This window comes from Eleutherodactylus coqui, chromosome 5, assembly GCF_035609145.1.
Source record: "Eleutherodactylus coqui strain aEleCoq1 chromosome 5, aEleCoq1.hap1, whole genome shotgun sequence".
NCBI lineage: Eukaryota > Metazoa > Chordata > Amphibia > Anura > Eleutherodactylidae > Eleutherodactylus > Eleutherodactylus coqui.
In genome coordinates, this window is record NC_089841.1 from 229,232,593 (window position 1) to 229,304,681 (window position 72,089).

Below are 72,089 nucleotides of genomic sequence, written 5' to 3' on the forward strand. Positions count from 1 at the left end.
CAGAATGTGATGTGGATGATTTAGTGATCTGGACCATATGGAGACTCATTGGAAATAAGTGGATGACACCTTCCATTGCCCTTCAAAACAGAATAGTGAGTGACGTGAAATGTGCCGAGCTTTCCTAACATGGCTAATCGAACACTCTGTAGAGGCCAGTTATAACAGTAGTATACAGACTTTGGGAGACGATTGATAAAGAAGTGATTGCAGTACCCAACATCTTGGCCTTTACCCTTTTGTACAGGGTGATGATTGGGCATGAACATTTGCCCAACCATCCACCATGTATATATTGGTAGCGACCAGCCAACAAACAAGCCAAGACTCATTTGTTGGCTGATTAGATCTTTTATGCCGGCATAACAATGGTCCGCCGTATGTACTGCCAAGGATGCACTATGTATGGGGACCAACGGCTGTAGTAATCCTTCAGTCCTCTGCCGGTGTGATCCAGTGACAACCGACATGCAATTAGGTTGATCTATGCTTGTTAAGAACACCGTAGGATCTGACCACAGGGCTCTAAGGAGGGAATACAATGACTGCAGACAAGACTGCTAGCCAAAACAATAGCAAATACGAAAAAGTGGGGATGACAGGGAGCCTGCAATGTACTGGTATATTGCTGAGTTGTCTTGTGCAAGTAATCCACATTTCACACAACACTGAACATAAGATTTGTATATGCATTCACACGGACGTATTGTCACTGCGTATTACGCACACGCATTTCCCATGCGGTGAATGGGGAAATAAGTCATTGGACTTTTAGTCTTCCATTCACACCTGTTCTATTTCACCGTGTATCAAACACAGCCTTTGTATGGGCTACGTATGATATGCTGTCCATACGTGTACATTGCGGGGGGCAGTGTTCTGATACGCATCCCCGTTCTGTTTAAAAAAAGAAAAAAAAATCACACTGCGCATGTTCGTGACGCCAGATTCCTGGGCATGTGCGGTGCCAATCACAGCCTGTGTGTGACCTTTGCCAGCAGTGAGTATGGGCTGTAATGCGTGCAACACTGAGTTTCCCGCATACGCCCATGTGAATGAGCCCTTAGGCTGGTGTAACACGGGAGTAAGCACATCTGCACAATGGGTGTTGCGTATTTCTGCGCACATGAGCGTGTTTCACTGTCATATTTTTTTGTGCATTTGTGCTTGCAAAAAACCCATGTGACTGCAGTATGCATCCCGGAGGAAAAGGTACATTACCACTGGATAGTATGGAGCAACCTTCACTGAATGGAGACCCTGAAAACCCATCCTGCCCAGGTGTGCGTCTCCTTAGAAGTAAGAGCTCTGTTAGGCCTCAAGGATTAAAGTGACCCTTCGGGCCTGGAGAAACAAAGATGGCCGCACCAGCTTCAACTACCTGATGCACACTATGCATAAGTACACCTCGTTAATCTAAGACACTGCGCCTGTATTGATTAATCTGTGCTCCCCAGTCAGCTCAGCATGTAGGGTCTTTTTAGGCTACCGACGTATACTAATGCATATTCAGGGCCGCTTCACACGGATGTATTTGCACGCGTAATACGCAGAGAATAGGGCCCACTGCTTTCAATGGGTTTTTCATTTGTTTTGTGCAAGTGAGAAAACCTGCAGTGTGCATCGGTCTATGGGAGGTGTGATGCGCAATTCTGTGCAAAAAACATCTGGACCTAATTAGGCTAAATAGCAATTTACATTGGAATGCGGTAGTGTCCTGTGCGCAAAAACCAGTGCCATGTGTTCCCAAAAGTAGACTAAAATATGTACAGAAACGCGCTAGTCTACCTCATTCATAGCACAGAGACGGTGCGCTGAGGCAGGCACAATTGCGTATACGCTCGTGTGAAGGAGCGTTCGTATTCACATTTTTGGGTTAATCCCATAGTAATCTGTGACATCAGAGTGAATCATGTGACCTGCCGGAGTGCACAGTGCTCATGATCCAGCTGATGCAATCATGATCAGGGGTGACCAACTCTATTTCACCAAGGGCCACATCAGCCTTAGGGCTCCTACCCACTAGCTGGTTTTTTTAACGCGATTGTCAATGGGACTTTCTAATGTAAAACCGCATCCCAAGTTTGTGCTTCTGTGATTTTTGTGTGATGCGTTTTTAACATTAGAATGTCCCATTGACATTCGCGTTCAAAAAACCGCAAGTGTGTGGGAGCCCTAAGGGCTTATTCACACAAACACATTTGTGCTGTGTGTTACATGTGTAATGCGCAGTGAATAGAAGCCGTTGACTTCAATGGCCACAGTCACGTGTTTTTTTTTTTTGTGCGTGCATTTTCGTTAATTTTCCATGCAAAAATAACATATTAAACTCATTGGGCGCATGCTTGTGTTTTTTGGGGTTTTTTCGTGTAAAGCCGGCCTTTTGGTTGCCTTCAAAGGATTTATTGTAATTGTGAGACTGTATAGTAATAACGCCCCCAGAGTGGCCCCAGTAGTAATAAGTGACCCATACAGTATCCCAGTAGTAATAGTGATCCCCCATCCTCTATTGGCCTCTGGCTGAGCAGCATCCCCATAGGCATTCCACTTACGCTCTGGACTGGTGGCGGCAGTGTGGAGTCTGTGACCGCTGACGTCTGCACTGTGTACAGGATGGCACATGTAGACATTGGGGGGTATAGAGGTCAGTTGTCAGACTCTGCACTGCCACCGTCAGACCAGAGCTGCCGACTAAGTGTAATGCCTGCTGGTTTGCTGTATGGCCAGCGGGCAACATAACATGAGGTGGTGGCCTCGTATGTGACATACAGGGAAGATCTCATCCAACCCTCTCCATTCTGTCCCTGCTGAGTAACCCGATCACAGCATATATACTAATTATGGCACTGAAGCGGCTGTATACTTACTATCCAGGTCCATCCATTTCACGAGGTGGTGGCCTCGTATGTGACATACAGGGAAGATCTCATCCATCCCTCTCCATTCTGTCCCTGCTGAGTAGCCCGATCACAGCATATATACTAATTATGGCACTGAGAAGCGGCTGTATACTTACTCTCCAGGTCCATCCATTTCTCTGCTGCACGGCCGTCCGGCCACAATAAACTGCATAACCGTTTTGGGCGCCGTCATTTTGATGCTTTGCTTTTGGATGATGCACAATGTGAGCATGCTCCGTGGGGTGCGCTACAGTAAGGACTTATCCACGCCAGCGTAAACAGGCATTGTACGTTCACGTTGCGGGTCCTATCTTTGTGCGTATCACACACTAATGGTTCACTGAAATCAATAGATGTGTATTTAAGCACAAAATCAATGGAATTTCATGTTTTTTTTTTTGTAACACATGCATTTTTACGTGTAAAAAAAAAAGCGAACAACTGGCGATTGTCAGAAACACACAATGTAGCAGTATATTGGTCTGTGAATACACCGTAATGATGAACAGCTAGAGCGATGCTCCTGGCATTGATGAACAGGCAGAGCATGTGTTCTGCACTCTGAGCATGCTCACAATGTACAAGTGAATATGCCTATAATGTGCATCCAGTGGTCAGAGAAGAGGGTCGGCCATCTTTGTTTCTAAAGGCCTAGAGGGTCACATTGGGCCACATACACACGGGCGTGTTGGATTCCGCATGTGGGAGCCCGCAGTGGAATCCCACCTTGTACGCAGTTGGCATCCGCGCGTACCTGTATTTCCTTCTTCTCTGTACTGCGGACGGTCCGCGCGGCTCGCTATCAGACATGCGCAGTACAGATTTTATGTTTTTAAACTCTTGCTTTTCCAGTGGAGTCCGCGGCCCATCTGCAATGTCAATTGCGGACTAGCCACGGGTCGGACAGCTTCCACGGGAGTAATCTGTGCGAGAACCGCAGGAAAATGGAGCATGCTGCGATTTTTCATCCGTAAGCAGAAACCGCTCGTGTGCATCAGGGATCATTTTTTCGTAGCATGTTACGTTATTGCTGCGGGAGGCGGACGCCCGCTCTGGATTCCGCAGCAACAATCCACCTGTGTGCATGGGGGCTTCGGCTGTATTTGGGGTCTGTGTCACACTTGCCCCTATGATGGTGCCCAAACTGTGCCTCTGGGGTAATCTGTCCTGCAATATTACTTCCAGGGGAGGCACCCATCTGGATTACATATGTGCCCCATCCTGCAACCCCTATAGATACAATAACGACATGAGACGTAGTAGCGGCCCGTATGTGTATTTACACACCATCATCCATTCATCATGCACATAGTAATATGCAGTCCCTACAGATGGAAGGCGTAAGAGATGATGTCCGGCCCCCGGATGAGCGCCTCCTTCTGCACACCTAGAGGTGTTTGCAGGTTGGAGACCTGGAAGTTATGTCCCTCAATGTCACAGGCATTAAACCGCTCCGCCGACACCGCGACACGCTGGTAGAGAGTAAAGGTGACCGGGAGCCCCGAAGAGGCGAGGCGGCTGCGCAGAAAGTGGAGGCGAAGGTTAGACCGAATCTTCTGATGGGCATCGGAGTTATGATGTGCCAAAGCTCGCGCTGAGGATGGATCAAAGCCGCGTCCGGACGGCGAGGGCGGTCTGGGAAGGCGGATTATGGGAACCTGAGGAAGCAGTGGGGGTTCCTAAGAGAAAAGGAAAAAGAAAAGTCATGAGCACAGAAGGAAAATGAGGCCAGTGGTGCTTTCACATCCGCATTCGGGGAGCAGAAAAGGGGAACCCCCTGGCCAAACTGATCTGAACGCACACGGGCGGATTTTGTGCGGCATCCAGCACGCAGGGCTATTGCTTCTGGTATTTGTTCCGGATCTGCGACGGAGCCGACGACCGGAGATTCCACTGCAGATATGAAACGGCCCTAGATCTGCTCTGTTGGCGGTAATCCCCCCGGTGGCTCGCCGATGACCCCGCTAGCAGGTCATATTTGCTGCAGGTTCTATTTGTGATAGTCCGGTCACCTGTAAGTGGGTTCAGGTTGTATAGTGACTTGTCAGTGTGTAGAGCCAGCCTGCCGCAGACCACACAGTATGGTGACATGCACGCCGACTTCACTGCTCGGTCACTTCTACCCATCAGTGCGGGACTTCTGGAATAAATAGGCCGCCTTCACATCCCTATTGCTTTCAATGGGGAAGATGCTGCTGCCGCTGGCCCCGTTGCAATCAATGGGCGCTGTGATGCGAGATCACGCAGCCAGATCGAACGTTCCGCGATGTGCCACGCAGGAAAGTATCGCTTACGTGCATGACCACATTCAAAGAATGGGGTTCAAGTATGTGCGTCTTGCAACACACAAACTTCACACGATTTTCTTGCCCGTGTGAAGCCGGCCTAAATCTGCACAAACATCTTATTAAGGCAATGGCTTGGCTGACTCCTGACAGCCAGGCTCCTGCTCTAACTGCCGGGAGAGGAGAAACCTCAGATCCTGGCAGTTTAACCCCTTACCTGCCATAATCAATAGCGACTACAGAATGTAAGCAGATGACTGGGGGAGGGGGCTCTGTCCCCCATGGGCACCCATCAGTGCGATTACAAAGTACTAATGGGTTCTCACTGCTGCCGGAAGCCTGAGAAAGGCCTCCATGTCATGTAATTCAGCCTATTAGGCCCCGCCTCCTGCAGTCTAATAGCTGCTGTCATAGGCTTAGTACAACGCAGTACCTAAGTAATGCAGTGTACTATCCCAGCAACCGAACGCTAAGGACTAAAAAAATAGCATCGATAAAGTTCCATACAGTTTAAGGCTGGATTCAGACAACCGTATACCGGCAGGGTATTCACGCCGGCCGATATACTGCGTCTCTCTCTGCAGGGGGAGGAGGCTGGAGGAGCCGGGAGCAGTGCTCTGCACTATTTGTAATGAGAGAAGGCGGGACGGGGGCAGGGCTAAGTGGCAGGAGTTATCTCCGCCCCATCCCGCCTCCCCTCATTGCAAATAGTGCAGAGGGGTGCAGAGGGGTGCAGAGGGGCGGAGAGGGGGCGGGAGCTCAGTGCACTGCTCCCGGCTCTTCTAGCCTCCTCCCCCTGCAGAGAGAGAGAGATGCCGTATATCGGCCGACGTGAATACCCTGCCGATATACGGTCGTCTGAATGCACCCTAAGGGTGGCTCACACGTGCGGACCTTCATCGTCTGATACGCGATTGAGTCAGTGGTCCATTCGCACTTGTGTATATATATATCACGTAAAAGGACGCAGCACGGGCTCTTCTTCCACCTGTTATGTGCAATAAAGCCGTATCGTCCTCTGTGGACGTGTAATAAACGCTGTACGTACACAATTACATGGTGGATGGGCAGCGTTTATATGTAATGTCTCTGAGCAGCAGAGCAGGGAATAAAGAAAGCCATGACGGCGTGCGCAAAACTGCTGCCCTCCACGGCGATACACCAGCTCGTCGCACAGCGCGAAGACGTTCGTGTGACCCGGCCCTAACTGAAAGAAAAAAAAAACAAAGTTTTTCCCCACAAAACCCTTTTTTAAAATGCATAAAATAACCCCAAAATTTGTGTCAAAAAAGCCGCACAGCAGATATCCGCGTGTTCATAACGAACCAGACGATGAAAACGTTATTTATTGCGCGGTGAGCGCTGTAAAAAAAAACAGTAACGACGGAATTATTTTTCTTTTGTTCGCCTCTAAAAAAATAAAAAACAACCAGAAGCCACGCAGCCGCGCCGCGACTAAGACTACCGCTGCGGGCGTAAGGGCGGCATCTCACAGCGATCACGCTTTTACTGCAATTTTGATTTCCGTTCGTTTACTTTACTGAACAATGCGAATTTAAATGCACATCAGCTCTAAATGCAACCGGCCCTCGCGGAAACAAACGGGGGATTTGGCTTCTAGAGTACTTCCAGGTTAAATTCTGCTGCCGAAACGTGCTGAAAAATCCGCTTTGCCAACACAATAATTACGCAGCGGATATTTTGCGTAAATAAAAAAAAATCACTGAGATTTGAACCCGCCGCGGGTCCGTCCCGTGTGCTCATAGCCTAACTGTATACACAAGGGCTGCTAAGCACATGTTATCACACACCGTACTCGCTCTCCTCTCGCTCATCCTCGAGTCACGTGATGCCGCTGCGAACACCGGAAGTGACGCTCTCCCGCCGAGCTGCTATGCTTCAGCTTTCCCTCAGACACACTAAAACCGTTAATTATTATGAGCGCGCGTATTCCTATAGAGGGGTGCCTCGTGGAGTACTTGGGTTTAGTTCCTTTATATTCGCTGTCATAGTGTGCCCTCACTTGGCATGGCGGCCCAGGCTTTTTCCAGTCCTGTGCGGCTGTGGACGGTATGCCGCTAGGGACAAGTGAGAGCAGAGCCGTGATAGGTGGGAGCGCGCTGACGGTCACGTGTGTTGTTCTCTTTTGTAGTAGATCTGTGAAGTACCAGCGCATCACCACAGCTGGAGATCCCTCCGCAGACTTATGACTGCACACAGCTGGTGATCCCTCCGCAGTCTCACCACTGACCATTCCACGTGCAGTATGACTGGGGGTAAGAAAAGCTCCAGGGAGAAGAAGAAGAGGAGGAGGTCGGTGTCCTGTGACCTGGGCTCTCAGGTGGGGAGGAAGAGGAGGAGCACGGAGTCCAGCCAGCAGGTGCTCTTTTTTTTGTCCCTTTCTTCCTGGACTTATGGGGTCATGTGACCCATTCATTGCTGTACCCAGTGCAGATGTCACTGATGGACGGCAGCTCCTGGGCGGTTACTATCCTGTGTGCAGACGCTGTAGCAAGCACGTGAAAAAAATATCAGCATATCCTATTGTATTGCGGACTGAAATTGGCCATTAAAGCCAATAGGATCACCCAAATATACACCATAATTAAAGGGGTGTTCCAGGGAGAATACTATTGGTGAGCTATCCTCAGCGTAGGTCATCAATAGTTGATCGGCCGGGGTCTGTCGCTAGAGACCCCGACCGATCGGCTGATTGTGCGCTGCAATGACGCAGGGGCCGGAACGGACGTTTTAGCTCCGATCCCTGTGTAGTGGCCGACACTTGTAACTGCAGGCACGGCTTTCACTAAAATCAACGTGAGCCGTGCTGCAGTTACAAGACAATGTGAATGACCCCCAGAGGTCTTGTATGATGTCATGGCGGTTATAGAGGGTAAAAAAAAGGGGTTACAAAAATAAGTAAAAAAAAAAAAATTACAGAATAAATTTTTTTAATAATATATATTAAATAAAACAACCTACTGCCGACCTAAACCATCGCCGTGTGCGCCCTGTAACCCCAAACTAGACCCCGTGTGCGGCCCGCAGCGCTCATGACGTCCGCTGATACTTGTAGATCTCCACACTCCACTGTTTTGCTGGACTATTAACATTAAAGCTGTGATTTCAGGAAGCGGACGCCTCTGCGCTGCTCAGCGGGACCAAGGAAGAGGATGCGGAGGAGCTGAGCGACATAGAGGAGGGGGGGCTGGACCTCAATGTGCCGCTCAAGCCCATCAGCTTCTACATCGCGGACCGCAAGGAGATGCTGGAGCAATGCTTCCGGGTGCTGGGGGACAAGAAGCTCAAGAAAATGCTGCCGGACATGCTGAAGGTAACGAAACAACACTGCAAACATCTCGGGCCCAATGTCCACGGGCGGATCTGATGTGCGGAATCCACATGGGTCACCCGCACAGAAGATCTGCGATCCAAAGTGCCCATAGGGAAGCATTGGCATCCGCAACTGAATTCAAGCATGCAGATCTGATTTGCAGACCGCTTGGTGCGGAAAACAAATCACAGCATGCTCCATTTCAGTGCGGGTTCCCTGCGGACGGGCTCAATAGAAGTCAATGGGTGCGGACGATCCGCAGTGCATCCGCAAATACAGCTGAGGTGCACTAAGGATCTGAAGCTTAAAATCAAGTAGGGAGGTGGGGGAAAGGCTGGTCGTGGGATTACGGATTTTTTTTTTCCACTTTCGCGCGGAAAAAGCGTTACATCTGCTATCTCATGCAAATGGTTTCTGCAGGTCTCCCGCTGGGGATAGCACGTGTGGGAAAACAACCGCAGCATGCTGCATTTTTATGTGATTTTCCTGCATAGACAGCTTCCGCGGCTTCTATTGAAGCCAATGGACACCGTCCGAGTCCGCAGCTGTGACTGCGTCCGCGCTACAGGAAAGCAGGAGTTTTAAAAAAAAAGCCAGGACGGCGCATGCGTGCGGCTCACCGCCGGCGTCCCGAGCGCATCCGCTGTGCAGAAGAAAAAATATCCGGCTGCGACGGAGGAGAGCCCCGCAGCGCCCGGACAGGTGAGAATAATGTATTTTCTGGCCTCGTGCCTGCGGGCCGGGTGGAATCCGCTGCGGGATTCTGCTCAGGGAAACGTTGCGTACCCGTGGACATGAGGCCTTAGGCAGGTGGGGGAAGTGCCGCAGAGTAAGAATGTTTTCAAATATAGAAGTGTTACTAGTTTATTATCAGTAAGAGGGGGGCGATCACATGGCGGAATTTTCAATGGTGGATTCTGGCTCAAAAAATTGCGTCAAAATTAGCGTCTTTCTGTCGCGGATCTGCATGCAGAATTTGGCCTGTCCGTGGGCAGAATCCAAGTGTGGACTTCTGATACAGAAAATAACGTTTCCAAGAGCTTCCATGTTGGAATTGGCACGCGGATCTTGCCTGTTGACAGGGCACATTCTGTGGGCGGATCTGTGCCAAATATCGCAGTAGGAAGCTGTGCATGGGGTCGTGTTGGTTATCCCATATAGTCGGCCATAGGGCACAGGAATGTATCCTATAGGGCCCTGCGTTTGTAAACGAGCGCCGACACCTCTGGGTGCGATCCCTGGTTATCCATAGAACCCCTTCAATCTTCAAACCTAAGTAAGGGGAAAGGGACTTATTTGTATAGCGCCAACTTATTCCGCAGCACTTTCAGGTAATTCATTTATTACCCCCCACCAAGCTGGGTACTCATTTTACCGACCTTGGAAGGATGGGAGGCCGAGTCAACCTTGAGCTGGCTACCTGAATCATGCAGAGATTGAACTTGCAACCTTCAGGTCGTGAGCGAGAGCTTAGGACTGCATACTGCTGCCTTAACACTCTGCACAAAGTACATTTTCCCTCTAGGACATGTTTTTTCCCATGGCCCCCTCTGTGATCTGTGCAGCACAGGGTCGTGTACTTTACACCTGTGAGATGTACTTATGTTGTCATTTATACCGCAGGACTTATCTCTGGAGGAGATCCGACAACTCTGCCTCGAGCAAGTAGAGATGGAAACCGATGAGAGTCTATTGCGGATCCTTCAGGGTGAGAATAACCCGCCATCATGTAGTGTTTGTGCTATAAGAATAACCCGCCATCATGTAGTGTTTATAAGAATAACCCGCCCTCATGTAGTGTGTATTACACCGAGGACGCCTAACGGCGATGTGTGTTCCCCAGGAGTGATGCTTTGCATCGCCATATCCCATGATGCCACTGGCTCACCGCTGAGACTAGTCTCTCCATGCTGCCTAGTTATTAGTTGGCTTCTCAGCTCTCTGAGGGCATCGGCTATTCTCAGGGTGGACAGTTTAATTAATGCGCTGGAGACCCCAAAGGAAAACTGAGTGAAAGCAGTCTGCAGCATCAGAAAAACAAGAGGTGAGCTACATAAGTGATTGAACACGCTGAGACACCTGACTAATGAAAACTAGGAACATGTGAGGAATAAAAAGATCCACAATACCAAGTTAGGGTCGTTAACATCAGCATTTTTTTTTTAACCAATCAATTTATAAAAAAAAAAACAACAAATGGGACAGATGGCAGAAAGGAGCTCAAACGGAAAGCGTAGTTTTATTTTTACGGATCTGTTAAAAAAAAGGAGACCTTTTCTACGATTTTGTTTCTGCTGGCTTCCGTTTACATCTGATTTTTATTGCATTTGTTTATATTCTTTTGTCCTTCTAACCTTCTATGAGTGTTCATTTTAACCCCTTAAGGACCAAGCACGGTAAATAATATGGTGTTTGGTCCTGGGCTTTAATCCCCTCCGATAGCAGAAATATGATGCGGGATTAAAGCCTCTGCACCTGCAATCTTACAGGAGCAGGTCGGGTTCTCAGGTGTTAGTCACAGCGGAGAACCTGGAAGAGAAGGGAGAAGTGCGTGCGTGTGTGCGTGCGTGCGTTTTTTAACCACTTCTGCCTTCTCCTTTCAAGGCTCTATAGCGTTCCATCAGCGCTATGTACTAAAAAGTGGAAGTGTTCTTTCCACTATACAACCTGGCGGGTTTACACGTGACTGCCAGGATCCCCTGTCACAGCAGAGCTGCAGGGTCCTTGCAGACCTTGAACAGCTCTGCCGGTGACTGATGTCACTACAGGGGGTTATTTTTCCCTGTAAATGGGGTTCCTATGGATGCTCCAGCTACAGTGGAAGAGCATGAAATAAGCAAAGAAAAAGACCACGTGAATGACCCCCAAAGGTCTTATATGACGTCATGGTGGACATAGTGGTTAAAAAACATATTTATCAAAATAAGTTTAAAAAAAATTAACAGAATAATATATATATCTGACTATACGCCAGCCAAAACCGTTGCCATAAGCGCCTTGTAATCCTGAACAAATTATATATCAAAATGTCTGAAACAATGTGAGGAATCCACTGCTTACTCGGTTTTTAGTGTAAATATACTTTTTTTTTTTTTTTAAACTATAAATAAAAAAAAAACTTTTTTTAGCTTTTTAACACCTAAAAAAACTGAAAAAACTGTCAGTGACATCCCTAAAAAGTGCCTTGTCCTTAGGGGGTTAAAAACCTATCTGTTAAATGGACATCAGAAACCTTCCCATTCGGGTCTGTCACCTGGAAAGAGTCCTTTCTATTGGATTTCCTTTTCTGCAGAAACAATAGCGCAGCGGTCGGTGCTGTTATTTCAGTTTAAGAAACGGAAGGCGGATGTAACGGAGGCAAGCGTAGCTGAGCGGAAATCGGTAGAAGCTTAAATGGAACATCTCTAAACTGAAAGCACATGTGTGAATGAGACCCTATCCTGAAAATGCTAGAACATTTTTCTGGTTTCCCCTGCAGAATAGACCAGCATTGGATAAGTGTGGGCGAATCCCCTGATTAAGGCCCCCTGTCGACGGGCGTGATTTCGCCGGCGGTAAATCGCAGGCGAATCGCGCCATCTGAAGCTTTCCGTAGCATTGCTATGGAAAGTGCCGGCCCCCTGTCCATGAGCGGAGAATCATTGCGATTCTCCGCTCGCAGCTGGCAATTCGCAGCATGCTGCGAATTGCCGTGATTCTCTGCGGTCAGCTTATCTGTCAGATAGGCTGACAGCGGAGATCCGTCTGCCAGCTCCTGCTCCCGGGTGGCGGTTCCCGCAACGCCCGTGGACAGGGGGCCTAAGGCAGCTCTGTCCATTCTTTGTTTAATTTTTTTGTTTTTATACAGCCCAGACACTGAACCCTCTGTAGCCATTATGGCTATAACAGACAGCTGCATCCTGCTGCAGCAGCCGGGATCGGCCCTAGCCTCAAGCCAGGAGATTTAACCCTTTAGGTGTTCCAGTCAATGCAGCTAGCGGCATCTATGGGATTTGTGGAGGGAGGAGGCTCCCTCCTTCAACCTGTCTACGCCTCCGTAATCGTATCATGGGGTGTCGATGGTTGCCATGGCAGCCAGAGGCCTAATCATGCCCCCCTATGTCTGACCAGATACGGTGGTCTAGGCCGGTTAGTTTCTTCGTTGACAGGAATAGGCCTTACTGTCGGTCAAGAAAGTGGTAACTTGGGCCGGTTTCACACGGCTGAGAAACTCGCACGAGATTTGTACATTGCGAGACTCGCAAATGTGAACCCTATTCTTTTGCATGGAGTCCTATACAGGGCATGTCCTATCTTCTCGCGTTTCTCGTCTAACGCACCTGATAGCCGCGTCGGGGGATTGCTACTTCACAGAAGTGATTGGAGCCGTTTTTGCCAGAAAACACCTCATATCAGCAGGAGCCCGCAGTGAATTCCAACCCTGCCCAAGGCCGGCGACCCTGCGTACTTGTGTCTGCAGGCGGCGGCCTCTGCACGGATCTCTACTCTTCCCGGACATCTGTACTGCGGATGGGCCGCACGGCTCGCCGCTCTTCTTGCAGAATCCAACTGCGTGGGTGCTGCTTATTGAACATCTTCCATTGACGTCAATGGAAACTGTCTGTGCGGGAACCGCAGTGAAATGGCGCAGCAGCGATGGGTTTTCTGGACCAAAAGATCTGCAAAGCAAATGCGCATGCTGTAGTTCAGCTGCGGACGCCAATGCTGCTCTATGGCGTCCGAACTGCGAATTCATTCATGGCGGCTTGAACTGCGACTCTTCCGCGCAGGTGACCCGTGTAGATTACGCAAATCAGATGCGCCCGCAGACATTGGGCCTGATTCACAGAGGGGATCACAATAATGTGATGGTTCAGTCAGATGAAGTGTAAATATTTGTACATATTGGTTATTCTTCACATCTCACTGAGGTATCAGACGGATCCAGTTGTACGTATCGTGTTTGATCCCCCGCCTCTCTGTGAATTACTAGTATGTGCGCATATATTACACCCGCATATCTTTACTAATTGATCCCTTGATATTAGCAAACTCTCTGTGGTGGAGTATATTTAGCTCTGCCTCCCCTCCGCCTGCTTCTTCTCATGGCTTGGTCTTAATATTGTATACTAATAAAGATATAATCACAGGCTAACCTATCGGTCATGGTGAACGGCATACAGAAAAAATACATTTTTTAATTTTTTTTTTTTAACTTCTCGGCTCCTAAAAACACAATAAAAAACTTATTAAAAATTTTGTCTGCACCCAAATAGGTACCAATGAAAACATCAGCTTAACTTGCAACCTTTTTTTTTTCTTGTACGGCCGCCTGTCCACGGGCGTTGCGTTTTAACGTAAGTGCATTTACGCCGCGAGAGAACACTTAAAGTCACTGCGTCTTTTATATGCGAGCGAAAAATCGCGGTGGATTTGCGCTCGTGTACATCGGGCTGTACTCTCCATAGTTATCCTATGGAAAACATTTCATGCGTTTTCCACGTGCGGATTAATCCAATGAAGAATGGGGCCTAATTTTGCAATGTCACGATGGATCTTGAAGAGAAAAAAAATCCTAATATCTGAGAGCTTTCACTCTGCCCGTTAAGCCCACTAGTCTGTTTTCCATTCCCTATGGCAGCCTGATGGGGCACATCGACAATGGACAAGAGAGGAGTCCCTGTGTTATGGCTGAGTGTTATAGGCCTGCTCTGTGACCTTTGTGGAGGTCATTGTACAGGGAGGGTTAGATCAGTGTTCCTCAACAGGTCATGTTTTCAGGATCTCCTTTAGTAAGAAGACCCGTGGTAATGTCTGAGGCACCGACCATAATTAAATCGCCTGTGCAATACTGAGGAAATCCTGAAAACATGACCTGTTGTGTGTCGTGAAGACTGGAGTTGAGGAACACTCGGTTAGATAGTAAACTGTGACTATTAGCTCTGGTGATTGGAGCACTCCTAGTCAAACTGCTAACAACGACCTGTCCATCTGTCCATGAGTGAGTGACTTGCATGCTCTGCCCCTGATCACATGACTGCAACATCATCAAATGGCCTTCATCCCCTGTGAAGGAGCTACATGCTCCACCCCAATCACATGACGGTGACATTATCACAGGTACGTGCGTACACACCCCTGCTGTCCTGCTAGGTGTTCGTTAGTGTTTTATAGCAGCTGAGGCCGCAGAGGGTTTGTAGTCCACCTGTAATCTGCACAAAGATGCAAGACATTTGATGACGTCTCCATCATGTGATCAGGGCTGAAGCATGTAAGTCATTCACTTGAGATGAGCGTCACCGTCATGTGATCAGGGGCGGAGTATGACGGTGACGTCATTACAGGTTCTTTATCTCCACTGCTGTGCTGCTTCTGATCCCTGTTGCATGGGATGAAGTGTGTGTGCGTGCGTGCGTGTGCGTGCGCGTGCGCGTGTGTGTGTGTGCCCTGACTGACTGACTCGCCACTAATTCTCTAACTTCCCGATGTGGTACAAACATGAAATTTGAAAGAAGCATCCCTAGGGTACTAAGTAGGAAAAGTAAAAGGGTCAAAACTCTATTATTCAATGCTAATTGCAAAAGTAAGTGCACCCCTATGTTATGTAACTTCTCGGTGTCGTACAAGCATGGAATTTGGCGTGAGCATTCTTCAGGTCCTAAATGAGGAGAGTGAGAGGAGTGGCACATTCTGCAGAGGGACATTGGTACATGCAGCCTGAGGAGAATCTAACGCTCCTCTATGTGTATACATATTTTATTCGTCGTTTACTCTAGAGTAACCTTTACTTCATAAAATGTTCAAATCAAATTAACTCGGGTGAAGCCGAGTATATCCGCTAGTGCTTAGTATATAATTCTTTGGAGTATTTAGTATTCCAAAGCATAAGGAAATGTAAAACCAGGTGGATCAAAATGGCTTCGGCCATGCCTTTTCTTAAAGAAAACCACCAACAACACTTTGTGATTACGGTACAGTAAGAGTCTGAGCTGCATCGTCCTCTTTCAGTGTATTATATATCAAAATTCAGTTAGGCATCTGATACATCACAAACAAAGTGGTAAATCAAGGATTTGACAAGTCTTTGGCATAAATGTAGTTTTCTCCTGTCTAGTTTTAGAGAGATAACAACCTTGGCATAATATAATACCGTTACTAAATGTTATACACACTCCTACTGCTGCTGTTTCCCGTATGCTTAGGAAATGATAAGTAAAAGACAAAATCCTCCTACTTCCGAAAATCTCTCCAAACTTTATTCATGCAGCACTTGACCTGACCATGACCTGAGTTTAAGGCGTCTTAAAGTCCTCCGTATTCTTAAAGGCTACCTAATTTCTCCATCAAAAGCATTATTGCCTGTTGGTATAATACTGATGGGCAAACTGTCCAGCCATGTTTTTGGCAGACCTAAAGGTCCTTGTCGGGGGTCCTCCGCTACCATGGAGACCCTTGGGAACCCCTTGATCATATGAAAAGTTCTCAACACCACATTCACATCCTAGTATTTGATAAGTGCCATGGATTCAATCGTCACATTTGCATGGAGTTTTGTATGTTCTCCCCAGGTATGTGTGGTTACCTCTGTTAGTGCAAACAAAACTATTTGTTATACAATATGCTTCTGCGGTCCAAATTCAGTTAGAGAATAGCCGAGCTCTGGAAATAACTTTCACCACAACACCACTTAGCGTGATCAAAGTAATCTGTTTATTGATTGACAGGCAGCAGTTTTTATAGTGGCGCATGCTTCAATTATAATAAATTTGAATTATTGTAATTCATTTATTGCCATTGGGCGATAAAACATAAACACAATATGAATATGCAAGATAAGGAATTTAACATCTAAAATGCCAGGCAAAGCAGCGCATTAGAATCCTGCATGGTTAGCCTCTCAAAACACAAAAGTACACTAATGGTAAACAATAAATTGTTTAGAAAGAAGATTTTGTAACCTGGGAACATGCCATCTCGACCCGCTGGCCAGTCTGAATGCTACATAGCTATTTCCCACAGCTCTGGCCTCAGTTATTCACTCGAGGCTTTTTGAGTAACCATTTAATATCTATAGATCCTCAAGAAAGAGGACAAATGAAGATAATAAAAAGAGGCATTCAAGATGGCTACCTAACACAAAAATAGCTACGCATAGAATAGAACACTGAGTCCTATTCATTTTACTAACACCTCTCACGGGTATACAAGTAGCGATGGAGATAATAAACAAATGCTGATTGTTTTTCTGTCTAAGGCCACTCTCACAAACATGCCACTTTGGTGCTGAGGATACCACAGCATACTTTAAAATCCCGCCATTGATTTCAATAGGGCTTTGCAGACCTACGCTCTAACGCGGCATTTCTAACGCAGTGATTTTCGACCAATGTCTGTTGCTTTTTTTTTTTTTTTACGCACCTCATCACCCATTACAATGATTGGGAGCGTTAAAGGCTGCACAATGCATTCAAAAACATTGATTGAAATCACGGTAAAATGCTGTGATTCCGAGCACTGTTTTTGAGTGCATGTGTGAGAGTGACCTAAGGATGGTTTATACAGAACGAGAATTGTTCGAATGACAGAGTTTTTTGGTTTAACCCCTTAATGCCGCAGTACGTACATTTACACCCTAGCTGCGGGGTACCTAACACAGTAGGACGAATACTTGCATCCTGTGAATGGCGCAGGCTCAGAAGCTGTTAACCCTCTACAGGCCACGTCTATGTAGATCAAGACATGTAAAGGGTTCACCGAGGGTGCACGCGCCAAGGGGTTGCTATCACAGCCGGACGCCAGACACTGTACGCAATAAGGCATAACTGTACAGAATAGCTGTTATGGTTCAAGTCCCCCACAAAGACCTAAAAAATGTTAAGTAAAATGGTGTACAAAAAAAATAACAATAACCCTTTTTTGTGCACTTTTCCCTATTTGTATTTAAAAAAAAAAAAAAGTAAAAATCTCACATATTTGGTATCATCCGATCCGTAACAACCTGTACAATAACTTGAACACACTATTTATGCTGCGCGGCAAAAAAAATGAAAGAAAACAAACAAAAAAACCTAAAGAAAAATAGAGGCAAAATGTTTATTTCGTTTGTATTGCCAAACGCAATAAAAGTTATCAAAAAGAGATGTATCTAACCCAAAATGGTACCAATAAAAACTACAGTTCACCACAGAAAGAAACAAGCCCTCGTACGGCCATTTCGACGGAACAATAAAAAATTGATGGTTTTTGAAAAGTGGAGATGAAAATCCCCCCAAAATCATTTCATCCTTACGGGCTTAAAATGTAGTCCTTTTACACGTGCAGATAATCGTTTACATTTTTTAGTCATTCGCTCGTTCACTCGATTGTTGGTCTTTCAGAGGACTGTGCCAGTGAATGGGAATGAAGGATCGCTTTTTACACGTATCGACTTGCGAACGAACGATTATTTTTATGTCTTCATAAAATGAACAGTAAGCAAACAAGTTATCGTTCGGTGCTCAATCATTGGTCGCGTTTACACTGAACCATTATTGTTCAGCTTCACACGATCCGATAACTTTTTGAACGATTATGTTTCCATGTAAAAGGGCCCTAATATATGGATAGATTTCACTTAGCGTTGAAATATTAAGTTGCATAATAGAAGTAGTTTAGAACTTGCTGGGGAATGTGTACCGGAGAGGCGTAACGTGAAGATTCGGGGCCCTAATGCAAAACCTGTAACTGGGCCCCCAAGTATACCGTATTTTTCGCCTTATAAGACGCACCCCCGTTTTAGAGCGGGAAAATAGGGGGGAAAAAATCATTACTCACCTCCCCCGGCGTTCTGCGGCGCTGCTGCAGGCTGTTGCTCCCTCCTGGTTCCCGGCAGAGCATTGCTTTCTGGACGCAGGGCTTGAAATCCCCGCCTCCAGAAAGCTAATACTGTGATTGGCTAACACACGCCGTCAGCCAATCACAGCCATTCAATGACATCATTGAATGGCTGTGATTGGCTGAAGGCGCACGTGTGTTAGCCAATCACAGTTAGGATTTCAAGTCCCGCGTCCAGAAAGCAATGTTCTGCTGTGGACCAGGAGGGAGTGACAGCCTGCAGCAGCGCCGCAGAATGTCGGGGGAGGTGAGTAATGATTTTTTTTTTTGACAGGAGGAGAGAAATCTTCTAACTAATCGCACATTTGTTCGTGCGATCGCGAATTTAGCGCACTCGCGCTAAATAAATCACGTCCGCGCATTAAAATCGCGATCGCGCTAAAAATGGCGATCGGAACGAATTTTCGGCACATTCGCTTTATAAGACGCAGGAACTTTTCCCCCCCGCTTTGGAGGCGGAAAAAGTGCGTCTTATAAAGCGAAAAATACGGTAATGGTTTATTCATAGCACTGCGCTCCCTATATGGAGAAGAGAACCCTTATAGGCCCCTAAGGCTCCTGGGCCCGGGTGCAACCGCATCCCCCTATATTTAAGCCCATGTTTTAGAGGCTACTCTCATATAGAGTGCTCTGCATAAGAGCGTTGAGGAACCTGGCGTAGAAGACATACAGCACTTCAGAGTGTGCAAACTCAATAGCCCTCAATAGTGGTTATGCCTCTTGAAGATGATGTATTAGAAGTAGTTTTCCAAATGGCTGGGTTTATTTTCTATTACTCTGCCCAGGTGATCACGGCGTAGATTCTAACACCGAGGAAGAAAATGAAGGCCACGCGGCAAAATCCAGAGCGGGACCAATCAATCAGTAAGTATTTTTTGGACACATCTGCCTCATGTATTAAAACTATCTAAAAAAGAATAGCAACCAATCAAATGCAGCTTTCATTTTATTAGAACAGTATCAGAAACGAAAGCTGCGCTCTGGTTGGTTGCTTTGGCCAACAAGGATAGTTTTTGTTGTAGACCTTTTTGATAAATGAGGCCTAGTGTGTTTAGAAGTTTCACATTTCAACTATCTATGATGATAAAATGTTTAAGACTCTACCAAAACTCAGTTTCTGCCGGAGATTTTACCATTTTTGACTGGAAGAATAGTGCTGCATGCATGACGGACAGCTTGGCAGAACCCAACAGGCCACCATTATGGGTCAGTGAGGTCCACCAGGCTCAGCTGGTGGTCACTTTGTGATTGATCATACATCCTGAACAGATTTTTTTTTTTGTTTGTTTGTTTTGTTTATTTTTTATTTTATTTTATTTTTTTTTAGTCATTTTATAAATGTAGATTATTTATCTTGTACTGATCTTGAGTTACAGCCTTAGTGACCACCCTATTGTGTTTTTACATCCTGCCGTTGCAGGACGTGTATGGAGGGAGATCATGCTGCTGTCTCCCTCCATACATCGCGGGTGTCAGCTGTTTCTTACAGCTGACACCCGCGGGCAACGGCCCCGACAAGCCGCGCGGCCGATCGGGGCTGTTAACCCTTTAAATGCCGCTGTCAAATTTGACAGCGGCATTTAAATCGCCCGAACATTGTAATGCCCCCCGCGAAGAGATTGGGAGAGACGTGCGGGTGTCATGGTAGCCTGGGTCCTTCTAAAAGGCCCCGTTGATGTCATGGCAGAATGCCTATCAAGCCATCCCCATGGGTTGGCCTGATAGACTGCTTGTCAGATCGCAGTATGATGTAATGCTGTAGCATTACGTCATACTGCAGGAGCGATCAAAGCATTGCATGTTGTGGTCCCCCCTGGGGACTAAAAGAAAATGTAAAAATAAGAACAATAAATCTTTTTTAATTTTTAAAAAAAAAACAAAGTTCTAAAAGTAAAAAAAACAACTTTTGCCATATTTACAAACAAAACATCTTAATAATAAAACAAAAATACATAATTGGTATCACTGCGTCCATAAAAGTCTGATCTATCAAAGCAATGCATAATTTACCCTGCACGGTGAATGTCGTCTGAAAAAAAAAAAAGGAATGCCAGAAATGTGGTGTTTTTTTTTTGTCACCCTGTTGCCAATCCAGAATTACACTAACTTTTTTTTTTTCTCTTTTATGGATGAATGGGCACCTACAGATATGTCATGATTCAACAATATTAAATCAGGTGCAATGTACAAAAATACAGAGAGCTTCACATGTTAGTCCAATACTGCCGTAGTCTTCCATAGTAATTGCCTGCAGAGGACCTTTTTTCTCATACACAAAAACAGCAAGAAAGAAAGATAATCGCACCGCGTTGTCATCGGTCACAAACAAATGACCTACTATTAGCCACTACAGAAACTACTTTTCATTGGGAGTGATCATATTAATCTTTTGCATTAGCCTTGCATCAGGATTAAGTAGAAATAGTAAGAGTTTTTAAAGTAGAGTCAAACCAGTCAAATGTGGAGAAAGAATATCCAGTCATTGCCCTACAGCCCACCCATCTAACCCAGATTTATTGAAGATCTCTTCATGGCCCATTTAATCAGCAGAAGAGACAGGTTGATTAAGCGAATCCGGCCATGGAGGCTTGGCGCTCGAGGAGCAAACCAGAACATAGAAACTGTACAGTGCTCACAAAAGAGCATTCTGCTCATATGAGAAAATCATCAGGGTTTACCCATAGTACACAGGTTTTAGATCGTCTGGAACAGCTGCCCTGTTCTTGAATTTTCAGGGCATAAGCATTAAAGAATAAGCTTCCATGTGTATGTATGAGGAACAACACTATTTCAAGTCATATGATTTGTATCCTGAATTTTAAAGCGTTTTCTTTTTTTTTTTGCCCTGCAGGCTGTTGATCTAAATTTTCAGTACTCTCTGAGCTGGTGTATGGAGATCACTATTATGCTGTGTTCAATACACTGTGCACAGAGATAACTACAGACCCTGCTCTCTGTAACGCACAGAAAGAACATCTTCAGGGAGGACCCTGGAGAAATTCTAAGCAGTTCTAGATGTAATTTCTGTAGATGTACCACGGTAAATAACTCACCATTAGCAGCAGCTACTTCAATGAGACTCTGTCTTCCGACTCCTCGCCTCTCCCATCTTCTCTCCATAGACTTCTCTGGGCAGGTGGAGGCATGGCTCTACTTCACTTCCTGTTATCTTTCTTTGTATCTCTGTTACTAGAAATAAACTTCACATGACAACAGCAATGGATGGCAAATTAGAAGGAAAGCAGGCCCCTAGTAGCCAGCCATTTAGAGGGGTTTTCTTTTAATGCACAAACAAAATTTTAGGTAACTGAAGTGATTGCCAGTTTTGCTAGTGATCATCATCTAAGATCAAGTCATTCAAAAAGTTGCTTAACAGTTAAAAAAAAAATGTTTAGCAACTCCTTGGAGGAGCCAATATCTCATGAGCACCGCGGCCCCTTCAGTCAGCTGATTGCCTGGGATCCCCGGTAGCAGAACTCCACCAATCAGATATTGATGGCCTATCAATTTTGAAAGCCTGGCTAGCCCCTTTTGAATAATCTGTAGCTCTCCATCTAGAATCCTCACCGGATCTGCCAGTAGATGGCTCTGCTCGCCTTGTGGTTTCCTTCTCTTCCACGTTTATTCTGCAGTTCTATAAATTATATGTCTACAGCAAGTTTTAAAGTATGGAGTGGTGTATACAAAAACACTCCGGGGAGCTGAGGAGCAGATGGTCAGATTTCTTCTATTCCATCTCCGTTTCTGCGCACGTAATAGCATCTTGTGCACGTTATTGCTCATTTTTACTGTAATAGAAATGATAGTTCTTGTAATGGAGCAGCTGAAGTGTGCGCATTGAAAAAAGCCCGTTGCGTAATATAACCGCCTATTCGCAGAGTATGCGTTGAGAGAATGTGTTTAGTACATGCATCTCTGTAGTTTGAGTTTGCTTCCTCTTCTTGACATCCCCTTTTACGGTACTTGAAAGGGAGGCTCGTCCCAGAGGGCTGTAAAGTGACCAACTGATGGGGTAGCATTGATTTTATTGAACAGACACCCTTATTCGCACCCTATGGACAATGGAAGAGGGCAAGAGTCCCAGCAGAGTTACCCTCAGGCCATTATCTCAAACCTGACCTCTTAAATATGTTGTACAGCAAAAGTAAATCTATATAAATTTGGCGGTCTCCTAATTATCATATGCATGCAATGCTTTTTCCTCCATCTGGATAGATTATAGTCATTGGGGTCCGTCTGGTGCTGTTTGGTTCCATCCAGAGACAGAGCTGTTCAGCCATGGGGATTCCCCTTTTCTGCTCCCCAAACGGAGCAGAAAAGTGGAATCCCCAACGCTGATGTGAAACCCCCTGAATTCTTATAATTCAAATATTTTTTTTATTCAGCAAAATATTTAAACGTTTTTTTGTTTTTCTATTTATAATGTTGCCTCCTTTGCAGAAATGACAATACGGAGACAACCTCTTCCCTGAGGGCGAATTCGGGGTTTGAAGAGGCAGATGCAAAGACAGGTAAGTAAAGCTAATGTACTGTGCAAACCTATGTATTCTGCACCAGTAAATACTGTAGATGGGACTATGTCCGGGCTGTATTTGTTGTGCACTTCTGTGACCTAGTCTTCTATATCCGTGAACCTTGCCTGTACCTATGTATTAAAATCGGGGAGCACAACCTGCACTCCAGGGGAGTCACATGCGGCCCGCAATGTCATTCTGTGCAGCCTCCAACCGTCTGGACAGGACACACAAATGCTTGTAGCTGCTCACATGTAGTTTCCATGTCAGAGAGGTGTAGTACACAGATAATGGGGGTAGTCATCTCTGGGTCCCCCATACATCAGTACAATGGGGTCTTTTGGCACCAGAATGGAGTACATGGGTTAGAGGTGGCCATCTATACACACAGCTCTCCGTTGTAGTTTATGGAAGTTGTGACATGCTGGGCTATTACCAGAACACCCATCTACAATGGACAGAGCCAGCTGTACGGTCTCCTCTGCTCTTCAGTGCTGACGGGGGAAGAAAGGGACCTGCATTGTCCCAGTAGATGGGAGTCCTGAAGGTGGAATCGACACCCTTGAGACCTTTTTGGCTTGCCATAAATGTCTCGTGTGTCTATAAACCTCTAAGGGGTCATTCACATGAGCAGGTTTTGTTTCAAAGTTCTGTCTGAGTAAACTTGGACCCATTAAAATCAATGGCCTCTTCAGACTTGCAATTCTTTATTTATATATTTATCTTTTCTTTCACGGACTGATGATCCATAAAAAAAGAAATGCAGCTTGTCTGCTTCAGATAACCTGTCCAGGGTCTTTTCATACACAGACAGACCCCATCAGGATCAGTGGAGCGGACGGTGGCTCAGATGAGTTGCTCTCGCCCGAATACGTCGAGCTCTTTAGAAAAATGTAAAAATAGGACCGTCACCCTAGAGCTACATTCCATCACATTGAGTGCTCCAAGTGCAACTGGATCCCAAGGAGTTGGAGGTGTGATCTCCCACCCCCCTATCCCCCTCGCTCAGCGACTCACAGGCTCCAATAGTCATTCTTCTGTGGCCGCTGAAGCCTGTGAGTGGCTGGGTGTCATGTACCCAATGAACGACACATGACCGCCTGCCACTTCTTCTGGGATGCAGGCACTAGATGGGAAGCAGCTGTGATAGGTAACTATTCAATTTTTATTGATTTTTTTATTTTTTTTTCCCAGCCCTTTTAATGGAAACTGCCTTAAAGGGACATTCACACTTTGCAGAAACGCTGCAGTTCTGCTGTAGAATTTCCGCAGTCTGCACACTTGGACTCGCACCCATTGAGAGATCTGAGGTTGGTTTTTAAACGTAATGACTTATCGTTTGCACAATCAGACTGTCAGTTTTCACTCGTGCAGCCTGTTTATACAAGCGGATAAATCGTTCCCTTGCTAACCAGTTAATGAGAGCGGCTGCACGATCCGTATTTAAACCGAACAATATTGAATGAGCCAGCGGTGATTTCTCTCCCTTGCCCCTCACCCCCCCCCCCCCTCCTCTTACACCCTTCCACCCTACTCCCCGGCTCCTATTTATTTTGGGTGGAGAAGAGCGTTGTGGATTCCTTAAAATTACTCAACAGAAACACATAAAAATGAACTGTAATGGTTTTAGTAGCAATTTTTTGAAAAGTAACAATTTCCAGTCCAGTATCGTCCGACATTTCTTTGCATAGCTCTGATGTCGGACGACGGCAGACACCGATTTCTAACACTATGCAGGACAGCGCTCCAATGTTGAAGGCTGTTCAGCATACTGTAGTAAATATTCAGAACCGTCTCTGACATCAGAGCTCTGTCCTGTATACTGTAACATGCATATGCAGAACAGCCTCTGACATCGGAGCTCTGTCCTGCATACTGTAACACACATATGCAGAACAACCTCCGACATCAGAGCTCTGTCCTGTATACTGTAACATACATATGCAGAACAGCCTCTGACATCGGAGCTCTGTCCTGTATACTGTAACATACATATGCAGAACAACCTCCGACATCAGAGCTCTGTCCTGTATACTGTAACATACATATGCAGAGCAGCCTCTGACATCGGAGCTCTGTCCTGTATACTGTAACATACATATGCAGAGCAGCCTCTGACATCGGAGCTCTGTCCTGTATACTGTAACATGCATATGCAGAGCAGCCTCTGACATCAGAGCGCTATCCTGTATACTGTAACATACATATGTAGAACAACCTCTGACATCGGAGCTCTGTCCTGTATACTGTAACACACATATGCAGAACAACCTCTGACATCGGAGCTCTGTCCTGTATACTGTAACATACATATGCAGAGCAGCCTTTGACATCGGAGCTCTGTCCTGTATACTGTAACATACATATGCAGAGCAGCCTCTGACATCGGAGCTCTGTCCTGTATACTGTAACATACATATGCAGAACAGCCTCTGACATCAGAGCTCTGTCCTGTATACTGTAACACATATGCAGAGCAGCCTATGACATTGTAGTGCTGTCCTGTATACTGTAACATACATATACAGAACAACCTCTGACATCAGAGCTCTGTCCTGTATACTGTAACATACATATGCAGAGCAGCCTCCGACATCGGAGCTCTGTCCTGTATACTGTAACATACATATGCAGAGCAGCCTCCGACATCGGAGCTCTGTCCTGTATACTGTAACATACATATGCAGAACAGCCTCTGACATCATAGCGCTGTCCTGTATACTGTAACATACATATGCAGAGCAGCCTCCGACATCGGAGCTCTGTCCTGTATACTGTAACATACATATGCAGAGCAGCCTCCGACATCGGAGCTCTGTCCTGTATACTGTAACATACATATGCAGAACAGCCTCTGACATCGGAGCTCTGTCCTGTATACTGTAACATACATATGCAGAGCAGCCTCCGACATCGGAGCTCTGTCCTGTATACTGTAACATACATATGCAGAACAGCCTCTGACATCGGAGCTCTGTCCTGTATACTGTAACACACATATGCAGAGCAGCCTCCGACATCGGAGCTCTGTCCTGTATACTGTAACATACATATGCAGAGCAGCCTCTGACATCGGAGCTCTGTCCCGTATACTGTAACACGCATATGCAGAACAACCTCTGACATCGGAGCTCTGTCCCGTATACTGTAACATACATATGCAGAGCAGCCTCTGACATCGGAGCTCTGTCCCGTATACTGTAACATACATATGCAGAGCAGCCTCTGACATCGGAGCTCTGTCCTGTATACTGTAACATACATATGCAGAGCAGCCTCCGACATCGGAGCTCTGTCCCGTATACTGTAACATACATATGCAGAGCAGCCTCTGACATCGGAGCTCTGTCCTGTATACTGTAACACACATATGCAGAACAACCTCTGACATCGGAGCTCTGTCCTGTATACTGTAACATACATATGCAGAACAGCCTCTGACATCGGAGCTCTGTCCTGTATACTGTAACATACATATGTAGAACAGCCTCTGACATCGGAGCTCTGTCCTGTATACTGTAACACACATATGTAGAACCACCTCTGACATCGGAGCTCTGTCCTGTATACTGTTAGAAATGTGTCGGCCCTCGTCCGACATCGGAGCTCTGTCCTGTATACTGTTAGAAATGTGTCGGCCCTCGTCCGACATCGGAGCTATGCTGGGAAATCTGAATGTCTGACGGGGTCCGACACTGGATTGGAGAGGGTAAAGGTACTACTTGATTGTGTCTTTCTATCAGTGGAATCTCCAATAGAATTCTCGGACTGATGCTACTTTGCCTTTTCTCGTAGGACAAGTTTAAGGTTGTTTTTCCCTTTTTAAAGTTTTTCTAGTATAAATGTGCCCAGAAACGATTGTTCCTCTGTAAACTCTAATTCTCCATTCTAGGCCTACCATTGGTATTAGAAGTATGAATGCCCTTGGAGGGCTGCAAAACTCTCACTAATCAGAAAATGTCCTCGTTTCTGAATAAGCAGCCTGGCATTTTATGCAAATACTTTTAGATTGGTGTGATGTCTTATTATTCATAATTAAGAGTAGAGCATTAAATACATAGGAGGATCGACACAAACAAGCCGGCCTTATTATTGGCACGGAGCCAGCCTTGCCGTGACACCTTTATATGCTGATTGTTGCCAGGCTTAGGAAAGTTATCCTGATTTATGAGCTAATAATTACATGTTGCCGAAGTTTAATATTATAATGTTTACTTTGATAATATTGATGAGCCGGCAAAGGGGCGGAATAATTATTCAAATGAGTGTGTGTGCATAATCAGGGCGCTCGTCTCCTGCATGTAAATAATGTCTTCGCTTAAGCATCCTGCCAGAGCTGACAGAGGAGACAGGACAGAAATGTCAATGTGATGTATTAAGGCACACTTGTGCTGAAACTTTCTATCGCTGCAGTCCATGTCAACGGGTTCAGCTGCTGCTTTTGGTTTTATGTTGCGAGGGAAAATAAAATGAAATCTTATCTCTAAATATAGTAATAATTTCAGCTTCCTACTTGATAAAGGAGGGTTTGCAATGTTTGCAGTCAGTGAATGGAAAATTGTTGTGGGAGCTTAAATGCATCAGCATATAAAAATCAGGCAGCGCTTTTTCTTCCGACTAAAAGCCGGGCAGAAACTGAACAGACCACATTTTTTTTTTAATTAAAGTGTTTTTTATTAAACTTTTTTCACCTTTTACATATTATTAAAACATTTCTTACATAACTTTGGTTTCCCCCCCTTCCCTCCCCCCTCCCCCTCTCCCTCCCCCCCCAAGATCTCTCTCTCAGTGTTCAGTTCTTTGGGTAAACTGTCTCTAATTAAACAATGTGCTTTGTCGTAGCCAATAGTAACAGTTCTTGTATTGCTTGTTTGTTTTCTTCTTTGGTCTTTTTGTTGCTTGTCCTCTTGCTGTTTTCTTTTACTGGTTCAGGGTTATTTTTTGTTGCATACACGGGGCGGCGCCATATCCTTTGCCCTTTGTCTGGTCTCTCTCTCTCCCATCCCTCCCTTCCCATCCTATCTCGTTGATCCTTACCGCTTTATTTTATTATGTAGCGGGTCTGTAAGTTATTCTGCATTTCCTAATAAACTCTGTATATATCAATTACATGCTTTGTTATGTCCTATTAGATCTTCGATTTACTGGTGCTTCCCCACACGGCTCACCACTCCACTTATGCATTTGGTCCAGCACTGTTACTCTGGGCGTGTATCCATCTCAGCCAAATGTCCTGATATTTTTGGCTGACCTTGCGCTTAGTATATATGCTCCTTTCCCACGGTAAAATTTGGTTGACCTTGTTTTTGAATTCTCCCAGCGTGGGTGGTTCTTCATCCAACCAACGTTGGGCTATTGTTTTTCTGGCTATATACAGTAGTCTAGCTACCGCTAGTTTTTCATGGTCATCCAACGCTAGGTCTTGTATGTATCCCAGGATGCACACGTATGGAGTAAAGTCCATACGTATGCCAAATGCCGCGTTTATTGCATTTCTTATTCCCACCCAATATCTATGCAATTTCGGACATCGCCATAGCATGTGGATTAGGTCCGCCGCGTGGGTTTTGCACCTTACACACATCGGGGAGGTTCTCATTCCTATATTGTGTAAGAAGGCCGGGGTGCGGTACACTCTGTGTATTAGGAATATTTGTGAGACTCTGTGTGACTCACTCAGAGATAACTGGGGTGTCATTTGTAGTATTTCCTCCCAGTGCGACTCCTCAATGGGTCCTATGTCTGCTTCCCATTTTGCTTTTGTTAGTATCGGGTTTCGTGCATTAACCGTGTCCTGTATGTGGGAATATAGTACAGATATTTTCCCTGTTGTGGCGGTGGCTTTTCCTATTATGTCCGCTACTATATTAGTTGTCACTGCTATTTCTGTCGAGTTTTTTTCCGCTTGTATAGCGTATCTAAGCTGCAAATATTTGTAAAAGTCACTATTGGGGATGCTGTAATTCTGTCTTATCTGCTCGAGGGTTTTTAGTTCCCCCCCCCCCCTCCAGTATCTGATCCATTCTCCTGACTCCCCTGTCTTTCCACCCTTGGAAGCCTCTTAGCTTGTTGATTTCTGGCAGGTGTGGGTTATTCCATATGGGGGTATGCTGTGTGCAGCTTTTTATATTGAACATATTTCTGGTCTTCCACCATATTTTATGTGTCATTGTTAGTGTAGGGGCGCTTTGACCGTTTTTTTTAAACGCTCCACGTTCCAGGGTTTCGAGCAGGTGTGACCCGCTGAAAAAATTTTTAAGAATTCTAAAACTAGCGTCTTGTGTCTCTTCTGTCTCCCATCCCCTGAGATGCTGCAGCTGGGAGGCCACGAAATACGAGAACGGGTTGGGCAAAGCTAGTCCTCCTTTTTCCTTTGGGTTGTATAGTAATTCCAGTTTTATCCTAGGTGCCTTCCCTCCCCATATGAGCTCTCTAAATAATCCCTTGACCTTGTGGAAGAATTTTTGTGTTATCCAGTGTGGGGAATTGTGTATTAGATATAGCAGTTGGGGCATCCATATCATTTTTATTAGATTCACTCTTCCTATGATTGACATGGGTAGTTTCCGCCATATGTGAAGTTTTTGTTTCCATTTTTCCATAAGTGGTTCTAGGTTTATTTTCCCGTATTCGCTGACGTGTTTCGTAATTTTAACTCCCAGGTATTTAATTATTGGGGTGCATTTCAGGGTTAGTTCTCTATTAGCAATTTGCATACCTGGGGTATCTACCGGTAGTATTTCGGATTTCGTCCAATTGATGGTGAGTCCTGAGAAGGCTCCGAATTCTTTTATTGCTAGCATCGCGGTTTCCAAAGATTTTTCCCCATCCCCTAAGAATAATAACATGTCATCCGCGTATAGAGCGATTTTTTTTCCTCTATATTTCCTCTTCTAAATCCCACTATTTCCTGATGTGCTCGAATTTTGCATGCCAGGGGCTCTATTGCAAGCGCAAACAGCAGTGGCGATAGTGGGCACCCTTGCCTTGTCCCTCTATGTAGTGGGAAGGCTTCTGAGGACCCCCCGTTGATGGTCACATCCGCCTCCGCTCCAGCATATAGAAGTTTTACCCGTTGCACAAATATTGGGCCACAGCCCATTTTTTCTAATACCTTCCACAAGTATTGCCACTCGACGCTATCGAACGCCTTGGCCGCGTCTAATGAGCATATGGTTCTATCTCCGGTGTTATCTACGGGTATTTGTAGGTTTAGAAATACCCTACGGATATTCGTTGCCGTTGATCTTGCTGGTATAAATCCACTCTGGTCTGGATGCACCAGGGTGGATGCCACTTGTGTTAGCCGCTTTGCCAGAACTTTTGCTATAATTTTGACATCCGTGTTTAACAGCGATATTGGTCTATACGAATCTATCGACAGGGGGTCTTTTTCTGGTTTGAGCAGAATTATTATTTTTGCTTTTCGCATTGTTTGTGGCAGTTCCCCTTCCTTTTCCGCCCCCACCCATGTCTCTAGAAGTTGTGGTAGTAAGGTGTCTGCGTGTTGTTTATAAAATTCTATTGGGAAACCGTCCTCCCCTGGGGCCTTGTTATTTTGCATGTCTTTTACCGCCTCCTGCATCTCCTCCAAGTCTATTGGTGCATCAAGGAACTCTCTCTGCTCCTCCGACAATTTACGTGTTCCTATGTCCGCTAAGTATTCCTCGATTTGTTCTCCCGTTTTTTCCAGTTTCGAGGAGTACAAAGAGGAGTAGAATTCACGTGCAGTCTCTCTTATGGCTGTTGTATCCCTGACAATCTCGCCTTGTGTGTCTTTTAATTCAATGATATACGTGGGGCTGGTTTGTGCTCGGGCAATAACTGCCAGCATATGTCCCGTTTTTTCTCCCTCCTCGTAATATGTCTGTTTTCGGAACCCGTTTTTAGTTGCCGCCGTGTCTAGTACGTATTTATTAAGGGCCTCTTGAGCTTGTTTCCATAGGTTGAGTGCTGTTATTGTTTTCTCTTTTATATAGTTTTCTTCCGATTCTTTTAGTTTGTCACGTATTTTTTGTCCTCTATCTCTATGCCCCTTTTTCGCCTGCGTGATTTGTTGTATGTATACCCCCCTCATATATGCCTTCATGGCCTCCCAGCAGACCTTCATACTTGTGGTACCCTTATTTAGTGTAAAATATTCCTCTAGTGTCGTTTTCACTATTTCCTTGTTTAATATATTTAACCAGTGCGAGTTCAGATTCCATCTCTTTTGGGGGTGACTATCGGTGTTGCTATGTTGTATGTCCAGGCGTAGTATGGAATGATCAGATACCATTCTTGGCAGATATTCTATCAGGGTTATATCTCTATATATCTGGATATTCCCTACCGCTAGGTCTATTCTAGATAAGCATTGATGTGTGGATGAGTAGCAGGAATATTGTTTATGTGTGGGGTGCCGTGTTCTCCATATATCTATTAATGATATTTCTTTTATTAGTTTACCTAATGGTGTTAGGTTCCTTTCTTCGTTTACGCTTCCTGCCCTTAGTCTGTCCTGTGTAGGGTTAATGACCGAATTAAAGTCACCTATGATAAGGACTGGGATGTCCGGTTTGTCTGCTATGAATCCTATAACTTGCCGCATTGTCGTGTTATTGTATGGTGGCGGGATATATACTGAAGCTATAATGCATGTATAATTGTATATTCTGCAGTGTAGGCATATGAAGCGGCCTTCCGGATCGATTTTTCGTGATAGGCATTTAAACGGTATATTTCTGTGAACCACTATGCTAACCCCCCTGGAGTACCTGGTGTGTGTGGAGTGGAAGCTCTGTCCCATCCCCCCTATTTTGAGCGTGTCCGTATTTTCTTTTGATAGGTGCGTCTCCTGCATACATATAATAGCCGGGCCTTGTTCCTTAATGACTTTCAGTATTGCTGATCGTTTTGTCTGGTCGCTCATACCTCTCACGTTCCACGATACGACCCTGATCTTACTACTCATTTTTTTGGTTTTTTGTTTTCCGCAGGATTATTATTTTCTGTGTGTTACCACCCCTTTTTGTTTTTGTGAGTGAGTCGCACTGGGAGGACCCCCGTCTCGATATTTGTGTCTCCCCGTATATGTGTATGTGTACTACTATTTGTTCTCCGCAATGGGCCTCTCCAGCAACATTTTGGTTTGGCCCCCCACATCTGCCAATACATACATTTATTCACCTTTGCAATGCAGATTTTCGTTATTTGCAGTATACTATTCAACCGTACAATTACATTAACATTTCTTCCCCTTATCCCTCCCTGAACCATTTTTCTATCGTTTAACCTTATCCCTTTTAACTGTATACTATCTAGTATTTCCCAACTATGCGAGAGAGAGACCAAACAACAAACATCCCCAACACATAACTCACTGATCCGTTGTCTCATCGGATCGGGGTACCAGTCCTCCATTCTCCTACACGATGCATCCTGTCGTCCCAGGAGCTCCTTTCAAAAATTTTTCGGTTCCCTTTGTGTGAACATTACTTTGGGTGCAGCCTCTTCATGGTGACTTGCGCGGCGATCTTCCCCTCCGGATCTGTTCTTCATTTTGATCTATCCAGTGACCTGCGTCTTTTGGGTTTTCGAAGAATTGTGTCGTACCCAGCGCCGCCACTCTCAGTTTAGCCGGGTACAACATCCCGTAGGGCACTTGTAGGTTTCGCAGCCGTCTTTTTATTTCTATAAATGTTGCTCGCTTCTTTTGTATTTCCGTAGAGAAATCTGGATAAAAGGAGATTTTCGCGCCGTTGTATTGAACTTCACCCTTTTCGCGGGCCTTTTGGAGTATGGTATCTCGGTCTCTATAGTGCAGCACTTTTATGAGTATCGGTCTGGCGGGAGCCCCCGGGGGGAGGGGTCGCGTCGGCACGCGGTGGGCTCTTTCGACTGCAAACATCGCAGTTAGGGTGTTTCTTCCGAACAATTCGGGCAGCCATGTTTCGAAGAATTCTGCTGCGTTTCTTCCTTCCGTCTTTTCTGGGAGGCCCACAATTCTCACGTTGTTCCTTCTTGACCTATTTTCTAGGTCGTCTACTTTATTCTGTAGATATTGTATGTCGTGCAGATTTTTTCCCACGTCTCGTTGCATCGGCTGTATTGCGTCTTCTACGTCGCTTATACGTTGTTCAGTTTCTGTCAGACGCTCTGATATTTTTCTCATATCTTGCCGTAGCAGGTTTACATTACTTTGCATCGCCCCCATCTGCATTTTAAGGTTGTTCAGTGACGCATTGCCTTTAGTAATTTCGCTGAAGATTTCTTTCAGCGTAGGTTCTCTGGCACATCTATCGCCCTCCTGTCTTTGGTCTTTTTTGGCAGCATCTTCTGTACTTTGATAGGTGTCTCGTGTAGGGCTGTCTGGCGTGCTTGCATATTTTGCGCTGTGCATGCAGATGTCTGGGCTGCTTGTACTGTTCATGCTGTCTCTTGCGTGATGTTTTTCTGTGTTGGCACTGTTTGCGTCATTATTATTGTGGTTGGTGTTGTGGGCATGATTTATGGCTTCTTGCCTGTTTCCAGCAGAGTCTTGTACAGCATGTGGACTGCTTTGTTTGACTTTATCTTTGCTGTGTTTAACAGGCTCCGTTAGTGTATTTGCTTTGTCTGCCCTCTCCTTGTCTCTCTCTCTTTCTGTGTATGCTGTGCCTGTGACTTCTTCCTCCCCTCCTGCTTCGAACAGACCACATTTTAGTCATTAGAGTTGGTTTGGCGCTGTTCAGTTCCGTCATAAGATGCAGCCATTCGGCCAGGTGATTCCCCTTTCCTGCTCCCCGAATGCGCTCCTTCTGTGATGTCATCAGCCCTCTGCAGCGTAATCGCGTAGGGACGATGGGTTGCCATGGTAAGTGGAAGCCATGCACTGGTGTCCCAGCCTGCCATGGTCTGTGATCGTTATTGTAAGCATTAAGGCATCGCAGTACTTCTGTAGCGATCAGAGCTTTTATGGTTCCAGTCCTCTACAGCAACATAAAAGATGTAGAAATAGTGTCTAAGAAAAAAATTTTTTTTTCATTTTGTAAAAAAGAACCCTTTTATAGGCGGACTTTCCCGTTTTTGTATAAACAAATTAAAACGTTTTTAAAATCCCACATATTTGTTGTTTATTGTATCAGTAACGGCCTGTAATAAATTGAACACTATTTATCCTGCATAGCAAAAGACATTTGTTCATCTTGCCTCCCAAAAAACTATGTAAAGTAATCAAAAAAGCCATAAGTACCCCAAAATGGTATCAATAAAAACTACAGCTTGTCACTCAAAGAACAACCCCTTACAGAGCTCCGTCCATGGAAAAATAAAAAAAGTTATGGAACTTTGAATGCAACGATGTAAAAAAAAAAAATTAAGTTTTTATTGAATTTTTCACATACAATATGCATCATCAAGTGGGTCCCATGGGACCATGTTAAAGAGCAATAAAGAATATAACATGTAGCATATACATTTGTAATTGTCTGCGGAGTGTTATTACTTGTAGATGGCTTACCACCCCCACTATCCCAAAGAACAGTAACAGTGAGGAAAGCAGCTAGTAATCCGCCAACTAATGAAAAGGATGGGTAAGAATCCCATTGCAAGAAAATAAGTTTAAATTTCTAAAAAAAAAAACTTATTTTGCAAAAGTGGAAAAATCTAGAAAAATAATAATTTTGGTATTGTCATAATAGTAACAGTTGCCGCTTATAAGTCAGTTATAGCTGTTACTTTCTACATCCTTCCAGGGTTCCTCAGTAGAGACAGGAAAGTTTTTTCTTTTTTTGTTTTTTTTTTGTTTTTTTTTTGGGGGGGGGGGGGGGGTGAGTTGCCAGAATCAGCAATACTGTCTTATATATCCTTTATGTGGATTAGGGCAACATCCTTGACATTTTCAAAATTTACTCACTAAATACTTTGTTTCATAGTCCCCAAAATTGTGTAGCAAAGCAGAATCAAGATAGAATGAAAATATTATTTGTACGAAAGAAACTTTAATATTTTTGTATTTCTAAATACAGCTACAACTCTTTAAAGTGGTTGTCTGGTGAAGACCACTCCTTCCCATCTGTCCTATTGGGGCAGGAAAAAACCTGTCCTCCCCACATCCTCTAATCTGCACAGATCGAGTACGAATACAACTGGCCAAAAGCTGTGTAGATGCACACAAGATAAATCCAGCTCATCCAATACTCGGAAAAAATAGCATAATATCAAAAACCTTTATTTTGAAAATTCTTACAAATATTTTGATATGAGACCACACCACGCATAGATGTTGTTAATCCCTCGGATATATTTCCGTTGCCATCTGGCAGCCTTAGCTATAGCTAATGCAATAAAAAGAATACTGAATATTTAAGAGCACAAAATGCCTAAAACTACTAATTACAGCCAAAAAGTCAAACAAAGAACACATGTTCATTTGATCAGAGGGTCAAGTATCCAAATGTATCAATGTATAGAACATTATAGTAATCTCAAAGAAAAGTGTGCATCAATAAAACATCAGATGTTAAAGATGTGGGATTTAATAAAAATGTATCATCACAGCCAGATTTAATAACGCCAGCTCTACAGTTGCCAATGCACCATACAAATAGTCAACCGGCACGTTTCTAAGTATGATTTTCCCCATGAATGCTTGGAGACCGCGGCAAATGTCATATTATGGCATAGCAAGATAGCTAGGCTCTAATAAACAAAGGCCCAACAGAGGGAAACTGTACTTACCGCAGTCAGGCCGCATCAAGACCACTAGATCTGAAGGTATGAATCGCGTTCATCTGGGCTCACCTGTCGGCTTGGCAGAGTTCATATTACAAAAACTAGAGTATGTGCCACAGATCAGAGACATATCAAACTAGATTTGGCTCAGAATGAGAATGTTGGCGCATGCGCAGATAAAAGGATCTTCTGAGCGACAGAGGGCGCATGTAGCCATAAATAGAAGCGCACACATAGAGTTATATGTAAAGGGCAGAAATATATCTATAGTAATACAATGAGGGGTAACCTACAACTCTCACAGTTTAGTAATGAGGAATAACCCTGGGTAGGTTGGAAAGCTCACTATAACATCATGTTTTTGTTAGGCATTAAAAGGTCTCATATCTACAGGATTACTGGGTTTCTCATACGGAGAACAATCACATAGTGTTATAAAAGGTCACATTGGTAAGTATGGGATAAAATGACACAGTAATGTGAACGTCTCCAAACATTAAATAACACTTAAAGGGGTTGTCCCGCGCCAAAACGGTTTTTTTTTTTTTCCAATAGCCCCCCCCCCCCCTCGTTCGGCGCGAGACAAACCCGATGCAGGGGTAAAAAAAAAAAATTGTCCAGTACTTACCCGAATCCCCGCGCTCCCGCGACTTCTTCCTTACCTTAGTAAGATGGCCGCCGGGATCTTTACCCACGATGCACCGCGGGTCTTCTCCCATGGTGCACCGTGGGCTCTGTGCGCTCCATTGCCGATTTCGGCCTCCTGATTGGCTGAAATCGGCACACGTGACGGGGCGGAGCTACAAGGAGCAGCTCTCCGGCACGAGCGGCCCCATTCGGAAGGGAGAAGACCGGACTGCGCAAGCGCGTCTAATCGGGCGATTAGACGCTGAAAATTAGACGGCACCATGGAGACGGGGACGCTAGCAACGGAACAGGTAAGTGAATAACTTCTGTATGGCTCATAATTAATGCACAATGTACATTACAAAGTGCATTAATATGGCCATACAGAAGTGTATACCCCCACTTGCTTTCGCGGGACAACCCCTTTAATATGAACGCAAACATTCCCTTATACCTTCTTTCACGAAGTACACAGCGTGGATGTGCGCTCCAATATTACCATTTGATAATGCACAAGGAATGTCCAGTAAGCATGCTAAATCTAGCAAGGGGCACATACATCAAATATACTATGAACACACATCACCTGAAGTCATAATGCACGAAGCATACGGCTTTGATATATACTCCAGTACCGTGTATATACCATTAAGTCACACTTAATATGAACTATAGCATTTCCTGAAATCCTATTTCAAAAACGTTCATGGCTTACATATTAATTACCAAGCCATTAATATGACGGTGAGAAATGTACAGAAGGAATATAAAATAGGCATAACTTGTATGTCTGGAACGTGGCGCATACATCAAATAATGTCTAAGGTGAACACAAACCTTCCTATATGTCATACTATACAAAGTACATGGCTTACAAATCTACTTCAATTCCATGTATACACCAATAGAAAACTTCATGATGCACAACTACCCTCTGATGAGTAATACTGCTTATGTACCGTATATACTCGAGTATTAATCGACCCGAGTGTAAGCTGAGTCAATAGGTTTTACCACAAAAAATTGGTAAAATTTATTGACTCAAGTATAAGCCAAGCTATACTCGAGTATATACTCACCTCTCAGCCGGCGTCTGTGTCCCTGGCGCGATGCTGTCTCCGGCGGTGCGGCAAACTGCTTCAGTCTTCTCCCCGCAGTCATCTCCCCGGCTTGGTTTTGAAGTCAGCGCTGTGTGAGGTAGCGCTGTGATTGTATTGAGCGCCGGCCAATCACAGCTGATGCTCGATAAACTAATCACAGCCATTCAGAATGACATCACTGAATGGCTGTGATTGGTTTATCGAGCGCCGGCTGTGATTGGCTTGCGCTCGATCCAATCACAGCGCTGACGGCGGGGATTTCAAAACCAAGCCAGGGAGATGACAGCGGGGAGAAGACTGAAGCAGCTTGCCGCACTGCCGGGGAGAGCATTGCGCCGGAAACACAGTTGCCGGCTGAAAGGTGGGTATTGAGGTTTGTTTTTTTTTTTTTTTTACCTCTCTCAAGTGTAAGGCGAGGGGGGCTTTTTCAGCACATTTTTTTGTGCTGAAAAACTCAGCTTCTACTCAAGCATATAGGGTAGATGAGGGAAAAAAAGGAATTTTATAAACTTTTGAATACTACAGGAGGAAGCGGGATACGTGTTTCGGCAGTGAGAGCTGATGCACAAATGTATTTGGTAAGCAAGAAACTGTAAAAAAATTAAAATGCTATGATGAATTAAGAATAAACCAAATAATTGGCACAAAAGCTTAGGTTAACTCAAGTATTCAATTGAATCTTCCTATAAAAGAAACATAACAGATGCCAATACTTACTAGAGAAAAGTTCGTTTAAATACTGTAAGTTTATAAGTTAAAAGAAAACACAAGTATTCTCAAATCAGAAGCATAAATGTAAATCGCTCCTAAAATTAAATGGTGCGAATGTTTTAAGATTTGTGATCTAAAAGGCGCCTCAGATCACCACCTGGAACTGGTTTTCTCACTTTTTCATTGCCAAATACTCTTAAGGAAAGAACGAATGCATCATGATGAATCCTAAAATGCCTTGAGGCATTAGAGACCCTTGGGTTAGAGGAAGATCCAATGCCATTAAGATTTTCCAAAAGCTGTTTTCTACTAATACAGCCAATATAGATCTGTTTGCAAATGGTGCAATCCAAAGAATGAATACCATAATCTGAATGAAAGCTGATGTACCGTTTTTATAGGGAAAGACTTACAATTGTCACTGCTGTAGAATCCTTTGACTAACTTCACAAGTTAACAAGTACCACCACACTTGTAGAGACCCTTCTGCACCAACCTGTTCTCTAAACCTGGAACAGTGACCAGTCTGGGTGACAGAAGACTAGACAGAGTTGGCGCTTTTCTGTATGCAATTTTTGCACCCATTATTCAAAATAGCATGGAGTTTGTCACCCTCACGTAAAGTTAGTAGGTATTTGTGAATGACTTTTCTGATGGGATTAAATTGTGGACTTGATGCAATTGGATAAAAGAAAGGATTACATGTACGGGGAACAGAATGAATATCTCTACTTGAGTCATTTTGTAAATCTATTAAGCAAAAGGTGGCCATTTTATTCTTGAAAATGGAATGATGCATAGCTATTCTATACCGTGGAACACAATTTCAATGGAAGAGGGTCCCCCGAGGAGAAAAAAGTGGGGCTTCACCACGAAGTCCTTTACAAATGTATACATTTCTAACAGTGGCAAATGGTCAAAAGAATTTGAAAACAATCTGCAATTGTTTCGAATAGAAACTTTTTGATAAATGAATTACTTGACCTTCATCCATAGGGTATGGCATCAATGCTTCATGTGTCTAGTGACCGGTCTTGTGATGGTTTCCACCGGCCCGTCTGACACGTTTTTTGATTTCTTAGAGACTTTAGTTTTCTGAAAATATGTTGGTTTATTTGTTGTGGAAGAGATGTCCCTATCAGAGGTCTCTCCTTTGTCCTCAGATGATTCCAACTCGGTGGAACTAAAACTTACTTTAGATCTTGTTTGCTTTGGATTTAATGCCATGTTTATATGATCTCTTCAAATGGACTTAAAAGTAATCGAGCGTTCTCAGTTGCCCCATTCGTAAACTTTGTGGTTCTAATAGTCAAACGGATCACTCTGAATTTTTCTTTTTTTTTTTTTTTTTGTTTGTTTTTAGTAATGGCTTTAGATTCCTTCAGGAAAGAAATAGATTGTCTTAACTTGTTCACAGCTTCTTTAAAATCTGAGAGTGAAGTATACTCTGTTAGAAAGCCACATAGATGTAATTAATTTGTTGTTGTATTTCTTTAATTGTTAAATACGAGGATGAAAAATAATCTCATGAGGTCCAAAGAAAATTTAAATGGTATGCAATTCCAGTCCTTGACAAATAAGTAAAGGTAAAGTCCCCTGGTGCAAGCACCAAGTCATGACTGGCTCCTCGGGTGACATCACATTGTGATGTTTTCGTGGCAGGCTATTTTTGCTGGGTGGTTTGCCATTGCCTTCCCCAATCATCCTTTACTACCTTGGTACTAATTTTACCAGCCTGAAAAGGATGGAAGATTGAGCCAACCTTGGTACCTGTACCAAGCGGGGTTTGAACCTGTACCAAGCGGGGTCGTGAGTGAGCGCTTATCACTGCATTTCTGCTGCCTTAATAGTCTGCACCACACGAGGCTCATAATTGTCAAATACTTGAGAATAAACCGTAGTGGAGATCTTTTTCAAGAGAAGTTCCCCCAGAGTCACGTCCCTCTAAATATAGTTTTGCAAAGTAGTTAGATCCCACAAAACCTTAGATTTTAAAGTCATCAATTCCTCCAATTTCCACAAGCAATCCTTATCAACAGAATTATTGCTATATGCTCCAGACCCATCAGAAAAAAAAAACATCTGCAGCTAATTGGTGTCTAGATAAATGACTTTCCGCCATGATGTAAACGCACGGGTCATCGAAGTAATGCAAATGCAATGAATGATTCAAAGAGTAGTGTGCACGGCCGCAAGATTATACAAGAAAAACCACCTATATGGGCACATGGACATCATAGAGGCACGTCCCCATCTATGAGCTGGAACAGAGAGACTCTTTGTACGATCGGCTTCTTGTGAACTCAAGTGCTGTTTGTGTTACATAGACCGCCATTTATCAGAGTGACTGTCATATAATACTACATATCTGCTGGCGTGGGCTTTGCCGGCACAAGACGTTCCCTGGTTGAAACCAGCTTTTTGTGAAGGCTAACAAAAGCTAGACCTGTGGGGCGATCAGCTGAGTTCTCCAACCGTCGCATATTGAAAGCAGGCGTCGCTGATGATGCGTTTTCTTTATGTGTCTGATGTGTGTATTCCCAATGTCAAACTAACACAGTTAAGAGTTTTAACAGTTTACAATAACTCCAAGCTCTTGCTGATCTAGATGCAGTTTACCTTGACTTGTTGAAAACTACACATTCACGAACCATTATGTATCTAAGATTGTATCTATTGATGGTTTTATTTCTTTTTACTTATTTTTTTTTTTTTCAAGCTCACCATGATGCTGTTTTTCTATTCAGGTAAGGGAGAAGATTACGATGCTCTCAGCATTAATGCCGATACGTATGACAGTGACATAGAAGGAGCAAGCTTTGAAGAGCGCATCCATGAGACGCCCATTACAACCGCTGTTAAGGCTACAGGACAACCTGATGACCTTGTGATGGACATTGAGAAAAGTGTCAATGAAATATTGGGGCTGGCGGAGCCAGTGGTAGAAGAACCTCCCATTGCCCCCGCCGCGGTGCTGCCTGAGGATATACAGCCTTCAGCCCAGCAGCTTGAACTGCTGGAGTTGGAAATGAGAGCTCGTGCCATTAAAGCCTTGATGAAGGCTGGTGATGTGAAGAAGACTTAGACTACTTTCACAGTGTTTTCCTCTCCGCCTCCACTCTGTCTTGGGTTTCCTTCTCATATGCTGAAAACTGCATGGAGATGGAAACCTGGATGGAACTAATAGTCTTTAATATGCGAAACGCAGACTGCAGACCACTGGGTAAAAACCGTGTGAAACGGAAGACTAAGTGGTCTCCGTTTCACACATTATAGTGATTTTCCAAGTTCATTTTTTTTACTCCTTTTTTAAATACAGCTGTCTGTGTCTCAAAGTAATAAAAGCTCCTCTACTCGCCCCTTCCAAGTCACCGCATCTCTGTTCTCTCCACTCGGTCAGTTTTTAAGCTACCTGCAAACAGAATATCATAAGCTGCTGCAACCAGTTGCAAATCTCAGAGATCGATTTGCTGAGGTCTGATTGGCTACAGTAGCCTGTAAATAGTGTGATGGCAGGAGAATGGAGGTGTGGCACTGGGGATATAGGGACCGGGGATTGGTGTGTATAGGCTGTTTTATGACTTTGGGGCATGGCCACCTGTATAAAAAAAAAAAAAAAAAGTAAAACTTAGAGAAACTCTTCAAATGCTATGGTTTCAGCCTGGTTGCAGGGGTGGAGAGGAAATGCTATGTGATAAGAACCTCAACGATTTCTTATGGTTTATTATTTAATACATTTTAATTCTTCATGGGATTCTGTTTACATTAAAACTTGAATGTTCACATCCATGTCTTCTTTTTACAAGAATGAATACATTTTAGGACTTTTATCAGTTTATTGGCTTGTAGCATAACATAAATGTATGAAGTAATCGGCTGCAGGCTTCATGTGTGCATACAGGAATATCACTGCTGCAGCAAACAAGTCTTCCCCAAGAGACCAGAAACGTTGTCGGTTGATAGGCTGTTTTTTTTTTTTCTTCACTTTTCCCACCCCACAAACAGGTGATAAATTTCAACCTCTGGAATGCCTGTTTAACCCCTTTGGGAAAACCGCCATACATGTGCAGCGGGATTGTATGAAGCATTGGGCAGCCACTGCGATTAGGGAGAACACAGCTGTTGACCATTTAAATGCCACTGTCCGTTGTGACATCGCATATAAATGGCTCTCCTGCAATGAGATCGTGGGGTGCTGTTCAGGCGTCATAGCAGCCTGGCGCCTTTCCAAGGACCCCGTGCCTGCCATGTATTTCTGCCTAATAAGATGTGTGGAAGGGCTTAATAGAATGGCTACAGAAATACAATAGACCATGTTAAGTTTTTTTTAGTACATTTTATGGTACATTAAATAATACCATTAAAAAATACAACTCTGCCCACAAAAAACCAAACCCTCAGCTACTTTGACAGAAAATGAAGAGTGATTATTTTTTTAAAATGGGAAAGAAAAACCAAAAGGAAAGGGAGGGGTTAAAACATTAAATATCTGTAGGAAAAAAAAAAGTTCATAACTTTCTATCGCCATCTTCTGACAACCACCATACCTTTTTTTTTTTTTCTGTTGCTGCAGCTGTGTAAATTATTTGTGGGATGACGTGTGGCTTTCATTGCTTCCATTTTGGGGTATATAACACTTTTTTGACTTTTTTTTTTCTCTTGAGACAAGGTGACCAAAAAAAACACAATTCTGTCATTGGGGGCTTTTTCTGACAGCGTTTACTGTTCGACTTAAATAATGTAGTTTCAGAGTTATTCAACCCTTTTATAACAAATGTCTTTAGTACTTAATAGAGAGCACCTTCTACTGTTATGACCTGCTGCAAATAGGAAGCCTAACCAGACAGCAGCTTCTGACAGTGTTTCTCATGAGTCTGAACCGATTCCTCATGGACAGTGGCCTCCAGGTCACTAATATTCTTGGGTTTACACGCTGCAACCTCCGCGTTCGAATCCCATCAAAGATTTTCTATAAGGTTCAAGTCAGGCGACTGTAACAGCCACTCTTCCAGGACTACTGAAACCAAGCTCTGGTGGTATTTGAGGTAATCTGAGGATCATTGTCCTGTTGGGAGGTCCAATGCCACCCAAGCTTCAACTTTCTCACAGAAGACAAATGGTTTTTTGTTTGTTTCCCTAGGGTTTCTTGATACTTGACTAAATCAATCTTGCCCTCCACATGTAACAGGTTCCCAGTGCTGGAAGAAGCAAAGCAGCCACAGAGTATCCCTGAACGACAGCCATGCTTCCCTGTAAGCAGGCTGTTCTTTGGAGCATGTGCTTCATTCTTCAGATATCCCACAGATCCATAGGATGGAACATTCAAGGTTTGTTTCATCGCTCCACTGAGTCCCCAAACTTCTGTGGCTTATTCATACAGTCTTAAGCTAACAGAAGCCGACTTTTCTTGTGCTTTTAAGCCAGTAGAGGTGTACGTCTTAGAATTTGAAGACCTTTAACGTTTAGTATGTGCCTTGCTGTCAAATGAAAACCTCCCCACCTACTGCCGCCAAATATTGCTGCAGATCTTTTGCAGATACTTGAGAATTTTTGACTATCTGCTACCTCAGGAATCTGGTGGCAGCCTGTGATAGTTTCCTTTCTATGTTTAATTTTGAACTTATGAACTACGCTTCCATCTGGATCGCTGGGAAATTTAAGTGCCTTTACTATCTTTTTGTAACCTTTTCCTTGTTTGAGCACGGCAGTGATCTCTTCTCTTTAAACTTTTTGGACCACACTCTTGAAGTAGCCATATTTCTAACACGCAATTTAACGTCCCAGTCAACAAAGCCCTAGCTGGTCCAGGTATTTAATGTGTTTTATCTAGAGCAAATCTAATGCAACTAATGGAGCCCTTGGTTAGTTACATCAGGTGTTCTTGAGGCAGCCTCTGATTTGTAAATGTGGGCTCTTATGAGGAACTCTATTCAGGGCTTGAATTATTATAACTGCAGTAGTCATTAAAAGTGACAGTTGGTGTTGAATTTGGAGAAACCACTTGTTATATTCGTTGTGTTGAGTGATTTAAATTGTTCTTCTTTGGTTTTGTGCAAACGGCAGGAAGTTTGTAAAATTGGCAAATCTAATTTGCAATGGGGGTTGAATAATTGCGATTGCAACTACGTATCCTTGATGCTACAACAGAGTTGGCACGAGTGAAATGGACCGTATTGGTACAACTAGCCACCCATCATAGCCAAATACTGTCATTCTATCCTAATCTGAGCACATTTGTGTTGATCAGTCTTATTTAAGGATATATGCACCAATTATACAGAAAGTGGAAAGCAAGTAGCTGCTCAATCATACACTGGAAGATTCAAATCAGCAATCGTCTCAAAACACATTTTGGCATCACCTCTGCAGATTCACATATACTATTATTCCGGACAGTTGACCACCAATGCAAAAAAAAAAAAAAAGTTTGCCCATGTTTATAAACAATAGTACATGCTTGCCACCTAAATGCAAGTAACTGAATTTAAGCCAGTCTGGGTAATGACCTTCTTAGCTGCAATCTCTCAGATGAAACATTTCTACACAACAGTTGCAACCCAGTTGGAATCAAGCCAGTTTCTATGCTGTATAGTCCGCTTTAAAGGGATATTCTGGGAGTTTTTACACTTTTTTTTCTTCTGATCACAGTCAATGGACCCGTTATTTAGATACCAGCTGATCAACTGATTCCCGGAGGCCGGTGTCGATGCGGAAAGCATAAAGTGCTGACCATAGTGCAGTGGCCCAGGTTGGTATTGCAAATGCTGCTTCCATTGAATTTAATAGGAGCTGACCCTGCAATACCAACCAAGGCTGCTACGCGATGGTTTAAGACTCAGTTTTCTGCGCTGACCACCGTGACAGCGGCCCTATGAATCAGCGGATTGTCAGGGATTCGAGTGGCAGATTCCCCACCGATTATCTATTGATGGCTATCGGTCATCAGTAGAAGAAAAAGGCATAAACTGAAGGCTATCCTACTATGATGCCCAAGAAGATTCGATAGATTCAATAAAATATACATTATCTAGCAGTAAAATACATGCCTTATTACAATACAGTCTTGATCTATCTTATAGACCATTTGTTTTTAGCCATTTAGAGAAGATTGTTATTGCTCTCTCATAGGCTGTTTGTAGAACTGCACATTATATCTGATTTCAAATGGGGTTATGGTCAAATTAAAGACCATTGCATCGGCCTCCCACTGTGTCCCACCCACTATTCTGTATACTTTGCACTTATTATAATAAAAAGTATAATCTGTTTTGATTACTCTAATCTCATACCAAGTCATTTCTATGTACTGATTAGCCGAACAGCACAGTGCAATATGTAGTAAGTTAAAAGCAAAGCGTATAGGGCCAGTCCCATGCTGAGAAAAGCTAATCAAACTTGTACTGTATTCCATCTCCCAGGCAGCGAGAAATTGGTTTTGTTTAAGTGGCATGTAATAACATTATATTTATTGACTTTCTACTCGTTGGTCTTTTCTAGAACGCCTTGCTTTTTACCATGAATCTGAGACATATTGACATATATTTTTATCAATAGCAGAGAAATTTGAAAGAATGTTCCCTCCAGTAAAAAACATTTAGTCACTAATAGACTACCCTTAGACTGCTGCTGGACCACTTTTTAAAGGGGAAAATGGGAAACTTCATGGAAAGCAAGGAGCTAAAGATGTCTGGTGGTGAAATTCTTCAAAAGTGCAAAAAGTGAGTGCAGAAACAAACATCTCGTAATACTAAAAAGTCCAATGGGGGGCATCCGAAAACAGTCTAGTAACAAATGAAGAGAAGAAAGAATTTTCTAGATCTATATTTATTATCTGGCATAGATTATAGCCTCCTGTCCAAAACCGTGACAAATAATTTGTCAATCTCTTAAAAAGACACAAGATTACATTGGCCATATGAAAGAGACCATATCCATATATGTAAAATTAGCAAGACCTAAATATACATTGAGACAAAGCGTGCCCCATATATTGCGGTTTCATTTGTAGGAACACTCCATAATTAATACTAAAGAGTCATAACAGGCAACTCTTAGGTCTGATTTGGACACAACGATTTTTGCTCAAAGCCGTTTTTTGAGCGATTAATCGTTGTGTCTAACTGCACTGACATCGAGCAGTTTTCGTTAGGGAAGAATCACAGAGGCAGAGGGAACTAGTTTGTGTAAAAGCCCAAATCACAGAAGAGCCCTTAAAACTTATAATATTTTATTTTAATACCTTAAAAAACATACACACGTTGGGCTCAATCATCAACTGATGAAAGGACAAAGACAAGACAACGGATAAAACACATGTGCTCGTAAAGAACTGAATGCAACCGTACACGGGAGGTTTCAAATCGCAGATGAGTTCACGCAAATGTGATATAACTGTGAATCTCGGATTGCGAATGACTTCCCAGAGGGTCGGTGTTTTTTTGAATTGTTTCACATATATAGCTGAGGTGACTAGGGTGTGGTTATTGAAGATCGCGTCTTACCACCCTGTCTCATCCCAGTCTATTTGTTTAATTTTAGTGAGCACTTTTATTTTTATTTTGTTGGTTCAACTTGATGAAATAGTCAATCAATCAACGACTAGATCAATTCAAAATTCAGAATATAGGGTTCGATGCATTTCTGTCGGACCTTCGACTTATCAAGAACTGTATGGTCAATGATCTGAGATATATTAATATGTCTGTCTATGTATCAGTCTAGCAGACATATATTAGAGGATATCAAAGGAAATTTGTCTAGAAAGTTGAAGTTAGTGTGAACCGAAGCACTTACTAGTATCCCCTGGTCTTCTATGAATAGAAGATTAAAAATCTCAGGGTTAATGTACGATACTAGGTAGTGATTGTATCTCCCTCGTTTGGTAAATATCAGACCAATTGTCTGACTCGTCTCCTAATGATCAGAGACCGGTCAAATTGTTGAAATTACTACTTTCAGGCAAAATTCGCTTAGTTGCCCTAATTGCCTTAATATTGGAGCCTAAAGCTTGCAAACTTCAGCATAGGAAAGAGGGTAATACCCCTTAATTTAGGTCTCGATCTATATAGATAGTCTTGCCTAGATACCCTGGATTAGGGCATAAAGGCTAGATAGAGAGCGTTTCCTATTAGGCTAAAGGTAAGAAAGAGAGAGAGAAAGTAGTAATTTCAACAATTTGTCTGACCGGTCTCTGATCATTAGGAGACGAGTCAGACAATTGGTCTGATATTTACCAAACGAGGGAGATACAATCACTACCTAGTATCGTACATTAACCCTGAGATTTTTAATCTTCTATTCATAGAAGACCAGGGGATACTAGTAAGTGCTTCGGTTCACACTAACTTCAACTTTCTAGACAAATTTCCTTTGATATCCTCTAATATATGTCTGCTAGACTGATACATAGACAGACATATTAATATATCTCAGATCATTGACCATACAGTTCTTGATAAGTCGAAGGTCCGACAGAAATGCATCGAACCCTATATTCTGAATTTTGAATTGATCTAGTCGTTGATTGATTGACTATTTCATCAAGTTGAACCAACAAAATAAAAATAAAAGTGCTCACTAAAATTAAACAAATAGACTGGGATGAGACAGGGTGGTAAGACGCGATCTTCAATAACCACACCCTAGTCACCTCAGCTATATATGTGAAACAATTCAAAAAAACACCGACCCTCTGGGAAGTCATTCGCAATCCGAGATTCACACAGTTATATCACATTTGCGTGAACTCATCTGCGATTTGAAACCTCCCGTGTACGGTTGCATTCAGTTCTTTACGAGCACATGTGTTTTATCTGTTGTCTTGTCTTTGTCCTTTCATCAGTTGATGATTGAGCCCAATGTGTGTATAAGTTTTAAGGGATCTTCTGTGATTTGGGTTTTCGTTAGGGAATTGCTGATTATTCTCTTTCAGCATTCTGAAAGAGAACCATCAGCCTTATCAGGAGTTCACAGCAGGATACAGCTGATACTGAAGACAGGTGAGATATGAAGAACACAGCTGTCCAGCTGTGTTCTACATTCCCCACTCGGAGTGCTCGGCTGTATTAAAGCTGGATGCTGAAGACAAGCGGCCTCGCTTGTCTTCTGCAGCCCCCGCTCCAAGCTGGATGCACAAGACAGGGGGCCCCCGCTTGTCTTCTGTATTCCCCACTCGGAGCGCAAAGTGATCGCTCAACATTTGAGCGATCACCTTGCACTTAAAGGCACACAACGATTATCGTGTTTAAACCAGGCATAAAATAGACGGCGGGCCATATATGTCAATATGTTGCATGCCATGGCCATAAAGATGTCACATAATACAAGTATAGCTAGGGACATTCAACCTAAAACTATTTCAGAAGGGACGGTTTACTAATAACAACGTATACAATATCCACCTTTTATGTAAATATCAATCACATTCCATAACCAATCTTGGTCGCAAACAGACTGCAGCGTTCCATCCAAGAAAGACGCCCCAGAAGCATTCCGATCCTTACCCTGATACATATCCATTTTAATACTGTGACCAAAAAATATAGCAGGGAAATAACACTTGTGGATAAGTATCAGTCTTCAGAAAATGATGGTCAAAAGATATGGCGATCTACATGAAGCTATTCCATGTGCAACAACCTGTACATAGTCATGAAAATACCAAATCCCATACAGACAGACTAAATATCACAGCAGAATTATTTATTAATCATGCGAGCGTTCCTGTGAATATACCCTCATATATGGGCAACCATGAGATATATATTATAATATGTGTATAATTTTTGGTGAGTCTTTTTAAACAAACCAGCTATATTCCTCATTATTGATCTATTATTAGTGCCCACATAGGCATATATCCACGTTTATGATGTTTGTCTCAACATGTATTTGCATCCTTTACACGCTCACTTTCATTTGACCAATATAATCTTTGTTTTTTTTATGACTTTGACAAATTATTTGTCATGGTTTTGACCACAAGGCTAATAATATATACCTTTATTTATTCTTTTTAGGAAGGGTGGTCCTTGTATTTTGTGCTCAGTTAATGGTAAAGTGAACGTATGTGCAGTGGGAATTATGAAGTCAGGGTGTATACACCCAACATCAAGAAGTAATCTCTACATGAGTGCTGGTTCCTCTGACGCAGCCGCACTTTGATAATGGAATACCGGCAGACATAGGCTGGGGTCACATGGAACGTGGGATAAGCGCAGCTTCAAAACCCCGCAGCCTTTAGCCGGGGGTTTTGGAACGGTTTCATCGTCGGTATTCCGCTGTGGCTTTTTCTCCCCATGGAGAGGAGAGAGGCTGCTGTGGAAACGAGAAAAGAATTGACATGCTGTGGAATTGAATTCCATGCCGCATGTCAGTTTTCGTGCGGCTTGGCCACAGCAGGTGGATGAGATCTTTGCAAAATCTCATCCACTTTGCTGGATAATCCCGGGATTAGGAGTCACGGGCGGAATTGCCGTGCGGACTTTCTGCACGGAAATTCTGCAGCAATTTCACCTCGTGTGAACCCAGCCTTAGAGTTTTCACAAACAGTTCAGATTTTTTTGAGAAATTGCAGACACTATATAATACCTCTATCTGTTTGTGATGCCTCCCTGATGAAGCTACACCTGGCGTAGAGATACATGTTGAGAACAATTTATTTTCTGGTCACCGGGTATCATGGATGACTATACCAGTATTAGAGTGCTGCTATTTTTCATAGTGTCTCCAGATTTCTCTCAATTCTGATTGCTCAGCATGTCATGTTAGTTCTGATTTTTGTTTGTTGAATGCCACAGGTTTAGGTCTTATTTAAACGACCGTATATCAGTTCGGTTTTCACGCCGAGCCAATATACGGTGTCCTTGTCTGCAGGGGGGGGAGGATGGAAGAGCCAGAAGCTGGAACTGAGCTCCCGCCCTTTGCTACTATTTGCAATGGGAGGGGTGGGGCGGAGCTAAGTGCCGTTACTTAGCTCCACCCCCATCTCGCCCCCTCCTATTGCAAATAGTGGAAAGGGGCGGAGAGGGGGCGGGAGCTCAGTTCCTGCTCCTGGCTCTTCCATCCTCCTCCCCCTGCAGACAAGGACACCGTATATCGGCTCGGTGTGAAAACCGAGCTGATATACGGTCGTCTGAAATAGCCCTTACATACATGAGGTGCATAAAATAAATCTTATTTGTATCGCGCCACCTTTTTCCACAGGGCTTTTAAGTAATTTATTTTCATATGCCCCATGTACATATGGGGTCTCATGTTTCTTCCTCTCTTCATACTTCAGAAGTGAGTCCTAGGTCGAAGAAGTCATCATGGCATTCATAACCCAACGAGCAAGACTTGGAAATAAAACTGGTATGTGACATTGCCCTAGGAGTCAGTCATGCACCAGGGGACTTTACCTTTACCATGTGCATAAGGCTCACTAACACACTAAAATCATCTCAAAAACATAGAAAAATTATAGAAAAGATTAAAAATGTATTAGATATCCACATACGGAAGAAACAAGCAAAAATATTTAAAGTGTCCCATGACGAGATGTCAAAACACGGGTAAATGCCATAAGAAATTGGAAGTCCTACAATCCCCCTTGCAAAATGTAATCATATGCTTCCACAATGATTTTTAGAGAAATATGAATGTAGACCAAGATCCAATCAGTAATATAGTAACATAGTGCGTAAGGCCGAATGAAGACAATGTCCATCTGGTCCAGCCTGTCTAGCCTCCTGTTTTGTTGATCCAGAGGAAGGCAAAAAAAAACCAAGAGCAGAAGCCAATTAGCCCTTTTGGGGAAAAAATTCCTTCCCGACTCCTTAATGGCAATCAGACTGTTCCCTGGATCAACCCCTAATAGTTCCTACCTGCCTGTATACCCAGATTAACAAATAATCTTAGATTTATAGCTTATAATATCCTTCCTCTCCAGAAAGAGATCAAGTCCCCTTTTAAACTCCTCTAAGGATTTTGCCATCACTACGTCCTAAGGGTGAAGTCACACGAACGTATATCGGCTCGGTTTTTACGCCGAGCCGATATACGTTGTCCTCGTGTGCAGGGGGGGGGGGAGGATGGAAGAGCCAGGAGCAGGAACTGAGCTCCTGGCCCCCTCTCCGCCTCCTCTCCACCCCTCTGCACGATTTGTAATGGGAAGAGGCAGGGCGGGGGCGGGGCTAAGTTCCTAGAATTAGCCCCGCCCCATCCCACCTTTCCCCATTGCAAATAGTGCAGAGGGGCGGAGAGGAGGCGGAGAGGGCGCCGGGAGCTCAGTTCCTGCTCCTGGCTCTTCCATCCTCCCCCCCCCCCCTGCACACGAGGACAATGTATATCGGCTCGGCGTAAAAACCGAGCCGATATACGTTCGTGTGACTTCACCCTCAGGCAGAGAGTTCCACAGTCATAGCATAAAAGATCATTAAATCCCATGTTGTAAACAAGTATTAATAGAGCAAATGATCACAAATGGAGGTAAATATAGCCTATAAAGTGAAAAAATACCAATGAGATACATTATGAAAAGATAGGAGACCTAACCACTGAATACTTAGATAAGAATGGCTCCGGGGGAGGGGCGAGCTCATGAAGCCCCTACGCATCGCCATTGTATAGTTGTTTTCTTAGAGAAATGATGATCCTTTGCAGACCGCTGTGTGGTATTGGACGACTATATGGTCAGTACATTCAATATGTTGCTAAATGTTTCAGAACTGCAGCAAAAAAATGCCTCAATAATTTTTTTTACTGGCTTTTAAAAAAAATTTTTTTATTCAGTTCAGAAACCTTAAAAACACCAACTGTGAATGCTGCAATCAAAATGATTCTACCTCATTACAAATTATAAGTCACTGAAAACCGCAGAAACCCCAAAAGCACATCATTGGGAATAACAGAAGTAAGGTCCCTGTTAAAATATAACTCTTAACAGCTAGACATACATTAAACAAATTGGCTAGAAAGACTAGAAACACATATAAAGACATCCCACATAGCTATGATATATAATATGACTCCATAGCACATGGGCATCTGCTCCAAACAATTGGGAGAGTGCTCATGGAAGGATTGAGCTCAATCTCCTAGTTTATAGGGATGCATAACAGGTGATTGGAACTCTCAAAAATATACCGTCATTAACCCGTTTAGGACCAACCACAGTAAAAGTCAGTAAGTCATTAACTCTCATTTAGACCGTTCTGTCTAAAAGCACCTTTAGGGCTCTTTCACATGAGCATATGCGTTTTAAAGGTTGCCCGTATGTGCCGTTAAATCACGTGAATGAAGAAATGAAGCGGTCAAGCCCCGAGCTTAAAGGAGATGTCTCGAGGAAGCAGTTAATTTTTTTTTTGCCCAGTCCCCCCCATTAAACACACATTACTAAGCCCCCCTGTAAATGACATTTCTAGCTGGTTCGTACTTACCGTTCCAGCGTTTCAGCAACTTATAAAAGTTTCCTCAAGATGGCCGCCGGCTCTTTCCCCGTCGCTCGCTGCAGCCCGACGTGCGCGCTCCCGAGACGCCGCCAGCTGTGTCTCCATGGCAACCGGACGCCCCGCAGCCGCCGACCAGACGCCCACCGCCAGGCAGCAGGTAAGCGGCGCTAGCCCCCGGCTCCCCAGCGCTAGACCCTCAACCCAGGTGAAGGCCCCGGAGCCCAGCGCTAGTTCCCCCGGCCTAGCGGCAGCCCCCCCGGCGCAGCGACAGCCCCCCCGGCCTAGCGGCAGCCCCCCCGGCGCAGCCCGGCGCAGCGACAGCCCCCTCCGGCGCAGCCCGGCGCAGCGACAGCCCCCCCCCGGCGCAGCGGCAGCCCCCCCCCGACCCATCACTTACCTGGGAGGCTTCTCGGGGCTGCTGGGCTGGGCTGGGCTTCTCCGCTGGGCAGCTCCAGTTTCTGCACCTTCCTCTAACAGAGGATGGTGCAGAATGGCCGCTTCAGCGCGCTCCCGAGCAGTGACAGCTCGTCTGCGCATGCGCAGAAGAGCTGTAGCGGGGAGCACACTGAAGCGGCTCGTGCTGAATGGAGAAGACCGGACTGCGCAAGCGCGTCTAAAAAAGCAAGCTGCCAGCGAATTTAGACGGAACCATGGAGACGAGGACGCTAGCAACGGAGCAGGTAAGTGGAATAACTTCTGTATGGCTCATATTTAATGCACAATGTACATTACAAAGTGCATTAATATGGCCATACGGAAGTGTATAACCCCACTTGGTTTCGCGAGACCACCCCTTTAATTAGTGTTTTTTTCATCCATTCACACACTATAGCGAAAAAATCTGCTGCAGCCCGGAAATCTCTCACTTGGCTTAAATCCTCAGAATTAGTTCAAATGCCTAAATAGAGGCACCTGTATGCTTTCCCCTGCATTGGACACTGCTAAACTGCCTCTCCCTCTCTATTTTTCCAGCCCCCATAGAAGTCTCTGGGAGCTGCCAGCATATTCCAGCCGCAAGATAGAACCAGAGCTATCTTTTCTGGCCATATGTAAAAGCGCTGGAATCAGCAGCGTATGTGCTATTTTTCCCCGCCCGCCGATTGTGCACGGCACAAAATCGCCCATGTGATTGAATACATTGGAATCCAATGCCTCAGATAGTCGCGATATTCAGCCGGGTGTGCAAATGTGGCTAGGTAGCCGCCCAAAAACACTGGTGGAATAAAGCCTTAGATAACAATCAGACCAGACTTAATTAGAAATCAGTGAAGAAATGCAGGTAATTCCAAAGGGTTCGCTTACTTTTTTTTGCAACTGTTATATAACAATATAGTATGTTAGGCTGAAAGAAGACAATATCCATCGAATTCAGCCTGTTTCCACCCCCCGTTGTTGATCCAGAGGAACGCAAAAAAACCCAACGAGGCAGAAGCCAATTTAGCTCATTTGGAAGAAAAATTTCCTTCCCGACTCCATAATGGCAGTCAGAATAATCCCTGGATCAACCTTTGATACTTCCTACCTGACTCCAAGACCCGGATCAACAACCTGCTGGTCTCCTGATGTCTATATCCTGTAATATCAAAGCGCTCTAAAAAGACATCTAGTCCCCTCTTAAACTCCTCTATGGATTTTGCCATCACCACGTCCTCAGGCAGAGAGTTCCACAGTCTCACTGCTCTTACAGTAAAGAACCCCTTCTGTGTTGGTGACGAAACCTGCTTTGTTCTAGACGTAGAGGATGCCATGTTGTTACCGTCACAGTCCTGGGTATAAACAGATCCTGGGAGAGATCCTTGTATCGTCCCCTCATGTACTTATACATAGTTATTTGATCACCCCATAGCCGTCTTTTTTCCAGGGTAAATAATCCCAATTTTGATCGCCTCTCTGGGTATTCCAGTCCTCCCATTCCGTTTATTAATTTAATGTTTCGCCTTTCCGTTTTTCTATGCTTTTAATAAGTAGGCTGCAGTGAAGGCAAAGTGAACTACTAGGGCAGTTATGTCGTAAATTTAATAGGATTAAAAAGAGATAACTAATTGGTTTTTTAGATTAGACTTCCCTGATTCATCTCTAAGTAATAAGATCTGCCATCATACACTCTACAATAGCAGAATAGATCATTTCTATGTGTAGGTTAACTCTGCAAATTAAAATTGACTATATTTTCCCAGTAAATGGAAAGTCCCAGTCTCGGCTTGTTGAATTGTATGCTGCTTAATCTTTGTACTCTGTTATCCTGCTGAGATCGAGATACAATATCAAAATGTAGAATGTAAAGCAGCCTAATGGGAAACTCAGTTCAAGACTTTAATTTGAGCCGTACAAAGGCTTCCTCTCGGCTGGGAATCCCACATTCCTATTATTCTATAAACAACCAAGGCACGACTCCCTAGAAAGAACCAAAGTATCAATTATTCCTGGAGCGAGGATCCAATGTTGTTATTTATGTTAATTTTAATGCTGCACAATAATTAGACTTCAAAGTGTCACTCAAAAAGATAAATTGCCAGTGTTTCATGTCGCCACCTCAATTTATACCTCCTAATCTTTTAGATAGTGTTGCTTGGTGTTTCTTGTATGAGAATCCTACTTCTACTAATGTTGCTTTATCAGCTCTGCAAATTCAAATCTTCAACCTGAACTGTATAACCTAAAATTGACCGTACTCATTTTGGCCAGTTTTTATCTAATGTATATGGTGGCTTCATAAGCAATATTTCCTCTAAACCTGTATAGCTACCGTAGCAAGGACCTGAGCACAGTTCCCTCTAAACTGGACAATTCAAGATGGCAGGAAATTAGTACTGTATGTATAATAATAAGCCACAATTAGCTGGAGAGAAAAGGGTTAAAGTTTACATTCTTGGTGGTCTGGGGCAGAGAAGAGATCAATATGATTGGTGGTCTAGTGCAGTGACAGGGTTAGTACTAGTATCCGTGGTGGTCCAGGAAAGTGAAAGAGCTAATGTTAAAATCTGTGGTGGTCTAGGGCAGAGTTAGTGCTTTATAGCCTGGGTCTAGCATTGTCCTAACTGGAACAGGAGCTTGAGCACTATGTGTTTTGCTCACTGAGGCCTGAGTCAGACGGGCGTTTTTAGCCGAGATTTGCGCATGCGTCCGGCGATTTTTTAAAACCATTGCTTTGCAATGGTATCGGACACATGAGCGCTTTTTATGCGCTCGTCCGATAAATTATAGAACAAAAAATCGCAGATCGCACCTATCTGCGATCTGCGATTCCTGTTCTCTTCTCTATATGCGCTCAATGGGGCCGGCGGCAGCAGCGCCGACCCCATTGAGAACATATAGAATACAAATCATTCTTCTCTGCCACAGCTGTAACAGCTGTGGCAGAGAAGAACGATGTTTGCCCATTGAATTCAATGGAGCGGCAATACAGCCGCTCCATTGAAAGCAATGGGCTGCCGGTGTGCGCGGGGTGAATTGTCGGGAAGGGGTTAAATATATAAACCCTTCCCTGCAATTCATCCTAAAATGTCTTAAAATAAAAAAAAATTGTATACTCACCTTTCCGCTGCAGCCGGAGTCCAGCCGCGGCCGCTGTCAGTTCTCCTGAACTGCTTCTCGGCACTATTCAGCCGGCGGGGCTTTAAAATCCCCGCCTGCTGAATGATCTGCCTCTGATTGGTCACAGCCTGACCAATCAGAGGCCGGTTTCACTCACACACCCATTCATGAATTCATGAATGACTGCTGCCTCTCAGCGCTGAGCCAATCAGGGGCAGGTCTGACTCACATCCATTCATGAATTCATGAATGGGTGTGAGTGAGGCATGCCTCTGATTGGCTCAGCGCTGAGCCAATCAGGGGGCAGGTCTGACTCACACCCCCTTCACACCCACTGCAGGACGGCCGCTCGGAGCTCCGGCTGCCGGCAGGTGAGTATACAATTTTTTTTAATTTTTACACATTTTAGGATGAATTGCAGGTAAGGGCTTATATATTTAAGCCCTTACCGACAATTCATCCCGGGCTCGCCCGCAGCGCATTGCTTTCAATGGAGACGGCTGTATTGCCGTCTCCATTGAATGCAATGCGCTGGACAGCTGCGGCCCGTTTCTAATGAAACGCGGCTAGGAGCAGATTTTCGGGCGACTTGCGCGCACCGGTCACGCGATTTGCGGATGCGCATCCGTCATGCGATCCGCAAATCGCGCGAAAAAACGCCCGTCTGACTGAGCCCTGATTGTAGAGATGATTGCAGGAAGAGGATAGAGAAGACTGTGCATCTATAAGGGCCCATTCAGATTTTCCTGTTCAAGTGCTGTCCATGTATTTCATTGGCAGCATTCAGATCCCATATAGGCATTTAGATTATTGATATTAGTGTTTTTTTTTACAAAGAATAATGGCCCGCATGAAAAAATTGCAATATGTCTTATTGTGATCCGCTTCATGGACCAGAATTGAATGTGCACTGCCCATGGGTATCAGACACCATGTGGACCTATATTTGTGTGCTGTTCAATGTGAGTTGCACCTGAAAATCTCAAAAAAATAAAATAAATTAAAAAAAAAGAATCTGTGCTGTGCGTGTCCGATGGCGAGCCACCCGGTCCATCTGCAGTACAGATGAAGAAGAAAGAAAACAGGTACGCGCGGTCGTCGGCTGGGCACAGAGCTGGATTCCACTGTGGGCTCCCACATGCAGAATCCGACCTGGTCATGTGCAGACGGCTTGATTGCGCAGCCACACAGTCTAGGTAGAATCCAGCACTCCAGGTAGGATCTCTTCAAAAGTTCTCAGCTTTGTTGGAAATCTAACTGCAGATAAAACCATATCCAATGACGGACTGCTTATATAGTGGGAACTCCTATTGCAATGACAAGGAATCACACCTACTGCAACAAATCACTAACTGGAAGGCACATACAATTTAGATCTTACATAAAGACACAGAAGGCACACAGTGACACAGTTCTTTCCGTGATTGGGTGGAGCGCTCTATAAAGAGAACATGAATGTAAACTTTCTCCAAGCTGTCCGGCCATGTAGGTTAAAGGGACAATATAGGGGTGTTTTTCTTAATACTATCTAAATGTTCAACAGTGCAAACGTTGACTAGACAACTTAAAATGTGACATTTATCACTGAATGATAAATTTGTTGTATTTTAAAACACTCTGGTCTAAATTTAGACCACCTACTGTGTTTCCCTGGAAGTAAGACCCTGTCATATTATTTTTTGTGCTAGGTCTTATTTTCAGGGGATTTAATATACTTACCTAGCAGGATCGGTCCAGGTCCCTCCCGCTGCTCTCCAGAGCTCAGAAGCGCTGAGCTGTGGAATGGATTGCTCAATTCATAAATCCTGCCTCCAAAATGTGATGGCTGTGCTTGTTTCTTCAACCGCCCGCTTACCCAATCAATGCAGCGCTCGATGAACCAATCACAGCCAACGCATTGGTTCATCGAGTGCTGCATTTATGGGCTGAGCAGCGTTTGAAAACCAATCAGCCATCGCTACCTGCAGGTGGGATTTATTAATCCCGTGACCAGGAAGTGATTTTCTGTGGGAGAACGAGGACTGCAGGAGGCACGGCAGAGCTCCAGAGAGCAGCAGGAGGACCCGGACCTAGCGTGTTAGGTAAGTATTCCTTTTTTTTAATGTAATGCAGGTAGGGTTTATATTTTAAGCCTCCCCGAAAATCCCCCCAAAATTAGGGTAGAGCTTATTTTCAGAATAGGTCTTATTTTCAAGATCAAGGTTATCAGTTGTCTTAGTTTACACTAAAAATTTCGGCAAAATTTTGATGCAATTTAGAACACACTCCTTTTTCGGACAAGTCAGAAAACTGTTCAAAAATATCTAAAAAGACATGATGAATGTGATGCAAGCATGTTAAACAGTTTCCTGGAAGAATTTGCACCAGTAAACTGTCTTATTTTGAATAGTAAATAAGCCCATAAAGTTATATTTTGAACTGTCCTTGTTACATTTTGGCAATTGGCTGAATAAAATGTATCACAACTGATAAAGATCTCACTAATCCGTCCTTATCTCACCTGTCCTTATTGACTTTACATAAGGTTTATCCAGCCCCTAATGATTTCTTGTGATAGTTACTGCAACGTATTGTTAATTGCTGTTGGTAATCTGGCTCTGAATTCAGCAGTTATTTAGATCTTTCTAGTGTTTACACTTGTACTGTAAAAGGCCATTTAAGCCCCATTTACACGCAAAGATGATCGCTCAAAATTCGTCAGTTTCTGACAGTTTTGAGCAATCATTTTGCATTAGCTACTAATGGGCTAATTAGGCCATCAGTAGCTTACTAGCTTTATTTGCATGTATTTAGAGAACAGCTGGTGGTCTGTTCACTAAATACATGTCCACTGTTCTGAGTGAACTGCCGGCTGAATACAATGTTATCAGTGCTGCCCACAAAGAACTCAGCATGACGGATTTCATGCTGATTTCATGCTGACCTGAAGTCAGCGATGAACGAACAGTGCTCGGTAAGTGCAAGATGGGCGCGCATTTACATGCAACAGCTATCGCTCAAAAGCCGTATTCTGGACAAATTTTGTTCAACTTTGAACAAACTTTTACATTAGTCAATTATCATCATGATTTACTCATTTTTGAGCAGTCGTAATGATAATGTGCAACAGCTATGGAGAGACCACACGCAGTAGTTACAACACATATTTACTAAAAAGTAGAAGCAGCGATTCCAACAACAATCGGTTTTGATAACATTTGCTTAACAACATAGTAAATAGAGATGAGCAAGCACCAAAATGCTCGGGTGCTCGTTACTGGAGTCGAACTTCCCGCGATGCTCGAGGGTTCGTTTCAAGTAACGAACCCCATTGAAGTCAATGGGCAACCCGAGCATTTTTGTATGGGACCTATGCTCCGCTAAGGTTTTCATTCGTGAAAATCTGGGAAATTCAAGAAAGTGATGGGAACGACACAGAAACGGATAGGGCAGGCGAGGGGCTACATGTTGGGCTGCATCTCAAGTTCCCAGTTCCCACTATTAAGCCACAATAGCGGCAAGAGCCCCCCCCCCCAACAATTTTTACTTCTGAAAAACCCTCATTAGCAATGCATACCTTAGCTAAGCACCACACTACCTCCAACAAAGCACAATCACTGCCTGCATGACACTCCGCTGCCACTTCTCCTGGCTAACATGCTGCCCAACTGCCCATTTCAGTAATAATATCAGTCAAGACAGGCCCCAGTAACAATTCCAAAGCAGCAGTATAGGGGGAGCACAGTATTAGTTCCATTTCAGTAGTAGTAGCAGTCTAGGGTATTAATGAGCGACTACTACCCCCAGCAGACACGCAGTAAACTGAACACGGTCACAGGCAGCCCAAAGATTTTTTTTTCCAATTTTTTTGAAAAAGCCCACTGCCTATATAGCCAGTATATCTCTTTCCCTGTACCACTGTCCCTGCCTCACCAGTACTGCCCCTATACTCTGTAAAATGACTGCAGACTGAGGACGCTATGGTCTGCACACCCGATATACAAAAAAAAAAAAGTGCAACACTGCTAAAAGCAGACTCAACAGTACTGCACATGGTCAGATGTGGCCCTAAGAAGGACCGTTGGGGTTCTTGAAGACGAAGATAACAGCCTAACACTCTCCCTATAGCAGCTACAGCAGTACGGCACTTTCCCTAATGTCTCTCAGCGTGCATCTGTGGCGAGCCGCGGCCGGCCCCAGTTTATATACTCGGGTGTCACCTGATCTCCCCAGCCACTCACTGCAGGGGGGTGGGATAGGGCTGGAACTTCACAGGAGGAAGTTGTAATGCCTTCCCTGTGTTTCTATTGGCCAGAAAACGGCGCAATCTTTTCTGGGAAGAAAATGGAAGTGACTCGAACACCGCGTGGTGCTCGTCTCGAGTAACGAGCATCTCGAGTACCCTAATACTCGAACGAGCATCAAGCTCGGATGAGTACGCTCGCTCATCTCTAATAGTAAACTGAAACCAGACATACTTGAACATGAGATTCTACATGACCCTTATTGTAACATTGCTGGATGCAACTGATCACCCATTCTGGATCATACTTGCAGGTTCATTTAACCCCTTACATTCCCACTCCACTTATTTGAAGTCTACATATTTCTTTACTTCTGAACAAACTCATTGGCTACATATTATTGTTCCTTAAGGTGTATGGATCTGCAGGGGACTGTATTTGATGGTTCTTCCCTGGCTGAAATGTTCTCTGGAGGGTGTGCTGCCTTTTGCAGAAGTGTAGCATCTTAATTTGTAAGGCTTACAGAAGGTACAGGAATGACCCACCACTCACCAGAGAGACCTTCTTCAGCCTAAATAGTCTCCTTGTTTTTCCGAGGAGTGGGAGCTGAATCAGATTTACAAGGCCTAACCATATTCTGATGCAACATTCTTGAATGTCCCTCCCCATTTTTGGATTTCACTTCATACATGGGCCCATATGGGAAGATCCTTTTTTTTTATCACTGTGTAGGGAGTAGGCTCCTATTGGTCATCTAGTTTTCCTTTCAGCCTCTTGGCTCTCACCAGGACTCAATTACCTTATATTAGTGGAGGCTCTGGTATGGGAGATTTATTGGTATGGGTTTTGTTCTGTGTTCATTGACACACAATTTGGTGAAATGTTTGTAGTTTGCTTTGATGTCCATGAAGTAGCAGTTCTACTCTCAATTTCTTTGAGAAGTTCTAAGTTCAATTCAATACTTCTCTTCCGGACTGCCCAAAAGTATCACATATTGAGAATACCCAGTGGTAGCATGAACCCAGTTATTATAGGCCTATGGCAGCACGGGAATGTATTCTGGCCACCCAGTCTTTTGGTAATTTTTGAGAGTAAGCAGCATTTGCAATAGAGTGTGCTTGAACCTCTCACAGGCCCAATTTTCCTGTTAACAATATGGCGTATTTTGGGATTTTTCAATGTGGTGAATCTTGTACATTCCTCCATTATCTTCCTTTGGAAGTAAGCACCCTGGTCAGAATGAATAAAGTCTAGACAGATAGCCTTTGGGACCAACTCGGCAGTTTGATCTTTGGTGGGGCTGCAACTATTACTACAGAAAAGTATATAATACATTACTGTGCAAAATGAAATGCAAATAAAGTGATAGTCTATTTCCTGAAATATAAAGAATGTCTACTTTATGTTTAAAAGAATTAAGTCTCTATAAGAAAATTGAAAATCCGGCTCCGGCGTTTTTAAACCATTTATAGTTAGTAATTCTCAAATGCTAGCAAGCAGATCAGACACTTACAGCCATTAGTTCTATCTTGAGAACATATCTGCTATATAGCTGCGGGATATGGAAAACATTGCCACCTCAGGAAAACTCACAGTAAGAAAAAGGTACCGTATGCAGAGCAAGTGCAATGATAGAACTGCGAGAAAAAGTAAGTGCGCCTTTTGCACTAATCTGGATTTCGGCATAATTTACTAAAAATGTAGACTGGCTGTTATTGAAGCCCCAATTATAGACAAAAGGAATGTAACTAATCTAATAACTCAAACAGTTATACTTTTCATGACTTTTATGGAGCACATTTAGTAAACATCCACAGTGCAGGTAGAAAAATGTAAGTGAACCCTTGATTTTAATAACCTGTAGATCCCCTCCATCAGCAATCACCTCCAATAAATGTTTCTTGTAACTGTAAATAAGATTTACATAAGATTGAGAATTAATTTTGGACCATTTTATCGTGTAAATATGGTTTAATTCTTCAGTATTTGTAGACTTTTCCAACTTACAGATTCTGTTGTTGGCTCTGTTGTACATGCTAAACAATGGTAAAAATGGAAATGCCATATCTGGCACATGCTGGACGCAAAAGGCACCTAACAGACCCCATTAATTAAAATATAGTTAATTGGGCTTCCAGCATGCCCTTCTTCCTTTTCCCATTTATGTGAAGGTACATGCCTTCTGAAAGTTGTTTGGATCAAGGCATGGCTCACATATAGGGTGTACATAGAACTCATGGAGGCCCCATGGCAAAACTCAGAATCGGGTCCCCCACAAAAATAATATTAGATGCAGCATATCTATAACATGTTGAGTTTATATACAGTGGTTCAGCTCTAATATACCTCTAAATAATGCACTCACCGTATAATAGTTAGATATCCGTTCTACACAGTGATGACTACAGTGCTGCTACCTCCAGTGATCTCTCCTCTGATTGCTGATGTCCATTTTCAATTTTGCTCTTTATCTCGTCCCAGACCGCCATGAAGTCATCTTCCAGCCATGACTCATCTCTGCACTCTCTCCCCATCCCGCTGCTGCCCTCAATGGATCTCTCACTATCCCTTCATAATACTGACATCCCCACCGTGGCCCCACAAAATGCTAATGCTCCCTGAAGCTTGTAGTCCCCTCTCTGTTTCCCCTACCCATAATGGCCTCCCAGCAGTTATGTGGTCTGCCTACCTTGAACAATACAACTGTTGATATCCTATTAATATAAGTGTGACTTAGATAACAATCAGACCACATTTTATTAGCAAACAATGCAGAGGTCCAGGTAATTCCAAAGGGATCACTTACTTTTTGTTGCGACTGTATGTGCCCGTTGTGTTGCAGAGTAGATAAAAGAGTTACTGTGTTCACATTAAAAGGATATAAGGTAAGCTTAATACTAAAAGATAATGTTTCCGAAAACAAGTCACATATTAACATCACAAAGAGCATTTCCCTCTATTAAAAACAATGAAATTACAGTGAACAAAGGCGATATCAAAAGATAATGATGAGTAATTGCGTTTGTGTTTTCTGTCTTGTTTTGTATTTTGTACAATGGGTAGAAGGAACCGGAGACAAAATGAAAAGAAATTGGCTTTTTACATTTAATTGAACTAACAGCGTGTAATGACAGTAATAAATAACTCAGCAGTGGCAGAGTGACTAAATAAATTGGCTTGAAACAGCAATGATTCATCTTGTGTCTTTCATTGCCATCAGCATCTTCAATGCTATCCCATAGTGAAGAGCGTGTCAATTCAAAGTGATCTCATCTGCGAGCGGACCACTATTAATTTAGAGCATTAAGTTAGAGAATATATAAACAAAGGGTGAATAAAGGGCTGAATAGGGAATGTCAGAATAGACAATTACAAACATTAATATCAGTCTTGAGCTGTCCGGAAAAACAGGGCGATGCGGTAAATGAAAAAAATGAAAACAAATGTGTAATAGATATTAAGGGGTCATTCACATCGGCGCTAGGGGTCTATTAGGGTTCTCCGTCTCTGTTCCATTTTTGGAGCCCAGAAATGGAATGAAAAAACATTTCTGTTTTTCGCCATTGATTTCAATGCGTTTTCAAAAATAACGGAAAGTTTTCATTCTGTTTTTAATTCTGTTCCTCTACTCAAAAAATGAGATGCAAAGGTGAAGGTGCCCGCTTTTACGTTTCATCGTTTTCTAGTGCAGTGTAATTTTGTGGATATAAAAACTTCACTAGCATCCCACTCACACCCTTAAGAGTATTTCATTGTTTACCTACTACTCTTAAACATATAAAGTAAAACCTCTACTAACGTTGGTAATCCGTTCGAAAGGCTTTACCTAAAACCGTTGCTACTCGAGGTAATTATTTCCATAGGAATCAATGTAAATCCAATTAATTCGTTCTAGACATTCCAAAAACACACCAAACCACATTTAATGGAGAATAAATATGGTCTTTAATACTAATAACAATAAGAAAAATAAATGAATATAAAAACCTACTATAAAGAATAAATGAACATTTAACATGTTATTGAACATGTTACTGTGTGTTATGTGTGGTGTTACATAGGACTGCAGGTCACATCTACTACATAATCTGTCCTCAGCGTTATCACTGTGTTCTCTGTGCTGTTACATAGGACTGCAGTTGACATCTGCTCTACTACAGTACATCATTATCTGTCCTCAGCGTTATCACTATGTTCTCTGTGCTCCTACATAGGACTGCAGATGACAACTGCTGTACTACAGTACGTCATCTATCCTCAGCATTATCACTGTGTTCTCTGTGCTCTTACATAGGATGGCAGATGACATCTGTTATACTACAGTACATCATCTAGCCTCAGTGATATCACAGTGTTCTCTGTGGTGTTACAAAGGACTGCAGGTGACATCATCTGTCATCAGCGTTATCACTGTGTTCTCTGTGCTGTTATATTGGAGTGCAATTGTACAGTACTGTACTGTACTGGTGTATTACCCATCACGGATGATGAAGAAGGGTAGGTTGCAAAAGCAGCAGGAGGAAGAGATGCCGAGTAGGAGATCATGTGGGTTCAGCAGTAAGGTCACGTGGGTTGGCACACGCCGGTGTTATTAGAGGCAACCAATGTTACTAGAGACAAAATTTTGGCGAAAAAAACGGTCCTACTCGAAATCAGCCTTAGTAGATGTCAATGCTAGTAGAGGTTTTTTTCTGTATATTTTTACATTTGATACAGAAATGTATCAGTAGAAGTTGTATTATTGTTTCTAACATACATGTGTTTAAAATTCTACTCCCATACCTTTCTTATAACTGTAGAGTGGTATAGTCCATGGACTTGTCTGTCCAATGGACGTCAGTTTTGTAACCCAACACACATGCCGTGTTATCCCTGGTATTCAACTGACACAGATCAGGTATGTAATAGGTGAATAATAGATACTAAGGAGCAGACCTGATGGGATGCTCTTTTACTCTTCTCCCTGTCTCCTGCAGTGAGGAGGAGGGTGGCAACGGCTCCCCCTATTTTCTGGATTCGTAGGGGTCCCAGCAGTCAGATCCCCAAAATCTATCAGTTATCACCTATCCAGCGAATGGGTGAAAACTGGAAAAAACTTTGTCTCCAGAATACCTCTTTAACTTTGTTAACCATAACTGTTAGAGTAATAGACACACATCTGTCTTCAGGTGATGTTTTCATGTTGTTAATAAAAGTAACTGGAAAAAAACCACACAGAAGAGACAGGGAGAAGAATATAAGAGCTGCATCTCCCAAGACACTAACAGACATGATCAGATGTTGCCGGGTATGAGTTCTGCTCCTCAGTCATCTACTATTCTCCAATTAGATGCCTGATCTGTGTGAGTTCAATATCAGGGATCACATGATGTGTGGTGAGTTACATAACTGACGGCCATTGGACAGACCAGTCCATGGTTTATACAGTTCTACTGTACAAATGGGGAGCACTGCACTAGTATAAGAAAGGTATGTGGGCAAAATTTTAAATACACGTATATTAGAAAGTTGTATGATTTCCTATTCTATAGCTAAAATAAAAACAGTAAAAAGTGGACAACCCCTTTAACCCCTTTAGTGGCACGCCCGGAAAATCTGCTTCCTCCAAAATTTGGAAATTATTTTCCAAAATTGTTAGAATGTATTCTTTCATTAGAAAAAAATCCTGCAATGTGCTTGTTGCATTCCTTAGTAAATACTTGCGATATTAAATTGCATTGTTGACTCTTATTTAAAAAAACCTGTCCTATGAGGCATGACATAGTAATAATAAACCTGCCACTGAAGGGGTTAAACTGTACCCGCACTGTCAGATAAGTTTACAGAATAAGCTGTTGTGTGTGTACATGAGGTATTAGACTATGTCTGGCCAGAATATGACTTGTGTCCTGTATTTTACATCAGTTCTCTCCTATGTGGGCTGTATCTGTAATTTTCAGTTACCCCCAGCAGCACGTCTGTGTATCTCAGTTCCTCTTCCTCACCATCCCCTCACCCAGAGGCGTAACTTGATGCTCCTGGGCCCTAATGCAAAACCTGAAACAGGGCCCCCAACTATAATGCTTTATTCATAGTACTGGGCTCCCTATATGCAGAAGAGAGGACTTAAGGGGCCCCCTAAGGCTCCTGGGCCTGGATGCAACCGCATCCCCTGCATCCTCTATAGTTATGCCCCTGCCCTCACCTGTCTATAGACGTCTTTGGGCAGCATGATACATCAACCTCCTTCACTTAGTGTTTTGTCTCTAGTAACAGAGCCAACAAGACAGATTTCACATGACAACAGGAGTGGACAGCAAATTAAAAGGAAGAAAAACCTAATGTCCAATACTTTGGAGGGATTTTTCAGTACAAAATGTAATTTTAGGTAAATAAACTGATTTACATGTTTTCTAGCTATCACTTTGACTATAATATTAACACAAGATGTGCCGTGACTATTTTATGTAAGGACTCTCAATTGTAAAACTGATGTAGAAAGAAAAGTTGGCTTCTTCAAGTCAATTGACCCCTTTCTAGTTTTCAGTATTACGGAAAATGGTGATCTGATGATATAGTCCGAAGAATGCTGAACTGTGCATACCGCAGTATGCAGTCCCATGGTTTTGGCTAATGCTAAGGCATTCTATTTCCTCAGACTGGTGTATGTTCCTGATATATTGCTATGCTATATATTTTTTTATTCCCAAGCCTAAGGCCTCCTTCCCACGAACGGATTTCCGCCGCGTAATTCGCGGCGAAAATCCGCTGCGTTGCCCGCAGCTATTAGGTTCTATTGAACCTAATAGCACAATGCTCACGATGCGTAATTCCACCGCGGAATTACGCACCGCGATTTCTCCCGTCCTCACCCGCAGCATGCTCTATTTTCTGCGGGTGAGGACGGGCTGTACGCACTGACGGCTTCCATTGCAGTCAATGGAAGCCGTCCGTTCACGCTATCTCCCGCTGTAACCAGCGGGAGATAGCGTGAAAAAACGCTTTCCCGCCCACCGCCGCGCGTCATATGACGCCATATGACGCGGCCGGCCGCGTCACGTGACACGGCCGGTGACGCGGCGGTGGTGGGCGGTGACGGGCGGTGACGCGGCGGCGGTGGGCGGGGAAGCGATTTCACGCTATCTCCCGCAGGTAAGTATAGGGGCTCTGGGGGGCGCCGTGACGGGCTTCACTGCGTAATATTACGCGGCGGACCCCGTCACGCTCGTGGGAAGGAGGCCTAAATATTTGTGTCTCAATGAATCTTATATTACCTTTCATATCATATAGTCTATAACTGTGTATAATGGGACATTAGCTTGTGAGCAATAAGAATTTTACATTACAAGAGTTTATAGAACATGATGGTATAGATGAAAAGCTATGAAACTGTATTTGCACTTCTGTTTTTAGTGGATCCATTTTAGAGTGGAATGAATTGGAAAGCATAGGAGATGCTGACAGATGATTGCATTTCTCCATTGACGTCAATGATGAAACAACAAAACATCAGGTTAAAAAAAAGCTTTCCCGAAGCTATCCTTCCAGAAGATCATGAATTGATATTGATTAATATCCTTTTCTATTCAAGTCACATTACTTTAAAGTCACTGTAAATTCTCCTTATGCAGGTTAGCTGTTAAAGCATACCTTACTTTTCGAATAACTTTTTAGAAAGAGCTGTTGAGAAGCTGTTTTCTTCCATGAAGAAAATCACTATTTCAATAGCAATATTTTCATTACATGACTTGTATTGTGTCATGCTTTAATTACCATTTTCCCCTGGTGTATCTCTGATTTTCAGTTCTCGCTGAACTCGTGGGAGGAGCCTTCTATTATCTTATTGTGTTCCTCATACTCTGCACAGTGAAAACTGCAGATTCTGCTCCCTAATTGTCTGTAACATACACACACATAGACATAATATCATAAGGGAGAACACTAGAGAAGTACTGAGCAGTGTAGATGTGAATAGATAGGAGTAAATAATTCATTAATAGCTCAAACAGATAGAGATGAGCGAGTATACTCGCTAAGGCACATTACTCAAGCGAGTAGTGCCTTAGCCGAGTATCTCCCCGGTCATCTCTAAAGATTCAGGGGCCAGCGGGGAGCGGTGGGGGGGAGAGGGGAGGAACCGAGGGGAGATCTATCTCTCCCTCTCTCCCCCCCCCCGCTCCCCCCTGCTCCCCACCGCAACTCACCGGCGCCGGCCCCCGAATCTTTAGAGACGAGCAGGGAGACACTCGGCTAAGGCACTACTCGCTCGAATAATGTGCCTTAGCGAGTATACTCGCTCATCTCTACAAACAGCATATATATGTGTGTCTCTGCTACTCTCTTTACTCTTACCCCTGCCCTTCCCCTCTATAGAGTCAACACCCTTCTCTACTTTCTTGTTATTGTTTTTACTAGAGACTAGTATCAGTGTTTCTGGTGTCGCAATGCACCACTTACGAATATAATATAGTAAAAGGGATTGGGGTTGGTCAAAATATTTCCGTGCAAGATTTACAAACTTCAGCTGGTGGCTGAGGTGAAATCGTGGCTTGTTGCTGTATCATGTAAACTGCATTAACTTCCGGAGGTGTTGAACCATCTCTGGTGACATGTTTGCATGACAGCAATGGTTTGTTTCAATACTGGACAACGCTTGAGGATTAGATGAAGGCTGGACTGGTGTTGGCGGCATTAGCCCGTGAGATGACATGATATCACATTCAGGAGATGTGAAGACAGAGGTGAAGGACTATGCTTCAATGCTGTTGGTCAATATGCACCGCCAGCTATGCATACGTATATTTGTGAGGTGTTATTTATTGGAGTCTCCACACAGGTGTGCAGCTGTCTAACAACCAGCTACAAACTGCCAGACTGAGTACTGCTGTATTCATAGCAACTATGGACGGGGAGGTTTGTGTAGTCCGCCCATAATCTCTCATTCAGTGCACTGGGATGAAGGACCTGTGATGACGTTACCATCATGTGATCAGGGGCGGAGCTCAGAGATTCAGTGACTGATCACATGACGGTGACATCCTCACATGTAACTTACACAAACACTCATCACTCACAGACAGGTAGTCGTTTTGATGAACTTCACAACGGGCAGTGGACAGCAAATTAGAAGAAAGAGAGATCCCTAATGGTCAGCACTAGAGATGAGCGAACGTGCTCGGCCCCGCCCCTTTTTCGCCCGAATACCGCGATTTTCGAGTACTTCCGTACTCGGGCGAAAAAATTCGGGGAGCGCCGTGGCGGCGCGGGGGGTTGCAGCGGGGAGTGGGGGGGAGAGGGAGAGAGAGAGGGCTCCCCCCTGTTCCCCGCTGCTACCCCCCGCACCGCCGCGCCTCTCCCCGCCCCCCGGCGCCCCCCGAATCTTTACGCGCGAGTACTGAAGTACTCGAAAATGGCGGTACTCGGGTGCGTAAGTACTCATTACGAGTACGTTCGCTCATCTCTAGTCAGCACTTTATAGGGATTTTTCTGTACAAAAAACATAATTTTAGGTAAATAAAGTGATTTGACAGATATTATGTTGGCTATCACATAAGCACGAGGTGTTTGAAAAGTGAGTAACCTTTTAAGTTGGAACAGAATACAAGAATCAGTTCAAGGTTTATCCTTTATTTACTATTTTAATTCTATAATGTTGTAATCATTGTATGTAATGGAGGCAAAAAAATATTTTTGGGCAATGTAATTTTGTTTGCTAATTTCGAATTCGAAATAAAGTGAAGCTAAAACGAAAAAAAACTTGCCTGATTGAACAAAGGCTAAATGATTCCAACTGGCAGCAACTGATGATGTTTTTTAATTTGACTATTTTATGACTATTTATAGTATTGACCTTTAGAAGATAAAACCTCTTTTATACCAGTCTCATACTCTGCATTATTTCAAAGTTCACTAGGAAGATACTATTAATTTCACAGAGACATTTCAATAGGAAAAGCTGGGTGACTAATGAAGAAATCCTTGAAGAAGATTACTGTGAGAGCAGCAAGAATATACAACTTTCTGCTACTAGATGTTGTGATAGGTAACTCATTAAAAAAGTTTAAGTGTGGTATGGATGTCTTCCTTGAAAGACGTAATACTCATGTCCACTGGCAGAGATGCAGTCAAAGCAGTGCTTAGGTTTTCTGAGTTTAATCTAGAGTATACGAGACTTTAAGAGGGACCTGGACACCTTTCTTGAGTGCTACAATATTACATGTTATAATCTATAATAGTTTTAGAAGGCTCGGTGATCCAGGGATTTTTCCAATTGCTGGACTTGGAATCTGGAAAGAATTTCTTCCCTTAGGGCGCCCACCCACTGGCGTTTTTTTTCACTGCGAAATTCGCAGGTTTTTTTTTTCTGCAGGGGGTCTATGGGACTTGTAATGTAAAAATCGCGATTTACCGCGATATCGCGATTTTGCGCAATCGCGATTTTAGCTTTGCATGTCCCATAGCCCAAAGACCCCTGCAGAAAAAAAAAACGCTGCGAATTTCGCAGTAAAAAAACGCTAGTGGGTGGGCACCCTCAAATGGGGAAAATTGACTTCTCTCTCATTGGGGTTTTTTTTTTGTCTTCCTCTAGATCAACATCGGAAGATGGTCTGAATTGAATGAACATTTGTCTTTTTTTGACCTTAGATGCTATGTAACTATGGCAAAGTTTACCAAGATGTTGAAATCTCTGTGCTGCAACCCATTTGGCACTTGCTTGACCAGGCAGTGGAGTCTGAAGGACTCTTCCATTCATTAACATCTTCACGGAGCTATGGAAATTTCCAGTTGGATCTCCAAGTTGTGCCTCCCAAATTAATCACTGGTTGACGATTGCCAAAGAAGTCAGGGACATCATTTGTGTAGAGCTGATTTGGAGTCAGGATAGCCAAGGATCAATACCAAACCGACAGTCTGACTTAAATAGTAGTAGTGGAAATAATTGAGTCATAGTCAGGAAACCAAACAGGAAAATAATGTTGAATTACAACAGGTTCAGTGTTATACCAGAGTGTATAAGATCTATATACACCATAGTAATGATGTGTTAATCAGTACAATGGTCGACACTATTAAAATATGGCATAGTCCTAAGAACGTTACACATATGATGCCTTAGGCTATGTTGAAATGGCCTAAATCAGTGGTGGCGAACCTATGGCACATGTGCCAGAGGCGGCACGCAGAGCTGTCCCTACTGGCACACGCAGACGCTCACCACTTTAGTGAATACCGGCAGGGGGCGCGGCTCCCCTGCCAGCATTCACTCACTGCACTGCTAGCGGCGCTGATCCCAGCGCACACTGTGACGTCAGTGTGCAGCCGGGATCCTCCTTCCCCCTCCTAACGTTGGTATTCTTGTATTATGTCACCACCAGAAGTTAGGTTAGGTGACATAATACATGAATTTGACATGTAGTCACGCACCCAGCTTGTGATTGGCTGGGGGGGCGTGTGTGGCCTGAGGAGAGGCAGCGGAGGCATCATGAGAGGATAGGGCGGCGGCAGCAGCACATGCAGCACCAGCGGGATGAGGACAGGGAGTGGGGCGGCAGCAGGGCCAGAGTCGCTGGCAGCGGGTGCTGAAGGGAGCGGCAGCGGCAGTACCACACTCAATGGTAGGCATTTTATTTTGCTTGGGATGTCACTATTGTACCGGGGGCCACCGTGGGGTGTCAGTATTGTACCAGGGGGCCATTGTGGGGGTCACTGTTGTACCGCTGGCCGCTGAGGGGGGTCACTATTAATACCGGGGGCCGCCGTGGGGGGTCACTATTAATAACGGGGCCTCCGTGAGGGGGTCACTTTTGTACCGGGGCCGCTGTAAGGGGGTCACTATTGTACCAGGGGATGCTGTAAGGGGGTCACCATTATCCTGGGGGCCGCCGTGGGGTGTCACTATTAATACTGG

General features: G+C 43.8%; 1 protein-coding gene across 2 annotated transcripts; it reads left to right on the forward strand.

The window, feature by feature from the left end:
- Nucleotides 1-7,426: 7,426 nt before the first annotated feature.
- On the forward strand, nt 7,427-41,852 carry CAAP1 (caspase activity and apoptosis inhibitor 1). 2 transcript variants are annotated; one of them, XM_066604303.1, is made up of 6 exons: nt 7,427-7,526; nt 8,316-8,519; nt 10,143-10,227; nt 19,157-19,235; nt 22,812-22,882; nt 40,764-41,852. In XM_066604303.1, the coding sequence occupies exons 1-6, from the start codon at nt 7,452-7,454 to the stop codon at nt 41,099-41,101; spliced, it is 852 nt and encodes a 283-aa protein (XP_066460400.1). In that variant the 5' UTR covers nt 7,427-7,451; the 3' UTR covers nt 41,102-41,852. The 2 variants fall into 2 exon arrangements, with proteins under 2 accessions (XP_066460400.1, XP_066460399.1); XM_066604302.1 differs by having other exon boundaries at nt 7,432-7,565.
- Nucleotides 41,853-72,089: the final 30,237 nt, after the last annotated feature.

Bases quoted from the DNA above. Each gene is read 5' to 3' on its own strand.
- CAAP1 (XM_066604302.1), top strand. From the start codon at position 7,452: ATGACTGGGGGTAAGAAAAGCTCCAGGGAGAAGAAGAAGAGGAGGAGG. The intron at 7,566-8,315 runs GTGCTCTTTTTT...CTGTGATTTCAG, and splicing joins GCACGGAGTCCAGCCAGCAG to GAAGCGGACGCCTCTGCGCT. The intron at 19,236-22,811 runs GTAAGTATTTTT...CCTCCTTTGCAG, and splicing joins AGAGCGGGACCAATCAATCA to AAATGACAATACGGAGACAA.